The sequence below is a fragment of the Styela clava genome, chromosome 3 (assembly GCF_964204865.1).
Source record: "Styela clava chromosome 3, kaStyClav1.hap1.2, whole genome shotgun sequence".
Lineage (NCBI taxonomy): Eukaryota > Metazoa > Chordata > Ascidiacea > Stolidobranchia > Styelidae > Styela > Styela clava.
In genome coordinates, this window is record NC_135252.1 from 15622421 (window position 1) to 15676726 (window position 54306).

At 35.6% G+C, this 54306-nt stretch overlaps 2 protein-coding genes across 3 annotated transcripts; both read left to right on the plus strand.

The window, feature by feature from the left end:
* The first annotated feature begins 2496 nt into the window (after positions 1-2496).
* Positions 2497-17996, plus strand: LOC120342964 (xanthine dehydrogenase/oxidase-like). Of its 2 annotated transcripts, none has more exons than XM_078111029.1 (29): positions 2497-2560; positions 3068-3125; positions 3662-3758; positions 4103-4380; positions 4506-4589; positions 4983-5053; positions 5121-5361; positions 5736-5887; positions 6902-7108; positions 7268-7452; positions 7953-8127; positions 8246-8332; positions 8392-8506; positions 8798-8965; positions 9494-9618; positions 9702-9805; positions 11181-11301; positions 11555-11682; positions 11981-12068; positions 12338-12465; positions 13136-13286; positions 13357-13511; positions 13623-13791; positions 14168-14296; positions 14547-14674; positions 14906-15098; positions 15289-15477; positions 16197-16364; positions 16807-17996. In XM_078111029.1, the coding sequence occupies exons 1-29, from the start codon at positions 2501-2503 to the stop codon at positions 16858-16860; spliced, it is 4008 nt and encodes a 1335-aa protein (XP_077967155.1). In that variant the 5' UTR covers positions 2497-2500; the 3' UTR covers positions 16861-17996. The 2 variants fall into 2 exon arrangements, with proteins under 2 accessions (XP_077967155.1, XP_077967156.1); XM_078111030.1 differs by having other exon boundaries at positions 4986-5053.
* Positions 17997-29004: 11008 nt separating this feature from the next.
* Positions 29005-32495, plus strand: LOC120342886 (uncharacterized). The gene is made up of 4 exons (XM_078110695.1): positions 29005-29142; positions 29750-29926; positions 30428-30570; positions 31031-32495. The coding sequence occupies exons 1-4, from the start codon at positions 29061-29063 to the stop codon at positions 31109-31111; spliced, it is 483 nt and encodes a 160-aa protein (XP_077966821.1). The 5' UTR covers positions 29005-29060; the 3' UTR covers positions 31112-32495.
* The last annotated feature ends 21811 nt before the right edge of the window (positions 32496-54306 follow it).

Here is a 54306-nt window from a genome sequence, read left to right on the forward strand (position 1 = left end):
CAATGTCCACCTATTCTCATGACTATTGCGTCCTGCCAGATGCATACTCTGTCAATTTCTGCAGCAATCATCAAAATTCTTTTTTTCTTCTATATCCATCTTTTTAGTTGATCGAAAATGCGTAAAGTTACGTTCACTTTACTACCATTACGTTAATACTAGGCCACGTTACTTTAGGGTATTTTGCTAATGAATAGGGATTACTTCAGAAGTATTTGTTTGAAAGCATTGGTTTAGAAACAAGCTTTTGCCAATTTTGTTTAAAATATACCTTTTTATGAAATATGTTATGATATGATAACAAAAAAATGACGCACGAGAATCTTCGGTGTTGATTGATAATTTACATATTACTCAAGGTAGGACATAAAATAGGAACGGAAGAAAAATGGTTTCATTTCATTCTGTTTCTGTCGTGAGTAGATACGTCGTGAGTAGTCCTTGTCAACTACGCGTATAATGGATCTACCTTTCAAATGTAGTATTGAAATTTTATTTCGAATACATCAAACGTTTGTGGTTAGGCGTGGTGCTGAATATTACATAAAATAAATATTTTGAACAAATAAAATGAATAAATACGTTACATTTTACACAATTTACGAGATAAATGCCATCGCATGGTGCGATAAGAAGCTAACTAGAATCTAGATATTAAACATTGTACAATATATATTATCACAAAATATTCACGATATGTCCGAGTTTTATTAGATAATTTCGATTAAACGATAGGGTTAGTCACGCAAGCAGTCATTTAAGGGGTTATAGGAAAACAAATATTGAGCAGAAGAGATAACTGGTATGCTGCAATATTCTTATAGCCTAGGCAATAATATTGCTAGTGTAGCAAAAAAACAGCTGCATTCTAAAAAGACAGCATTCTAACTAATCAATTCAAGAGTCTTGCTGCACACTAACACAAATGAATTTATGTAACGTTTCGTCTGACCTAGTTCGCATAATAAATAGCTTAAAATTCATAATTTTGTTATTTTTAAAACTAAAACAGTTAGTAAAAACTTGTTATCGCCACACGACACATAATGGATCTTTTGTAGAAAGCCCCCGTCGAAATACAAAAATGATAGATTTGAGGAAACCCACACGCCACGTTTTGAATAACATATTAGAAATTGTTCCTGCACGACATATGCCTATACGGGCCCTGTCCCTGTCTTAAAATTCCGATTAAACGTGTGCGATATAAAAATTTACCATTTCCTACAATTAAGAAACGTGAGCTCTTTTTTGAGTACAATGTCACGTTCCATATTTCGCGCAGTAGCGCAACTGTGAACAGCCGCGATCTGTCGTTTTTTTTCCGTATAGCTCAATGGAACCGAAATGACATAAAACAGGTATGCACCCACGCAGACGACTATAACAAGAAGTATGTCTTCTTTCAATTTAACTCAGCTATGGAACTCATGATTGCCACATAAACGAAAACGATGTTTGATGTATTCTTCAAGTATCCAAGTAATAATTGCTTGGAATGGTAGCAAAATGGTTCCAGCGTTTTATTGTATTCTGTTTCTGTAGTGTGATAAAATGTTATGACCGTGTCAGCTATGCGTACAACGCCTATACTCAATATATCTTTTGAATGGAGTAATATAATTTGATCGCAAATGCTCCAAAACGTTTGTGGTTAGGCGTGGTACTGAATATTACATAAAATAAATACCCCAAGTTACATTTTACACCGTTTCCGAGTTGAATGCAACCGACTGGTGTGAGAAGAAGATATCTAGATAATAAAAACTTTACGATTTTATCAGAAAATTATATTATGTTATCTATTAACGGCGACGAAGAACTCGCCAAAAATATTCACGTTATAATCAAGTTTTATTAGATAATTTATATTAAACCATAGGATTTGACAAGCAGCTGTAGTAATTGTTTCAGAAAAATACGAATTACAAAACCAGTAGAGAACAGCTTGATATAATGAGTGTGTAACTTGAGCAAATAATGCGCAGAAGAACAATATTTTTAATAAAGATTTTGCTTTTTAAACCAGTGAAGATACTTGTAGCTTTGAATCCGGTGCACACTTTTATTGCATCAATTTCCGAAAGAGTCGACCGACTATTTATCTAAATATATAGGCTACTCGTTAGACTTTTTCGGTTTTATACTTTGGCGATATTAGCCATAGATATAGTTTTGTAAAGTGAATTTTTATATTTTATAATTTCAAAAAGTTTCGCTTGCCTCAGGTATCTGTTCATCCCGACTCCTACCTAACGGCAAGAGTTTTGGGTTTAGTTAGTTATTGTCTTATCGCTTTTTTTAAGTTTTGGAATCCCATGATATGGAATAAATATTCGAAATAATAATGATAACACTGAACATATCAAATCAGTAAATATGATAATGAACGTTGGACGTTTTTATTTTGAGGAGTTTGAGTATGTTATTTCCGGACAGACAAGTTTTTGTTATTATATTTTGATAGAAATAACTTCTGATTTGTTTTATAGAAATCAAAATGTCTAGTAATCAGTTAGCAATATCTGATAGTCTCATTTTTTATGTAAATGGAAAAAAGGTAAATACAATACTTAATACAATTTTTTTTGTACAAACCAGGATGGTAATAAAATATTTAGAAGAGTTGGAACTTGAAATTGCATCAATAATCTATAATTTTTTTTTATCTCATCGATCTTAAAATGAGAACCTAAAAATTGGTTTATATTGCTTTCATTTTTCCAGCCTATTTAGGCTTCAACACATAGTAAGAAATTAGTAATAATAACACATTCCCTAGATATTTTGGCAAGTAATAGTTTTAAAATCACATAATGTTTTGAAATATTTTGTTGCTGCCGCTTGATTTTTCTACTCCTTTTGAAAGGTAGTGGCATATTTCGGTAAATGTTTTAAATGTGTTTTTCGAGTTTAAATCACCAGTCGGAAACTTATGTAGAAGCTTGACGGGGTGTGATCTTATGCACTCTGCTTGCTGTGCTAATTCACGAAAAAACTCTTGTATGCTTCAGTACGTTTGTTACTTTCATTTACAACTATGAAACAATCAAATCATGCATTTTAGATCGTAGAAAAGAATGCAGATCCAGAAACAACGTTACTCACCTATTTGAGGAATAATCGTGAGTGATTTAAAATTAATCTGATAGAAATTCAATGCCAACTATCAATGTTTGGCATAGAAAAATGATTGTTGTAAATGAATATATATCTACTTGAATGCAACTCCGCTATCGTATTTCCATTCGCTTCCAACGCTTTTATCAATATTTCAAGATCGTCAAGTCGCATGTAGGCTGTGATAATGAGTAGGCTACTCTAATATTATTCATTCGGGCAGGAATTAGAGAGAAAAAACGGCTCAATTATAGGGTCTCTATCGTTGCCCATCGTTTTCTAATTTGATATAGCTTATTTCATTCTAGCCTCCAAGATATACCAATTATATTTATAAATTCCCATCAAAATTGCATCCCCCTACACCCAAACATTTATTGCGCCGATGTAGATATTAGACTGCATAGTATGTTTCTTTGGCAGATTAATACCGGATAAAGCAAGACTTCTTTGCATTTACTTTTTATCTCAGGTATCGAAAGTTTCCATGAAAAATCACTAATTAAAACAATAACAAAATAATTTTTATGTGTTGTTTTAGTTCGTCTCACCGGTTCTAAACTAGGATGTGGGGAAGGAGGGTGTGGTGCATGTACAGTCATGATATCGAAATGGGATGGCAGAAATGGAAAACCGAGGTATATATTTTGTTAATACATGATTGTATTAAGTTACTCCCTGTTTTGACAGGATTTAGCTTAATGACAAATACATTTCACATTTAGTTCAACCCTGGACATTGTCTCAAAACTTGATTTGCTAAATTGATCATGACATTTGCTTCAAATAAACATTAATATGCTGACTTTGATCGATTTTGCAAGAATGTTTATTTTGCTAAAATCAAGCCCTGATATGAATTTAAAAAATCCGGCCCGGCCAACAAGGTTGTGTATGTTACATGTTTACAAATTCGCATTTTCACTATAAGCATTTACCAGAGAATATATGTTATAGGTTTAGATATACATTTACCTTTCAGACACTTCGCAGTGAATGCATGTCTTGCACCGCTGGTTTCTGTGAATAAATGTGCAGTAACAACAGTAGAAGGAATCGGTAGCACAAAAACTAAACTTCATGAGATCCAAGAAAGGTTGGCAAAGTTTCACGGATCACAATGCGGATTTTGTACTCCTGGCATAGTTATGTCGATGTACGCACTATTACGTAACAAACAAATTCCTTCTCTCAAAGATATCGATACCTGTATGCAAGGAAATCTTTGTAGATGTACTGGATATAGACCAATTATAGCAGGTATGATGATATGCTACAGCAGCTACGTATATTTTGGTTGCTGAACTAGCCTACGAATAGGTACCTGAAAGTTATTAGGTGTAAGTGAAGCAATTATATTTTTGCATTTCATATTTGTGTTTCAGGTTTTGAAACCTTCACGTGTGCAATGGGCAAGAACTGCTGCAAAATTGACAAAAAAATCAAACCTACAGAGCAGCAAATTGAAGGTTTGTTTTAAAATTATCTGCAAGTATTTCTAGCTTATTTTTCTTTATTGAATAAGAGACCAATACCCCAAAAAATGGACAAAAATCGACCTCGTCCCGGTAGACTAACGTTAGCATATAGCCGCCATATACGACTGTCGTGGATCACGTGTGCACGATGCGCAAAATCAACCATGCAACGATGAAATTTGTTATGATAAAATATATGCAAACAATAAGTTCCTAGAATACACCGTTTTTACTGTTGAAATTTGATTGAATATTTGAAGAGAACAGTAATTTCTCGACAAAGAAAGAAATTGCAAAATTTCCTAATAGTTTTTGTTCTGATAAAATGTCACTTGATAAAACTACTTCTGATAAAATAATAAATTTACTACTTATGTTTATCAGCAGAACACACCGATACCAAATGGCAGGCATATGACGATTCACAAGAGCCCATATTTCCTCCGGAACTTATGGTAAATCATTTGAAAATTAATTCCTTCCCAAATTGAACCCAACTTTACTGAGAAATTATTTTTGCAGCTCTCTGGCAAATTGAAAAGTTCGTTTCGATCATTGAAATATGTTGGAGAGAATGTTACATGGCATCAACCGACAAATTTACAACAACTGTTGCTTTTAAAAAATGAGCATCCCGAGGCCAAAATAGTAGTTGGAAATACAGAAGTTGGAATTGAAATGCATATTAAAGGAAGAAATTATTCTCAAATAATATCACCAACGAATGTGAAGGAATTGAACTGCATGGAAGAAATCGATGAAGGTTATTGAGTTATATTTTAATATTATTTGGTTTTATATTTTGAAACCCTAAAACGGCGCAAAAACACGCCATGTTGAAACATCACCATGACGCCAAAATTCCAATGAGACAGGTTTTCGGGCATGAACCATATATATGTTCTAAAATTGTTCACAAGATAGATATTACAGAAAGAAATATGTCGCCAGCAATAACAAACGACAATGGATAGCTTGTGCTATTTGAAATTTTAAATCGGTTCAACTTTTCCCATACGAATCAATCCTAGTCTTAAAGTTTTGCTTCTAAAATCCGCTTCAAAAATGTCTACCTATAACACAGAGGCATATTTCTTTCTGGCCGTGAGGGAAAAATTAATCAGCAGACATTTTCAGGTGTTTCTATTGGCGCAGCGTGCAGTCTCAGCGATGTTGAACAATTTTTGAAATCTGTGTCCAAGAAAAGAAGAAAACAAGAAACTCAAGTCATTTGCTCAATACTTGAAATGCTAGAATTGTTTGCTGGGATGCAAATTCGAAACGTAGCGGTTAGAATATTTACTTCCAATAATAAATACATTTGTAGCTAATGTTATTATGTGTTGTCGAGGAAAAGCGAAGTCTTGAATCTATGACTTCCATATATTAACAAAAAACACATACAAAAATGTTCTAATGAAAATCCAAAATACCCCACGAGAGGCTGTAATTGCATGGATAGTGATGTGCTATCAGAACCATGAATTTTTTTCACTATGGTAACTTTTTTATTTAACATTGTTCAAATGAAATGTTTAAACACATTCCGCATTGAGTTTTATAATTTTACAAATGCTTCGGTTGAAATATCCTATTGTTAAATTTATCTCATATATTTAACAGTCTACTATTTTGACTAGCGGCGCTTTGATCATACTACTGATACATACCACTACCCTTTTTTACAATATTAGTCTACTTGTAAAATTTTATGAGTTTTAACTAAACTTGCAGCCTATATATACATTGTAAATTTTATATACCGGTACCTATAATTCAATATAATTTCATTATTGGATCTCGTGGTCATAAAACCCTTACGCAGAATAGATATAAAATGTGGTATTAAGAGTCACTTAAATATAAAACTGGAATGCGTGATTTAATGTTGACACAAGCGAAAAACTATCAAGGTCCTTTTGAAATTATTAAACTATATGTAAATCAAACCACACTGCAAAGCGAACTACACTTCAAAGCGAACAGACTAATATTATAAACAATTTATTTTCATTGATAAAAAGTCATTTTCATTAAACCTAATAATGTTTAAAGTCTCCAAATTGTTCCCATTTCAATTTAAACTACAGCCATTTGAATATAAATGGCAGCTCAACGAAAAAGAAAACTAAACTTAAATTAAAATAAACTTAAACTTAGCTTAAACTAAAGCAAAAGGGTGACAGAATACAAAAACTAATTATCGCATTTCAAACAGTGACGTTTTATTAATACGTTTGCCTTTTTTAGAAACTGTGCAATTCCTTATCTAGTAATGAAATCCAAACTTTTCCATGTTTCAGTGCATCGGTGGAAACATCATGACAGCAAGTCCAATATCAGACCTCAATCCCATTTTACTTGCGGTTGGAGCAAAACTAACTTTTGCTTCATCAAGTTCTGGTTTGAGAGAAATTCAAATGGATGAAAATTTTTTCATTGGATACAGAAAAACGAACACAAGAAAAGATGAGATCTTGATTTCAATAAAAATTCCATTTCTTACTGAAGTACGTTTTTTGAAAATTAACTTTTCTTAAATTTATGGTTCAACGCGATAGAGTATATTATCAAGTAAGGATCGGCAAGGTTCAGATGTCAATTTGTAGATAGCCCATTCATTATATTCTTAGTCAATAATGGTTATTTGCCTCAATTTGTTTTGTAAGGATGACGTCATGAAAGCATTTAAACAATCAAAAAGAAAAGAAGATGACATAGCTATAGTAAACTCAGCAATGCATGTGGCTTTTGAACCTGGAACAAAAACGATTAAAAAGCTATCAATTGCCTTTGGAGGAATGGCAGCAATAACAAATGCTGCAAAACAAACAATGAAAAGAGTTGTTGGAAGGTAATCAGTATTCAAAAATTGCGTTGGTTTCAATTGTCTAACCCCCAAATATCACTTTTCTCCCAACATTAGATCTGCTGTTAGTTGACCATGAGCTCGACGAGAACCATCAGCGGAAAAATGTCGTGGTGAATCAAGTTTGAAAACCAGTAATTTTAGGGGTAAATCCAGGGCTCTCAATAAAAAAATGCAAAACACAATGAAAATAGTTCTCAGCAATATTCCTTTCTCTTTACCTGCTAAATACTTGAGCTTCAACTGCTCAATATAATATTTCAGTTCTCGATAATAAGTTTTTTTTTATTGTAAAGACAACAACAACAACATGATAATAATTTAATAAAATAATAAATAATTAGAGCTCCGGAAGTATGTGCACTATGTTAGGGTTCAGGATGTGCGTCATCTTGGTGTACATACTTCGGGAGCACCAAATAATTTCACCTCATATTTGATAATACAATAAAGATTGATTATATTTACTCTACTATGCAATATAGATCATGGGACGAAAGACTGCTCCATGACGTCTGCTCGTGGTTGAATGAAGAAATGAAACTATCTCTTGATGCTCCGGGAGGAATGGTTCGGTATCGGCGTGCACTAGTGACGAGCTTTTTCTTCAAATTTTACCATTACACATTGGAAGCTCTATTGGAAAACGGGGTTGTGCAGGTTAGTATTGACTAAATTAATTTCAGGTCAGTCGATTGAACTATAGGCCGAGTAGACAAGTATCTATCTATCTCTTACAATTTCAAGTTCTTCTGCTTAAATTTCCCTTTATACACAGGTTGAAAACATCAATATAAGTCGAGAAATAATTGGTGATTTAACAGCTGAAAACGAACAATTCACAAGCACGCAGACGTGGCAAGAGGTATTTCGGTTTGTTTATTTTTTGTTTTAAGCACATCATATTGAAATTTTGTTTTTCAGGTACCTGAAGATCAAGATACATATGACACGATCGGTCGTCCGATTCCACACCTTTCAGGTTTAAAACAAGTAACTGGTGAAGCGCAATACATCGATGATATTCCTCCCTATAGAGGTATTATAAGATACACTTTGCGGCCTTTTCATTTTTATCGTCAAATATTGAGCCAGCATATCTTTAGTGACTACGACACATGCAGAAGAGGTGAATTTGTAAGAAATTTCAGTACGATTTAACAACAGAGGCCTTTTGCTTTTACGCGAAACTAGAAAAAGTTGATATATATTTATATATTAATAAAAAGTATATTTTATATAAATAAATGACTTACAATATTTTAAATATTTATTTATTACAAATAAAATATCAATATGTATAATGCAATTGATTTATTCACATTTGCAGAAGAATTGCATATGGTACTGGTATACAGTACAAGAGCTCATGCAAAAATAATCAATGTTGACCCCACCCCGGCACTGGAATATACCGGTGTGGTATCATTCGTGGACAAAAATGACGTCATTGGAAAAAATGATCTTGGCATGTACGGCGAAGTGTTTGCCGACGGAAAGGAAAGTTCAAATAAATTTTTTCATACTATTTATTTATAGTAACTTTCGATTTAGATATTCCAAATCACTCATAAAAGATTATTGATCAGACCCAGTCATTCAAAAATCCATCCTACGCAGAAAAGCGGTATAAACAAATATTTTTTTTATGATCAGGCCTTACGAGAATGTGGTTTAAAGAGTAAAAATTTGCATTTTTTGTAGTTTTGGTCAGATTGCGTCTTGGTTGTAGGACAGAAAATTTCAGCTTGTTCAAGTGTTTTTCCATACTTGCTCACTTGGCACATTTGGCATAAAAAATAATACCGGATGAAACGGCTACATTACATGACGAATCACGAGTCGACGGTATTTCTGGGTTAGCAGTTGAAGTCGGGTATAAGATTAGCATTGTGAACTTTATATGCACATGGGATGGGATAAGTGTGGATGGAGTAGAGTGTCTTTTGATGCAATTTTTCATTCATAGTATTAGGAGTTTCTATACCACTACTAAAGCTACGTTTAAACACCTCTATAAACATGCAGGTATCATGTGTGGGTCACGTCATAGGAGCTATTGTAGCCGACACACAAGCGCACGCAATCAAAGCCAGTCGAATGGTGAAAATAACTTACGAAGATATATTACCACGAATTATTACCATTGATGTAAGTAATTGTATTCGCCCAGTCATTGTATCATGAATCAAATTATATGGTATAATATCAAAGGTTTTCTTTTGCATGTTCAGGACGCTATATTGCACAACTCATTTTCAAGCACCATTAAATTAAACAAAGGAAACGCTGAAGAAGAATTTAAAAATTGTGACAACGTCATTGAGGATGAGGCAAGGTTTGATCATTACAATAAAATATTTTGTTTTCTGTTACTACTACGCAAATGTTTGTGGGACATGTTTTAAAATTCAGGAAATATTCACTTTCTTATAACGCGGGTTTTGATTCCAATTTTACGCAACTTTACCCTTCAAACGCACGCACGCTCACACGCAATTTCCTATTCAGCGTTTGTATATAGATGACTTCTAAGTAAAAAATTGTCTAGGAAGAATTCAACAATTTTCTATTCAGCTTTTGTATAGATGACTTCTAAGTAAAAAATTGTCTAGGGAACATTCAACAATTTCCTACTAGTTCCCGTTCAACTTTTGTATAGATGACTTCTAAGTAAAAAATTGTCTAGGAAACATTCAACAATTCCCTATTCGTTCCTATTCAGCTTTTGTATTGATGACTTCTAAGTAAAAAATTGTCTCGGACAGTGGTTCTCAAACTTTTTAGAGTTGGGACTCACTATTTATTACCACAGCTTATGGCGACCCATTTAACTTTTTATGGCATAACACAGAACACAGCAATGGCTAATCATCGCAAAACTACCGTGTTTCCTCGAAAATAAGACCTGACTTGACAATTAGACCTAATTTGAATTTTAAAAATGATTTTAATTAAACCCAACCCTTAAAATAAATTTAATATGTGTGGAAGAGGAAAGTTGAAGATCACACCTCTATTCAAAATTATGTGATGTCACAATCACAATTATGATAATTCTCACTTGATTTTTGTATAGGAAATACAAATAAAAACAATGGATGTCAGTTTTTATATAATGTTTATTAAAAAATCTCGTGATTTTCTACAATGTAACTTTATAAATAAACACAAAAGACCTCTTCCCCCCCCCCCCCAAAAAAAAAATTATAGTGTTATTCTTCAAAAGAAAATAAATCTAAATCCTGTCTAAATTTCGGGGAAACACGGTAAGAAGTTCTGTACAGTGTATAAAACTGCTATGCGTAAAAGAGCCACATGGTCATTCTTTGTGTAGCAAATTTTTGTTCCTTTGAGAAGATCGTAAAAAGGAAACTTTTACAGATTGGAATTTAAATTCAATTCAGTTTCTTTTGTTTTTTTGAAGATTTACATATTCGAGTCGCCACCGATCCCAATAACCAGTATAATTAATCAAAGCTTTCTACATCCATTCACGACCCACTAAGATTCCTTTTGCGACCCATAGTTTGGGAACCGCTGGTCTAGGGAGGAAGGGAGCATTCAACAATTAAGTTGGGTGCCAAAGACAGACCCGGAAAAAACTCCAGTTTGCATGGCTAGGTTGGGTGCACTATAATGCATCTTGTTTACAGGTATATTTATGCTTGTAATACAAATTTAGCAAAAAATATTAACGATTCTATGTTTAGAGTTGGTGGACAAGAACATTTCTATATGGAGACTCAATGTTGTATTGCTATCCCGAAAAATGAAGATGGAGAAATGGAAGTATTTAGTTCATGTCAACATCCAACCGGATTGCAATCTATGGTAAGACTTACATGATGATTTTACCATTCGACACTTTTTGTTTTCTTTGAACCACGTAGGAAATTTTACACTTGCAACACGCAGAATTGCTCATGATAAAAATTCATTGTTTAAATTATTTTACAGCAATGCATTTATTCTTCTACTTTCAGTTGTTGGCTTATTATTATTATTAAACGTGAGACTAGAATAACCGATGAAAAAAAATCGTAAATTGTCAGTATTATAAATTAAATCATCTTATCTTTGTCAGGCTGCAACATGCCTGGGTGTTCAGAGGAATAAGGTTACCGTTCGTACGAAGCGACTCGGCGGTGGGTTTGGCGGAAAAGAATCTCGATTTGGCGTCATATCGAATCCTGCAGTTACAGCAGCAAGAAAGTGAGAGAATATGGCTATGTTTGTTGTTAGATTGAAATAGAAAATCTGAAACTTGTATTGAATGCGTTATCGGATTCAGAATTAAGAAAATAACAATTTAACTGACATTCAAATACCCCCGAAGGCCATCCTGTGAATCCGAGAATAGAAAGCCATGGAATTAACCAAGATATAGGCCCCATCTAACGAAGTTTTGTACTCGTACAAAAGTTATAACAATATTCCCATTCAAAGAAATGTCTAACGATTTGCAGATGTCATTTGTAAACAACCGAATTATATGATTTCCCATTTTTAGACTGGGGAAACCAATACGATGCGTGTTGACACGACAAGAAGATATGCAAATCACCGGTGGCCGACATCCATTTTTAGCAAAATATAAAGTGAGAGGAGTCGAAGTTATATATTTATGTTACACTGTTAAAACATAAATTGTAGTCAAATTGAAAGCCTCTGCAAAAAACAAACAGACGTCATGGATTTTTAATTTAAAATTATATAATGACGAATGAATTGGGTTTTAAAGGGCTAGTCTAATTGCTATTCCGACTTGAGGCAAAAATTAGTCTTTCTCATCACGTAATACGTTTATTTATCCACATTTTTACATTTACGTATGCTTTCGTTATTCATATTTTCCTTTTATGTTAAGATTGGATTTGACAACGATGGCCGAATCAAAGCACTGAAAATAGATCTTTACAGCAATGGAGGGAATTCAGATGATTTATCTTATGGAGTAATGACAAGAGCTGTTACACATGCTGACAATTGTTATAAGTAAAAAAAAAACGTTTAAAAATTTTACAAAACAAAGTTAAAGGAGTTTCGAGTGGCTTTTATCTGGCGAAGTTCTCGAGAAGGCTGTTACAGAATAGACTATTTCTGGTTTTGTTTTTAATCAGAGTTGCCTGCAAGTGGTATTAGACAAAAGAGTAACTTGATAAAGTCATGCACACAAACTAAATCGCAATAACACTCCCACACCCTGTCCAAACAGTTATTTATAAGAGAAGTTTTTTTGTGTTCAAAAATCATTAGGCCTCCCCTCATTATTGTCCGTATATTGGGTGTTTTCCCGACCTTAACACCTGATAAATTCTTCGTACGACCATTGCAAAATTTGTGATGCTTATTTGTGAGGATGATTTCGCAAGTCGCGCCATGTTTACAGGTTTATAACCAGTATTTTAAGTCAAACAAACCACCTGTTGTTCAAATGTACTGATAGCGAATTATAGCCCAGTTTATTGCAGCTTTTTGGGGGACTAATTTTAGGTTATTGCAACTCAACTAAAGCTCCGCGAAAGAACATTAATTCACGCCTAAATGTCGGAAACAGAACTAAAAACCAACATGTATTTAGCTAAACCCCAATAACAATCTAATATATATATACCAACATGACTATTTTGTGCGATGACATCATCAAAATTATTTGTTTTATCAGCGTGCCTCATATGGAAGTAACAGGACGTATATGCAGAACCAATATTGCATCAAATACTGCTTTCCGGGGATTCGGTGGACCTCAGTCTATGATTATATCGGAAAGTTGGATAACAAAAGTTGCTGAAACTTTGAATATGGACCCAGAAATGGTACGATTGTTATAGTAATATTGTAGCTGTGAGTGTGCTGGAAAATACAATGCCTAACGTTACGTTTCAGGTTCGTGCATTTAACATGTATACGGACGGCGACAAAGTTTTACACGGATCCATACTCAAGCAATTTAAGGCAAAACGATGCTGGGAAGAATGTCTTGACAAATCAAATTTCCACAATACTCAAAAGGAAATTCGTGAGTTCAATAAAACCTCCAGGTTTGTAAATCTAGATTATAATATTATAAATTAAATTTGCATTTGTTTTGAAATAACAATGTAGCTTGCATGAAAATGAATTAACCATACTAATATAATCACCTTTGCTAGATGGAAAAAACGAGGTATTGCTTGTATACCATCTAAATATTCAGTTGGATTCGGTCTTAAACATTTGAATCAGGGTTGCGCTTTGGTGCTAATATATACCGATGGAACAGTATTATTGTCACATGGTGGAACTGAAATGGGACAGGGATTAGACACTAAAATGGTTCAGGTAAATCAAATCTTACGTTAATATTCTCATAGCAAATATGTATTAATCGAATACGAAATGGATATCCATGGGTACAGTGTGTACTTCTTGGTTGTATTCCTTTATATGCAATTTTTAAAATTAAAAATAAAAATTTGACACGCACCACCTTCTGCAAGATTGTACCTAATGCATTAAGACTAGGATCATCAAAAAATGTTCAGTATTTGTAAATATTTTATTTTACTTGGTAACATATATAAAACGTTGTGAAGGATTATAAGTAAGGGTGATAAAATAGGCAACTATTGCCACACACAGACAAGCTTGCAGTTATTCAAGAATAGTCAAACAGATTGTTGGCCCTCAATAATGATGTTAATTTTGGTAAATACAGGTGGCAAGTAGATCATTGGGAGTGCCTATTGATATAATACATATTTCTGAGTGTTCCACGTCGTCTGTACCGAATGCATCTCCAACAGCAGCAAGCACTTCAAGCGATATAAATGGAATGGCGATCAAGGTCTATTGATTTAATTAAGCACGGATTAATCATTCGGTTTTGAAGTTCAAATTTCATCAACTTCCTTCTGTTTTTATAACATATTTTTTTATATAACTACATTCCATACCTAATAAATAGCGCATGATAAAAGACTTTGATATTACTTAAAAGAAATAATGCTATCAACTAAGAAAAATATTGACTGCCATATGTTATCTTATCATAGCGCTTAAAATTCTAATAAAACGTCATATAATTTATGTTCCAGGAAGCTTGTGATAAAATTATGTCGAGACTTCAGCCGCTGAGGAAATCTCATCCCAATATTACTTGGGTGGAGCTCATTAACAAAGCGTATATGGAACGCATAAGTCTTTCGGCAACCGGTTTTTATAGGTATTACGATAATTTTTCAAATACATAATGTAAAGCACTCAAGGTAACACTACGATCCCCAAGCCTCATCAACGAGTTACTTCCCACCTAAAATTGTTCACGTTCGTCATAAGTTTTTTGACAAAATATTCTAGCGTCCTAATCAGAGTTGTTATTATACTGGCTACTTCGCCACGGAATACGTCCCGCTTCTCTATTTCCAGTGTTTATCAATACCCATTTGTATTGCAGAACTCCTGGGCTAACTGACGAATGGAATCACAAAACTGGAACTGTGTCAGGAGATATGTTTAGCTATCTTGCATATGGAGCTGCAGTTTCTCAAGTAGAAATTGATGTATTGACTGGGCATCATGTTGTGCTGAAAACTGATCTAGTTGTTGACGTTGGAAATAGCTTGAATCCCGCTATTGATGTTGGACAGGTACACAGTAATAGGAAAGCAGGCCCACGCCTACATAGCAGTAGAACGCAATATCTATATATAACAGAAAAACTCCTATTCAGAAAATAATCTACGCAAAGAATATAATGTGGAGAATATAAATAATGGCGGCGGCAAGTTGCAACATGACGTTTATTTCCTTACATTTGTGCATTACTTTTTTGTTCAGATCGAGGGTGCATTTGCGCAGGGATATGGCTTAGTAACTTTAGAAGAAATGCTTCATTCTCCTTCGGGACATTTATGGACTGTGGGCCCAGGAGCCTATAAAATACCAGGATTTGCTAACACGCCAAAGCATTTTAACGTACACTTGTTGCGGAGTTGTCCTAATGAAAAGGCGATTTATTCTTCAAAGGTGATTTTCTGGTTTTACTCGCAATTAGCAATAAAATCAACAACGATCGTTTTTGCTTTAAATTAAGATTTAGAGTGAAAAATCATGGAGTGTGGTCCGTATATATTTATATTTGTTTCAAAAAATTGTTGTATCATTTTCAAATACCATGCAATTGTATTGTGTTTCTGATATACAACAATACTTTACGTTTCTGACGCTCAACGAATACAATTCGAACAGTACAGTTGCAAACATTTCCAGTTATGGCTGGGACTTGGCAATCTAATATTATATCATTTGAATCGAAGGTCGAAAGGAATTCCTCAATTTTTTTTTTGTTAAGGCCATATTTTTGAAATGCAATCCTGACATACGAATCTTGTTGTCCTGGTGAGTTATTGATATAAACATGTATTTCATTGCATGTGAACACTCAGCGAACTGTATGGGTGGTGAATTTTATGTTTTCAGTATAATTCTTGTGTTGGGAGGACCCATTACAAAAAAGTCACCTTCAATTACATATCTCATAAGTATTCGAGATTCGATTCGAAAAAAAAATATTCGATTCGATTCTTCAGGAATTTGAAAATGTTCAGCCCTAGTTATGCCCAACTGCAAATATAATATGTCTGAAACTTGTATAGCACATGTAAATTTTGAACCGAGAAACGATATTGACAGTTTCAACATATTCATTCATGATCAGAGAACTTTATATGATGTTTATTTTTCAGGCTGTTGGTGAGCCGCCATTATTTCTAGCTTCTTCCGTTCTTTACGCAATTAAAGATGCAATAAAATCCGCACGAGTGGATGCTGGCATGACTGGCGCTTTCAGACTTGACAGTCCGGCTACAGCTGAAAGAATTAGATTAGCTTGTGAGGATGATTTCGTTAGAAAGGTGAGTTTGTATGAAGATACACGAAGATTTTTTTCCCTAATAACAAAGTCTGTCGCTTCAGATTTTAAATGGACTGTCTACTAAAAGGATTTTATTTATAAATTGCATATTACAATGGCCCAAATTTTGTGTTTTTAAAAATATTCCGTCACTACCTGTCTTTTTAACTTATCAGTTGATCCCTGATTGTGGTATGTTTATGTGTCGGTCTACTGGTAATTGTAGTCTAACAACAAGTTTCTTTTTTTAATTCAACAAGATAAGTTGGAAAATAAAGATAGAGCTAATATTGAAGTAATTTTGTATTACAACACGCATATATATATATATATAAATATATATACATAAATAAGCAACAAGAATACTCCCTGATCTCTTCTGTGTCGCAAGATTTACCAATTCTTTAATCAAATTTACTTCAATACGTTCGATATTTTGCAAGGCCAAACCAACTGAAGATGAAAATGGATTGCAAGCTTGGGCAGTGAGGGCGTGATTATCAAGAATTACAGCATTTTCAATGAGAAAATGGCTTCTTCATCCAAGAATTGTATATTATTAATTTTGATGCTCAGCAATATTATATATATATATATATATATACAAGAGTGCAATGCTCAAATATATGGACACGCATAACAATTCACCAAAAATCATATGTGGTGACTTACCAGTACCGGTATCGGGGACCGGGGTACCGTGACGGTACAGGGACTGTCATATATATTTTAGGTCCTGTGATAATGATCCATTCTTCTTGATTATATTGAAACATCAATTGAAATATCTCGTGATATGAGTCAACTATGTACCGTATTAACGGATCAGGTACCGAACCACAGTCAAACATTTCATATAAAAACGTTACTAAATAACATTCGTCAACTTAACACCACCTGAATCAGGTTACAAATTTTGATACAGTGACTGTCATAGTTGTTTAGGGCTGATGGACAATTTGACTACATGGACAACTCACCAGGTCTATCTATAGTCGAGTTGTCTCTGGTGAGTTGCAGAGATTAGCGGAGTCAGAATTTTGAGACTCCGACCTGATCCGAAATCAAAATTCGAATTCAGAGTCCCGACTCCGAACAAGGAAAACTATGACTCCCGTTTCGCTCCTATTGACAAATCTAATTTTAACATATTTTAGTGTTCACTACAGCAGAAACATCAAAAACGCGCAGCGCTGATGTATTTTATGTTTATTACACACATCTGAAACATTTGAAAATATTCATTATTATATTTCCTAAACTCACATTTAAACATTGTTAATAATTTATTTTGAACTGCTGAAATTTACATTACTGAAACTACATGGGGATTGACCATGTTTTATAGTGTTCACTACAAGCAGTGATGGGATTCAAATTTTTTGTTAGTCGGTTCCATCGTAAAAGTAATATTTTTCAGTCGGTTCTGTTACAAAAAGTCATATTTTTTGAATAATGCTAACCGGTTCGCTGATCTCATAAAATTCCGTGAGATGGTTCTATAGAACCCGCTGAATCTCACCACTGACTGCAACTGATCTAAACTTCGCAAAGTCTGCGGTATTACGTAAGCTAGCACTCACCCATTACTATGTTCAATAAATATTACATTGTAAAATCAAATAGCACCTATGTATAATCAGGTTGACTGCCAGGCGCCAGCACACCAAAACACTATGAAAACACTTAGCAGAGATGGCAGGCCTGTGGTATTGAGCACAAACAAAAGTCCTGTTGTACATGAAGTGGAAGCCGCAACAATAATTGCAACACGCCGTTAACCCAGCAAATATTTTTTGCATTAGTGAGACCGCGACCACCATATTTCAGAACATGTTGAACGTTGTTAGGAAGGTTGTAATGCTTCTTATTTGACATATTTGTTGTTTCTGTGTTGACAGTAGGGATGGGCCGGGATTCGGATCCGGACTTGGATTCGAGTCGAATCCACGCATTTTTTGGACTCGGATTCGATTCCGAGTCCACGTCATTTTTACCCAGTCTATAATCAATTCTGTTTTTACTAATTTACGCCTATATTTGTACTGTTGCCTCTATAAATCTCATTACATACCTTAACAAGTTAAAATTCAAGATTAAATCTGTAAAAATATCCCTCACGTGTACTATAAACACTTCTAATAAAAGCGACAACAGATATCCAGATAATATAACGCATGTTAAAAACTATTGATCGCTTATAGCAATGATGTTGTGCCAGTCGCCTTCAAACTATCTATCCTTTTTGATACACAATAAAATATGTGTTAGCGCAATATTTTTGAGTTTTTGATTCGCGTAAAAATGAAGCATGCTCTAGATCAACTCAATGGGAAATCTCATCGAAACCTCTTTTAAATCGAGTTTATTACGTGCAATCCTTTCTATAATAAGGGAGCAATGGAAAGCATGGAGCGTTTTAGAACGTTTACATGAACTACTAAATTGCAATCATTGTATTGACGACGAGTGGCATCTCTCTACCATTTGCGCACGCCACATAGTAAATTTAAGGCTAGAAATATCTGGAATTATGGGAAGCATTGTAGTCAAAAACTTTTTATTTTTCATATTGACATGTGAGAATTTTTAAAGCCGCCCAGAATTGACGCAAGGTGGTGGGCTGGAAATCCAGTTCACAGCCAAGGCGCACATTGACCCACGTTTACGTTTGTATTATGATCGCCAAAAAAAAATAAAAATATATTTTTAAATTGATCCAACAGCTATCTGCGGAACCATTAGGCAAAAAATATGAGCTACGACGTATGTTTGTGAGCGCGCGATGCTGTAATATGGTCAAAAACGTGTTTTTCTACTTTTACATTATGACGTCACGGACTCGGAGGGTTCGATTCGAGTCCTTGAGCTATTACTCGGATTCGTCGAATCTCTGTAATGCCGGACTCGTCCCATTCCTAGTTGACAGCAGAACTGTAACAAAAGAGCAACAAGATGAGCATAAACATGGCAGCTTGCAGGCATACAAATAAAATGGAATAAGTTAATTTGACTGCAAAAAAATAACACAGTAACAGTAAACATGTAAATGAAATGAACTTGGTATGCTCTGGTATTAAGACTTACATGCACCAAGTTACGATTCACGTTGGAATTTACATAAAACAAAGGAACTTTATTCACGTAACATTAATCGAGTCAATAATTACTGGTTACTGAGCAGGGCTGGGCATATCTTCCAATATTCACCTAATGGAATAGCAATTTACTATTCGAAAATTTGGTAATAGGTGACGCGACAGGTCACTTGTGCGTCGATTAATCAAACGATTGGATTTCACAACACACTTGCGGATTTCCGGCGAAAACACGAGTCGGCACACGCGTCGATAGATACTCAAGTGGTGTTTCTCGCGAGTTCGAACAAGGAATTAATTTTTAAAGGCGTCAATGGTGGCAACCCAAATTTTCTAAATGAAAAACGACAATACTTATACTAAAAATAAAACAGAGAACACCATACGTTTTTTTTATGATGATCCGCGACCGATTGAAAACGCTTTTTTATACATTGCAAATCGCAAAATTTCGGGTGCTGCCGTAGTATACGCACCAGCAATGACATGTTTAATGTCATTGGTACCAGGGCATTTTTTCATAGGATCCTTTGCTTTATGGCCTCCACATTAGTACGTAAAGTACTGGAGCGCAGTAAATGCTGTAAGGACATCTCAGATTTGTCAAATTCACAAAAAAACGAATCAAAACAAAATATAATCGGGTACTTTACCACGCATTTTTGTGTCCACTGATTGTCATGATATTTTCTGAGTAGTATTGCATATATTTTGTCAACATAACCGAAAATTAAAATGCGAGGCAGATCCCAATTAAATTAATAATAAAGCAAGGCGATGAATGTGTATTTTTGATTTACTAATATACTTTGAATATATTTTTAATAAGTACTAAATCAAGTTGTACTGTCTGGAAATTTATAGCAGTTAGCAGGCGATAACAAATTCGCAAGATCGCAAAAAATATGTATCAAAACTAAATATAATCGCGCAATAAATTTTCAAATTGATATGTTCGTAGATTGCTGTGGCATTTTAAAGAAGTAATGCTTTCATCTTGTCGTAAATCGACGCAACCGCAAGTTACCATGAACACAATCACAATTAAAACACAATTAAAATAGAGAGACATTTTAAATTCTCGTTGTTGTCATGGATTAAATATTGGGCGACAGAAAAAGCCATTCATTATACACTAAAAAAGTCGGTTCTTTTCATGAAAGCGTAATTGCGGCGAATTTCCGAATTTGATTCAATAAAATTCTGTTGTGTTTGGTTTAATTGTTTCTTCACACAGAGTGCGGTTGCAATAAACGCACATTGAGTCCGCAAAGGTTTTCGCCGGTGAGAAAATAGTCCGCGACCAAAAAAGATTGGGAAACGCTGGGTTAGACGTTAATTATACTGCAGGTAATGGCATCGGTAAATGAATTGACTTAATTCACTGTTAAACATTTGACATGCTCAGCACTTACACCAACCCCGTGTAACTCCGGAAATTTCTCCCGATGTTGAACTCACCGACACGCTAGACTTGGTGCTGACAGATTATTATTGCTTCGAAAATCATCGTGCGACATCTTGCGTTTTTCTGTGTTCTGACGGCACTGTCTCGCGTCAAGATTAAGTGAGTGACTTATAAATATTCAAGTTAGTTGTGCACATGGAATATTACACGATAGCCTATACTTGACTATAGAACTGATAGAATGCAGATTACAAAACAAAATAGAGGAACAATCAATTGAGTGGGAAGGCCCTAGGACCGGTTCAGCACTCGAAAGCACATTGACAGTAAGATTTTAAATTCACTTCAAAGCTCCCATGAGTAGATGTAGGCTAGTAGAGAGCCGCTTTGGCTACGATTGTTCAGCATAAAAAAAGTAAGTTGTAAATGTTCTTATAGGTACCCAATACAGTAATGATTTGTCAAGGAAGGTAAATTTTGATAAGAGATATGTGTATTTTCGGATCATAAAAAGGTTGCAATGTGAGGATTTATGCTGTGTGATCAAAGCAGTAAGCAAGAATATAAATTGACTGATGGGTGATTGAAATTGTGACGTCTGTATGAAAAACATAAATTAAACACACATATTTTAACTTCAATTAATTAGTGTTTTATGATGGAGTTCTACTGATCTTGATAATTTTTTCCCAAAATCATTCTGTCATTGTATACAAATTCACCAGCTGCATATTACAACATAAGAGGTGTTTTACGTTTGCCATGATAATCCATTTTGCTTGATTTCAGGCTGGTACTAATAACTTTTTTCACATAAATTGGATACCTATTATTGCTAATATCTAAACATGGCTTCAACATATATATATATATATTTATAATATTAGATGTGCCAAAAAGTTTTGAATTATTTTGTCGAGTGTTTTTGAATTATTGATTTGTGATCAATAGCAATAACTTTTTGCTACTGCAAAATTCACCACTTTTATCGAATGCATTAATATTTCTCCTGGAACCGTTACATTTTGTTATTTCCAATTTGTTTTGTGGGATATTCACATTTTTGTTTCAAATAATACTTTGTCAAATTGACTGTTATACTTATATATAAGATTTGCTGTCACCAGATGGGGTTTTGGCATGAAAACACATCTAGAGGGAATTTATGAAGATATGTCTAAAAAAACATTTGGAACAGCCATGTAAACTAACAGACCAACATGTTTAATTCAATAGCTTGATAAAAATGTCTGTTAAATATTAAGCACAGGTATAGCACGAAGAATTGTTTTGGGTAATAATTCATTTGTATTTTCCTATTAGATCTATCTCCTATTGAGCATTTAAATACTTGGATCATGATTATTATTTCTAAAATTACCAACAATATTCAGGTCATTAATAACAGATGAACCGGAGAAATTTTTCTTTGTAGGTTCTTCCTGCATCTGTGGCTAGGATTTATTTGAAGCAACGCCAAGTTTTGCAAACTGCAAAATACTTTTTTTGACATATGCAACAGCACTACTGACGTGGCTTCCCTCAAAAACGGAAATCTACTACTACTCTCTGAAACATCTGGAGACAAAAGACTGTAGTAGATCAGCTGAAATTTCATAAATTACTTTACACACTAAAAGTCTACAACAGGAGATTAGCTCAAAGTTTTTTTAACGAAATAAATGCTATACAGCTACATGCAACACATTCTGTAGTCATATTTAAAAAACAACAACATTTCATTGCTTCTCCAGCGTATGAAGGGCTTTTTAGAGTTAGACCATCGGGACTATTATAAACTAACATTTGCAATCAGACCTTGCTAGGTGTTTTGGTCTAACTTGTCAATTCAAGATTTCAGACCCCCCCCCCCCCCTTCAAAATCTTCAGCTATGGCCGTAGGGCCTCACCCTAAATATTGAATGAATCGCCAAAAGATTTTCAGTTTATAAAAGATGCATATTTTGCAGGTCGCGGGTCTGGGAATCCATCGGTGCTCCAGTTGATTGAAAAGCAGCAAAGAAAAATGTAGCAATGTCCACGTGATAGAACCTAAATTGCCTTTTTACTCCAGCTAAGAACCACTCCCAAAGCTTTAAAAAACATCAATACCACTATTAATATAACTCGATATTCAGTGTTTATTCACATTAGTAATTAAAATAATAATTTGTATTTCTATGGATTATTGAGAAAAATACTTAAGGGTACTCCTCCTCCTTATAAGGGGACTCCATAAATGCGTGTACCAAGATAACGGACAACGGAACATAGTATGTGTACCAGGTTAGGCCATACTTTTAGGTACAAATACTACAAAACTCACTTGGTTAGTCCCTGAGATGGTAATGGAACTAAAATAAGGAAAAAGGAATAAAATTTTGGCCTGACCTAACGTCGTACACATACTACGTTCCGGTGTCCTCATTTCTTGGTACGCATACTTCAGGAGTACGGAAACTTGACTGTAATCACATACATCTTAATCTTCGTTCTAACTGCTGTGTTTCTTCAATTGTTTTCGTATTCAATGAGTCCTATTGTCCATCTTGTTGTTATTGTTTTGGCTGCAGTACTTTGCGTATACATTTGCTCAAATTTTTTGAATACTGTCTCAAGTAGTGTTGTTACATCTTGACATTCAGTTACATTGTTTAATAGGTATTCGCTCATGAATGATTTGAAAATATTTTTCTTTAATATCAAGTGTCGGATGTTCAATGATGTGATGATGGAAATAAATTTCAGCTGCTTGCATGTGTTGAGATAGCCTTTGTATAATCATTGACTCTTAAAAAAGTTATTTATAGATTGGTTTGATTAATTTATTGAGCAGAGCCTTGTGTTTCTGGGTTGCATTATTAACAAAAACTGCTGCTCTACCTATGCATTCCAGATTGTTGTCACATTCACAAAAGCTGCAGTGCGCAAATCACTGGCCCTTCGTTTCGTTTGACGCCGTTGAATTCTTTCTCATATTCATCACGGCAAATTTTTTACGTTTACTCATTTTATCTCTTATGAAGTTCCAGATCTGAACTAAATTCAAAGTTTACTTTACTGGTATATTCATTTATAAGGTTAAAAAAAGGACACTCGTCAAAATAAAGATGTTTCTTAGAAATAAATACAAAAATATTTCCTAAAACAAAGACCTTCACAATAAGGACAAATTCTAAAAATAAGGACGTTGTGGCAGCCCTGATTATGGGTCAAGTGGAGAAAAAACTTCTGTGAAAGCTACAATACTTGAGATGGAGTGAGACCAAAATGCTGTGCTACTAAGCGTTTTTGGACACGTAGTGGACATAACGATCGTTTCAATATTATGTTGTTGTTGTTCTTGTTCTTGTTATCCTTGTTGTTGTTCTTTGACACGTTTTTAAAAAGTCGCTTTTCTCTTCGAATACTGGACCAATTGCTTTGAAATTTTCAGTGGTTGAAGATAAAATTTTTCTCCAGAAGGCTATTACTTTTTTTTTCGCTATGACGTCATCAAAATTATTGCCATTGGGTGGCGCTACGTGTCCATATATTTGAGCATAGCTCTCTTGTTTTATATAAAGTGCAAAGTATTTATTTTCGTCACCACTTTCCCTACATCTGACTGACAATTTTTGCAATGCATCGCATTTTTGATGCCTTGCTTTCTTTCGACAAGGAAGTTGTCACATCATCCTGGTCGTTTGCAAAACAGACTGTGTCTTCATTTTCACAATTATTTGTTCATTTTTATCAAATTTCGTCGTCCTTCCAGCAAATATTTCGATCAGTCATCAATGAACAGTGCTGGTTTTCGAGCTGTGATGCAGGAGCGTCGTCGTCGTTAAGCATCATGTCTGAACAAAACCAACCGTGACGCCCGCCACTTGGAGGTACAACAGCGCCTTTGTTTGTTTATTATACGGCGAGCGGATTTGGACATCTAGTAGTAGTATATATTTACGCTTATACTTACCTGCTGCACATGTTGAATTTTTGTAAAGTTTGTATTGCTTCTTTCTTTGCATATTTATGCATTTGTGGTGTTTCCAGAAAAAATGTAACAAAACAGCAAAACATGAGAACAAGTATCGCAGCTGTACAGACATGCTCATTACTGCATTGCATTAATAAAGAAAAACAAGAGAGCTACGCCCAAATATATGGACACGTCTGTTCGCAGTACAGTACGGTTTACCGTACCGTCAGATCACAGTCTACAAATATATTCACACCAAGCGAAGCAGTACAGTAGGACACAAAATGGCGTCCGATGTCCGCAGAACGTTTTATGACGTCATAGCAAACAAAAACAAATCTCATAGAGCTAACAGAAATATTTAAAACAAATAAAAGTAATACCTTTCTGGGGAAAATTTTATCTTCAACCACTGAAAATTTCAAAGCAATTGGTCCAGTATTCGAAGAGAAAAGCAATTTTTTAATATTTCCACTAGGTGTGTTATTCTGTGTCAAACAACAAGAACATCAAGAACAACATAATATTGAAACGATCGTTATGCCCACTAAGTGTCCAATAAATAATATTTGAATTTATCTGCAGTGACACAAGACTAAAAGTAAATAAATTCGGTAAGCTATGGTAAAATTGCAAAAGTTCAGACAAAATAGACTATTCTTATTTTCACTGATAACTCTACTATATTACGGTATTAGGTGCGGTACCGGTATGTTTTTAACAGTCTACCTATGTACCGTACCGTCCCCATAGAAAAATTTCAATTCCAACTAACGGTGGTACACCACAGGGGGTCTCTATAAAAAACTTTCAATTCCGACTTCCGCTAAGGCGGTGAGGCACATCCGAGTCACTACTGTAATAAAATAATGGTCTAGTTATGGAAGCTTTTCTTGTCGAAAAAAAAACATCTAATAATTACAAACCGTCATCGTGCTGAACGGTTATTTTTGTCATATTCGGTACCGTACCATAACAAGGGGGTGAAAACTAAATCCTAACAGAAACGGGGTCTCGTGTAGTTTCGTACCTAACGTACTTCTAGAGTGCGTAGCATAAAATTGATATGTCAATCTTAACCCCCATCTGACTACGCCATCCAAAAATTACATCACTACGACATCACAATCACGTCATAGTGCTTGCCAAATATACGTACGATCGCCCGAAATGGCATTGGCGCCGACGATAAAGGACTGACTGACATATCGATCTCTCTCCTATCGGAATCGTTGCGATGAGAAAACGAGAGAAATAACTGTTCGATTTCGGGTGCTCGTTTGCGCGTCTTGGATGGCAGTTTATATAGTTTGAAGGAACCTATTACGTCACTGTGACGTCGTAATGATGTAATTTTTGGATGGTGTAGTCAGGTGGGGGTTTGGATTGATACGTGAAAAAAAATGTTAGCTAATAGGTAGAATAAAGATCCCCAACCTATTCTTCTATAACATTAATTTAATAACGATACAGCACCGGTATTCTAACTAGGTTAAAAACATGCCAGCATGCCTTCCGAGAAAGGTCGCTCGTATACCGGTACCAGTTGGATATCGCAAAGCCAGTAAGAAAAAATAAATCCGACTGAATACCGGTACGTGAATGTGAATGAACTACCATTTTAGATGACTAAGGTCTATTAAACGTCACTCTCTTAATCCTAAATGCACAAGTGCAGTTTCAAGTATAGAGCTACCGCAAAACCATGACGGGATTTCCAAACCATGGCCGCTATGACCAAACCCACGGCGATTAACTTTTTTAGTTGCCACAAACCTTCCCCGAGCATCAACTTCCTTGTTTACTTCGTGACATTGGCCAATCAGCAAGATGCAAAAAGTGACGTAACAATGCCCCCTTTTCGCATCCGCTCAGACACTTTTCTCACTCAGACAGATTTTCGAGCGTTGTTGTAAACATTACCTCGTTTTCGAGCTTTTGAACTCTATTCGCTAGATTTCAGTTTTGTTTCAGAAACTTAAATATAAATCAGATGATTCAATGATCACTCGCCATCAAATTGTCTCAAATCGTGTTATAAAATGTTACATTCTTTATTTTATTAAGTGAATATGCCAAGCTAAACGCTCATTTCCATCATCCCTAAATTTGTTAATCAAATCACAATACTTCTTCATTGAGCTCCCTGTTCAATCTAATTTGCATGAATGGCCTGGACTAATGAATTGTATATGTTATGTGTAATCACACTTCTTCATTTAATGTTTATATTCAAAGTGCACAAAATCATTTTACGTAGGGTTACAAAATATTGCATCCTATAATTGTATTCCTATATCAAGTCAACTTTTTTGCCAACTGTGTGTCTTTCATTAACTTGATTTATAGTTTATTATCGACTGTATTGAATATATTGAATTTAATATCAATTTATTTTTGCTAAGTCAACACTTTACCTAAATATTTGCATGAATGGCCTTGTCCAAATAAATGCATTTTGTATACAACAAAAATCTGTATTGTCTCTATGACCCAACCCGTGCTTCTGATTATAAAACACTAGTATGTGTATGTTATAATGGAACTCCACCCTTGTTCAAAATCCTGCATGTTCTGTATTAACTTATCTTCACCCATAAGTTTACAATTTACCCTAATAAATCGTATCCTATTAGAGTACCTGGGCTCCACTAAGCAGTTTATATTTTGGAAATCAAATTCAATATGTGGCGAATTTCGGTCAGTTGAAAGAACCGTATACCATAGTTTTCGCTTTGATAATAAAACATGTAAATATTGTATATAGTAAACAAACACGAGAGGTATTATTAGATTGACACCGAAGCTGTTATTTATTTTTTATGTTTATTGAATTGGGTGGCAACTGACTCTGATGACCTCCAAAGGTCGTATCGTTGCCTCCCAGTCATGTACCGAAAACATTTTTTAATTTTGTTATGTATGTATGTATATATGGTTTTCTTGGTTTGACAAAATGAAATAAACTCTCTCTCTCTGTGTCTTGATCAACGACTAAGGGTAAAGTATATGAAGAATTTTCCGGGTGTCAAAGGTCGGGGAAAGGTCCATAGCAGGGCTGCCTGCTATGGTGATAGGATAGGATTTACCACTGTGAAGCTAGCAGCGCTTTCAGCCAGAATATTTTTACACATTGAATATAGGTTCCACGCGCCGGGAGAAAGAAACGCCGATAAGACGGCTTAATCATATGGCGAACCACGGCCTCTCGTCCGGTTACCAGTCTAGGTCAGGTATGGGATTAGTTAGCCAGTTATTTGTTTTCGGAAACATGGACTTGATGGTGGAGGAAGTCGCGGCCGACCAGCTGTTACGTGAACCACCCTACAGCGGCGAGGAGTCCAGCAATCCTCTCGCACATGATCATCCCATTATTTATTATTCAATTATTGAAAATTCCACTTTGTTGGAACCATAAAAAAAAAATATTGGGTAATTTGGAAGGGGCATGCTCAAATATAGTATAGAGTTCCGGTATACTGTAACAACCTGAAAGTTCAATCTGTACAGTATCAGGACTGATGACTGAGGGGATTGCTGGGCTCGTGTTTACCGATTCCTTGTGGGAAAAGGGATGCATGCATATCACAGTATCAATTACCGAAATCGTTTATGATGCTATAAATTTTTTCAATCATTCCAGAAGAGTTTGGAAGGGAAATCCACTCTGGTTGAATTGTTATTTTTCATCGTCTTTTAATCACATTAAAGTTACTACCATCATGAGGGGATTGAATTAGCTGTAGGCTACTGTATATAGGTTTGCATCTCCACTGACTGAATGAGATAAATATGAAAATCTAATGAGCTTGGATCAGGGTATAACTTCAATCTTACATGACACGTTTTTTTGTCCCCAAATTTCTGAATAGTGTGTTACATGAATGGTTTCTGATAAATTTTATGAGAGTCAAGAATGATCAGGTGGGATTGATTAGCGTTAGAAAATTCTGATATTATTAGCTTCTAATTTTAAAAAAGAAGTATTAAATTATCCAGATCATATAGGCTACTGGTATAATATTCTCCTACTACTGTACTACTATTCGATTGGGATCAATGATAATGCAGAATACATTGTGTTACTGATCTGCTAATGTTATATTTATTAAGTATATTCTACATACCGTATCTTATAAATTTATAATATCACAACATTGCAATTTTTGCACAGATAAAGTAATATATTGGATATTGCATACATCAGGTATTAGGTTGCAAACTTGAATCATGTCATATCCACCACATCAACCTGGAGGATATCCAACTGCACCTCCTCATCCTAACCCACAAGGATATCCTCCTCAACAAGGTAATATTCATTTTTGCTGTTATGAATACATTTTTACAATTACTCGACACCAAGAAATATCCTGGAACAGCTCAATGTCAATTTAAGAAATGGGCTATTGTAATAGTCCCCTACTGTCCTACAAGGTTTTTAATTTCAAACGATTTAATATTTTTCAAGTTTGTCACTTTTACAGTAGAGGTGTTGATATTGACTGGAAGGAGCATAAAAGATATGGCTAAAAGCAAATAAAGCGTTGGGAGTTGATATAACTAGAACCCATATGTGCAGCTCTTAGAGTGTTAGTTGTAGACATTACCATTAGTACCACGAAATGTTTACCTATAGTTCAGAGCCACCTACCTTGCTTTAAGCAAACTCATGATAATACAAAAATTTCCTCTTGCACAATATTGTTCTGACTAAATATATTTCTTTTTCATTTGGTGCTACCTGTTTTTCCTTAAAATAAGTGTTTGTTCCTAAAAAGTTGTATTTTACCGTGCATTTCTTTATCTGAATTCATACAGACATAAATTCTTTATACACATGCGTCAGCCTTAATATTGAACAACAGTCAACAATGCTTTCAAGTTATATTTTCTAATGGAATCTCAATAATTTGCAGGTTATCCAGCACCACCACCACCAGGCTATCCTGGAGGACCTCCACCACCCCCTGGATACCCGCAAGCACCACCTGGTTATGCACCTGGTGCCTACCCAGCCCCACCAGCTCCTGGATATCCTCATCAGCCACCGCATCCAACAGGATATCGTCCTCCAATGGGACACAATCCTCATGGTTAGTTTCTTGAAGTGCAAGGTTAAGTGCTGGACAATTCCATTTAAAGAAATATGGATTTTAATTTGTAAATACAATTTTTAGCCTATTAGCATGGGAGGCTTGCGTTTGCTCAAATAGTATTTATCTTTCGCTTAGGGTATGTTTCTGAAGTCGCTTATTGTATCTGTAGAAGCCCAATTCAAATTATATTTTATAACAAAATTTTGAACCGTGGTATTCAAATGGTTTTTTAACTTCTTTATGAATGCAATTATATTTAGTAGTGATTATGAACTTAAATTGACTGATTAGGTGACAATAATTGAATAGCTGTTATAATTTGTCATGTTTACCTAAGTGTGTACAAACAAAATGTTTATAATATGGTAACTCTGTATTGCACTTCTGTTAATTGGAATATCATTTGACTGTAAATATATGATTTCAGTATGAGTAATGCCATTACAGAAATAAATCACAGCAATTTCGTTATCAAATGTGAATAAAAATCTATTTTAGGTGCTTATGCTGCTGGTGCAATGGCTGGTGGTGGTGCAATGGCCTATGGTATGCATGGACATAAAAAGCATCATAAACACCATAAGCATGGAAAACATTCATCAAGTTCAAGCTCCAGTAGTAGCAGCAGTGATGATGAATTTGTGAGTTTTTGCTATTGCCGGTTCAATTTTGGTCAGATCTCTGACAAGTTAATGTACTCGTACTCATAATTTGACTTTTATTTCAGTTTGCTGGTGTTAACTAAGTATACCCATATCATATTCATCAAATATTGATCAAGAATGATTATGTACATTTACATAAAGGTGTGGCTAGTTATATATCTCAAAATAATCTTTTCGCAAACATGCTCTGGATTGTTGTATATTCTTCTAGTTGGTTTGTATTTAACCCAAAGTGAAGAGACTCGAAGAAGACATAGTATATATCACTGTATTTTTTGTTCTATATTTATTTGTAGACGGTTAACTTGTGGGAGCTTGGAAATTTCCATTCCCAATTACTTTATTTACCTTGGAAATATTTCTGAATATTTGAAGGGAAGAATAGTACGTTATGTCTTTTTCGACTCTCTTCATCGAATTATTCATTCAATTCTAGCGCCACCTGCCAAAACATGAACGCAAGAGGATGAAAAAGATGAAGAAGCAAATGAAAAAAGGACACAAGATGCATTATTAATCAATTACTCAACACAAATTGTATTTGAATATAGAAACTATTAATCGCTCGCTAGTGAAAAATGATTTTTGAGGGTAGATAGTCAACCACTGCTATCAACAGATTTTGTGTTTTCACTCCTTACTAATCCTCAAGGTAGGCGTAAACTATTATATTTTGTAGGTTGGTTGCCTGGATTTTATTGAAGTGGTATTCCTGATAATCACTATATTGGGTCGTACTATGTACCGGTATGTTTTATTTAGTGCCAGATTTCTATGATTTCAAATGAGCCTTTACAACAATAAATATTTAGTCATTCGTATTGCTTTGAGTGAGATATTTTTATAATCATGATTTCATGCCTATTAATAATCAATATATAATTGCAAATTGCTATATAATGTTATGCACTTTTTTGGGCGCTCCCGAAGTATGTGCACTGAGATGGCGCACGACCTGAACCCCAACCTGGTACACATACTATGTTCAAGATGTGCGCCATCTTGGAGCACGTACTTCTCGAGCTCCCTTTTTTGTTGTCTGTAATGTTTTTCCCGCCTTGAAACAATCTATGTACAAAATTATTTCCCTATTTACAGGGGATAATGAATTGATAAAATACAACATTGTTCAGGTAGTTATAGCATGCTTGAAAATAGGAGTCTTATGGGTGCTTTCGAAGTATGTGCACCAAGATGGCGCACATCCTGAACCCTACCCTGGTACACATACTGTTGTGCGCCATCTTAGTGAACATATTTCTGGAGGTCCGTTTTATGATGGGAATTGAAAATTGGAGGCTAAAATCCATGTACACAAACCTTCTACTGCAGTCATATGCTTGTATACAATATGCTTTGTGGTATTTATTCAATTTTTTTCAGTTATGCTGTGCCTTCATTTTTATTTGAAAATTATGGTATGCAATTGTTGAATTGTAATGTTGCAACACCACTTTAACACTTAGCTTGAAAAAATTTTGCGGTGTTTATTTTAAACATACAATTAGGTAGTTAATATACTGAGTCTAGGGTGTTATATATATTAGAATCAGGGCCCTCATGCCATCCCTATTTCTGAGATTTATCTTTATTCATCGGACTCACATCTTACAAAATGAGCTTGTCCTTGTTTTCATAATTTGCCCCATTCTTTCAAAAGCAAAGTGCATAGTTAATTATGAATTATATGGATAGGGTATTTGTTGGTAGAATCGGTAAGGCTATTACTTTCTTGCTCTGAAAATTTTAGTAAACAACTGCCTATATCATTTTCATGTTTGCTGTAGTATTATTATGTTTCTATGTATGTGAAACGTATATGGCTCGTTAAGGTAGCAAATATTATTTTGTCCTCATAATTGCACCTAATTTGTAGAAATATAATCATATTGAAACATTTGTTTGAAGCTTATTGTTGTCAAAAAATAGAATATGTAGAAGCGTTGTTTCAAACAAACTGTACATGCAAAAGATTTATGGTCTACATGAGGTTTTCTCATCAGTTGCAATTGTAACTTGCAGGTATATACCAGTACCTAACGCAAAATATTTGTCTCAACATAAACCTTCCCAGAGTTGAAACTGTGGAGGCTAAAAAGCCTCCAGTTTCAAGGTCTTGTGTGACAATTATGTTTGCCAGAAGCCCAGAACTAATAAATTGCCAAGACATGAAAGGGTGTGGTTGTGGTACAAACTCTGGTCCTTCATGATGATGATGATGTTTTCATCTTCTGCAATCCTTTTAGTATTTGGTTTTGTTTGGTGTTGTCAGACGACCCATTACTAAACTGTGTCGATTTCTAGAAGACCAGAAATAATGGATCGAATTAATGTCTCATTTACAACGTTTAATTTGTTAGAATATATTCCCTGGGTCATATATTCGGGTGGGGGGATGTTAAGTTGTAAACGTACGTTGTTTACATTTTTGTCGTACATTTTGCCACTGTATGCAGTGCATCGTGCGCTGCCTTGTGACCAATCATTGTAGACCCATTATTACCCTTTTTCCCTTTGCTTGTAGCGTAAATTAGTAATATTATCTGTCTATCGTCTATCACTTCTATTCCCGAAGATAAACTAATATTCAAAGACGGGAAAACAAATGATCTTGGATTTATTCTTAAGAAACATATCGATGCGGAGAGATACAGGCTTCTAACTTCGAATGGTCCGAAAAACGTGACGTTTCTGGATACCGTTAGACAAAGTCGTCGTAAATTTCTCAAAAATGGCTTGACGATGACAGATTTTGCAGTTGGTTAGTTTGCACCCAACTCTCTGATGGGGGTGGATTTTGTATTCACAAAAAGCCAGCTGAGTTGTTGAATCAGTTTGCTTATTGATAAACTGTTGTTGTTTCGCTCTTGAAGAAGGGGTGTCTTAAACCCAATATAATTTCTAAAATTTTCAAATTTGGCCCCCCCCCCCAATTTTTGGGCTGGCTACGCCACTGTATAGGTGGTTATTAATTTCCAGTTTAAAGTTTCATATATTTTGCTGAGATGTTATAGTGCAGGGTAAGATTAATGATTCGCCTCTGGACCAAACCGATTTTTGCAATGATCGAAATTGGGGTCAGTGGCGGGTGAATGAATATTTAGCAAATATGACAGTTATAGTAAAGACATTACCGGTACTTTCATTTTCGTAAAACAACATTAACATTAAATTTTGGGCTGGCTACGCCACTGTATAGAATATAGATGATTATTAATTTGGTGTATAGATGGTTAAATGCGCGACATAAAATATTGAAGTTCAAATAATATCGTTTTGTTTGGGTCAGATTGCAAACAACGATTCAAGCAACTATCTTACAGTAATAGTTGAATAAATAATAAAAAAGCAATTCAAACATAAAGAAAGAAATGAGTCGGCAATGATTTAGTAACCGCGAAATTTAATGGCATTGGGGTCATCTTAATTAATTAAATAATTATAATAGGAACTCTAGGTTTTACACTGATTTATGCTTGATCGACATCTTGGTCACTTTTTATATCTGCTATTATCGTGATGTCTCAAAAACGCCGTGTCCTACTTGTTCAACTCTTGTGTGTTGTGTGGGAAACATGGGACAAATTATACAGGTGTGACACGCAGGATAAGTGTGGCACCTGGAACACAACATTTTTGAGATACCGTGATTCTATGGAAATTTTGGAAGCTTTTGCTGTCATTTCGTGAGTGGTCGAAGTCTACGAGAATTGTTTTTTGCTGAAACCTATCTGCTAAAATGTTGTATATATTTGTTGGGGTTATTAGTTTTTTTTCTCTGCAACTTAGAAACCTATCAATTTCAAATTCTGTACTTGAAAGTTGTTAGAAGGATATTCACATTTTTTCGAATTCCCTAGTGGCCAAGTCCTTTGGGACCCCAAATGGGCCACTTTTTATGACGTACGGAGCAAACACTGTTCCCAGCTAAAGCCTCGCCGGTACAGATGCGAAACCTTTTCGATATAGAATTGGTGTATCGAAGAAAATATAATCGCGCGACGCTTGTCACCCCCCCAATAATTTCGCAAAAAAATTTTACACATGTTGTTTCCGCCTTACAAAATTATTATGTCCGAAAAGTGCGATAGTCGAGCGCGATTAAACGGTTATCAGTTACCGATATTATAACTGTTTTTCTTACAATAATGTAGACCAGAGCGCCTTCGGAGCACCTTACATTTTTGTGAAACATGCGCACCCGCACGGGTAATACTCCGTCTTCAAACGCACCGCCGATCACGCGCCACGGTTTTGCACAACTAATTACAATTTAATATGGTTTTCTCATTGTCAAAATCTTTCAATAGTGTTATTGTTTATTGTTGGCACTTGCGAGAGAAGTGAAAGAGGCAAACTGTATTTCATTACAACAATTAATCATTATCGCTAAAACATAAATAGATTTAAAGTTGTTATAAACAATTTTCACCGCTGGACGTATCTTTTTCACGTTATGGATTTCGCGCAAGGCCCAGAATAATTTGCGGGCAAATATCAAAGCAATTACTATGTCAAAACGCTTATTCGACTTTTCAGACCACAGAAACTATCTGAAAAAGATACACCCCCTTTTTGAATTTTTTCAAAAACTGAAAAAGTCGCCAACAACGCGTTCAATTGCCTTTTGCTAAAACCGCCGATTGTTTTCATCATTGTGATCTGTTACGTTGGCGTTTATTCTCATTAAATCACAAATTTTCCACAAATTTGTGACACGATGACTATGATAATTATTTTATTTTTGTACTAGCACGGAATTATGAACCCGGCAAGAATTCTTAGAAGTTCATCCGAGATTTATATTTTTTAATTGAAAAGCGGCAATATAAAATACTAAAAATGGAACCGTAAACAAAACACGTTTTGTTGAGGCCCGCGACAGTCTAAAAACGCCTTTTTAGGCATCGAAAATCGCAAAATTTCGTGTTCCTACGGCACACATTATAGTTGGTTGGCCTTCAAAAACGATTCATTACGTTACGGTTAGTTAATTGTGGGCGGGATTTGCCTTTTTTTTATCCATTACTTTTAAATTGACGTCGAAAATTTTCGTGTTGACTTTAAACAAGGTTGAGTACGCGACTTTTTTCCGGTTTGTGATGATATATAAGATAATTAAAGTCTATTCGATTAATTTTTATTGTACTGAAATAAATTTTACTCCGTGAGAATGGACAGAAAATAGTGGCAGCATTGCGATTGAGCGGAGTCAGTGTTACAAGTACATCTCAAATTTATCGAATTCGCAAAATAGCAAAAATACGGATCAAAACAATATATAAACGGGCAGTTTACCACACATTTTTATGTCCGTGGATTGCCGTAGTGTTTTAGAGTGGCTCTTGTTTTGTCGACGCAACCGCAATTTAAATTGAAGACAATTAAATTAATAAATCAAGACATTTTAAATATGCCCGTATCGGTCTTTGATTGATTACTTTGCGCAAGTGAAAAATCATTTTTCGTTGAAGAGTCCGCTCTTTTAACAAGTGGCGTAATCGCACTGTTTGGCGTGGATTTCGAGGCAGTGAATTTGTATTTTTGATTTACTTGTATACTTTATAATTATTTTCATTGTATGAAGTAAAATTGTACTACACGGGATTTTATATCAGATATCGAGATTTTTGTAACGGCGATAACGATATCGGAAGATTGCAAAAATACGTATCAATATTAAATAGATCTGGCAGCTTATTCATATTTTTATGTCCACAAATCGACGTTGTATTTTAGTTCACGAATATTTTTATTTTGACGTAAGAAGTCGCAACCGCGAGTTACGTTGCACACAATTAAATTAATAAATGAGGACATTTTAGAATCTCGTGGCTGACATGGATTGAATATTTTACGCGACAGAAAAATCATTATACGCCTAAAAAGGCGGCTCTTTCAACGAGCGCTTAATCGCGGTGACTGTTACAGACGGCAATGGGGATTTCCGACTTTGACCCCCCCCCCTTTTTTTTTTTGAAGAATCCTGGCTGCGCGCCTGAACTCGTGCCTGTTTATTTTCGTATTGGATTATGAATAAAAACCCTGCAAAGTCATTGCGTGAATCCTGAATGTTATTTCGAGTTCAAATGATGATTTGATAAATCGGCAATAATGGAAATTCTACTAGTCAAATCATCAAATGATAATTCCTTGGTAAAATTTAGGAAAAAATTCGCACAATAGCTTGTTACCTTGTTTTGCATTTCTAATTTTACGAAACGGCGTTAGTGCGCTTTATGCAGAACTAGGAATTGAAACAATAACCCAATATGACTCCTCAAATTTGTCGTAGCCCAGGTATTCGATTTATGGATAGCAAAATGACATTCTAATACTTCCGACAGGTTATTGTTACGTGACAATACACGGCGCGGTGTTTTTCGGCAGGCGATCCAAGTTCGCCCCCCCCCCCCCCCCCCCGAAATGATGGAAAGTGTCCGCCCCTGGCTGGGAGCTAGCGCACGATCTCAGGTTTGGGCACATCTTCCACAAAGTTATAGTCACTTTGATCTTTCCCAAAGGTGACGCAAATCATAGTCACATAAACATGGAGAGATTTTATTTCACATGGCAACATTAATGAGTAATCATATACAATGTTAAGTATAAAAGCTAGTACCGTACGGGGCCAGTCCGAAAAAATAATAAAAGTCATCAGGCTCCTTTCCTGTTGTGTCCACCAGTGTTAATGCTACAGTAAGACTAATGAAAAAACAATTAAAATAGGAGGCAATATGAAGGAAAATGAGTCGGCAATATTGAAAAAATTTGATATTGTTGAGGCCATGTGAATGTTAAATAAAAATGTCAGGTAAATCAAGTCAAGTAAAGAAATGAGTCAGCAATACAAATTTGAAATTCATGTGAACTTCCAGACCCAGAAAATCATTAATCTGCTCAAGTATTTTCATGTTATTCCTTGCTGCGAGGTTCACTGTTAAATTTGTATTTTTATTCAAACAAATTTTATATACAGCAGTCGGTCACTAATCTAAGGCCGCTGTCTATTTTACGCTTCAGATGCATTCAACACAACTGCATTCAATTCAGTTTCCACTTTCCATAGTCTTTTTTTGTTGAAATCACCATATTGAGCCAGTTATCCAATGTCTGTACATTCTTGATGGATTCCCATTATCCTATCTCTTCTTTCAATTGAATCCCTTGTTGAGGGTTACTGGATCGCAAAGTATTGGGTTGCTCAGAAGTAACCACAATCGAAGAAGTAAAAAGGCTATGATTATTCAGGCTCTGAATATGGTAGGCAGAAAAACAGTCCCCAGGATGAAGACCCGGTTTCCCTTGGCAAGTATCACAATAATATCTTGTATCTTTGCGCCGTCCGTTCTTTCTCCGTTCACTGCAAAATTTGCATTCTCTGGCCCTTTGGCCAGGTTCACGCTTCTTCTGTACATGGAAATAACCTTTTGATGGATGTAGCCCTGGAGTTGATGATAATGGCCTTTCCCGCTGCTGACGTGGAAAATGCTCTCTTCCAAGATCGACAAGATCAGGCACTAAGTCCTGACGAAAACTCAACAAAGAAGGATTCTTTCCTCGCTGCACAGATCTCGATTGTTTGTATAATAGATAACTATTAGTTACACAAATTTCTAAAAGCCAAAAGAACATTTTTTTCCACCACAGTTCTGATTTCCTACTAAAGTTGTAATACGATGTATTCTGATCTGATAAATCAACCCCACCCATGTATTGATTGTATTTTTCAACTGCTAGTGGTTTTTCAACTATTTTTTCACTTGTTTTCATCTTCTTCCTAATTATTTCGTCCCCCCTGTAGTATGTTGATATCATTATTACTTGTCTTTTGTCTATCCAATTTTGCAGTAAAATTTTCCCACTTCGCATTGATATTATTCCTTTTTTATTTGCTTTGATCTCAGCAGGAATTCCGCTTCTGTTTGCCCTTATTGTTCCTGTGAGATACGTTCTTTTATTATGCAGATGATCAGCTAAATCCAAAGATGTATATAGTCGATCACAGAAAACATGGTAACCTTTGTTGAGGTATGGTCCAAGTAGTTCAATAATTGTAGATGATGGTTTTGTTAAATTTTGAAAGCTTTCTTTTTGTTCTTCTTTGCCGTAATACATCATGATATTCAGTAGATATCCGGTTTTAGCATCTGCTAATGTTCTAGCTAGGAGTCCCCACTTGACTGGCTTCCTTGGGTTATATTGTCGAAATTGAACAAAGCCTTTGTAACCAATCATAGACACATCGGCTGATAATTGCTGATATGGAATGAAATGTTGCTGAAATTTTGTAACAATGTAGTTGATAATAGGTTGGATTTTGTCACCTTTTCCTCTTTTGCTTTCATCAATGTCATAACAATGTAACAATGATTTAAAAATGTTCTGAAATCTGTTTCGAGACATAGCTTTACGAAAGTAGTCTACACGAATTTGAGGCGATTCTGACCAGTAGTCAGTAAGACGAGGCAACTTTATTATTTCCATGTTGAGTAAAAGTCCAATAACCAAGTACATTTCAGGTACAGTAACATTTTCCCATTGATGTAGGCGAGAATGAGGTGATAAGAGTGTCTCCTTTATTTTTTTATCCGCATATTTATTTGTTTCGTCCACTATCATTTTTACCAATTCCTCAGTGAAAAAGAGCTTGAAATATTCAATTGGTTTGCTATCAGCCTGAGGTAAATCTTTCCCTCCAGAACCCTTGTCTCGGAAGTTGTATGGGATATCAGGTCCATCTTCATCATTTGACGTTACATTACGCCAGTTGGTGTATCTGCCCGCAGAAGTTTCAGCTTGAGCACATCTCGTATCCTTTGGCCTACCCCTCCTCCTTTTTGTAGGAGAAAAAAGAGCTTCAGATACTCTTGAATCGCTAACGTAACCAAAATTATTAGCTCTTTTTCGTGTGGCTGTAAAAGTGGAAGGAGTCGCAGATTCTTCAGAATCGCTACCATAACCAATGTGTCTGTTTTTCTTAGGTGTGGCTGAAAGTGTGGAAGGAGTTGAAATAGCCTCAGATACTGCACCTCTTGGCCTATGTTTTTTAGTTTTCTCTGGTGAGGGGGAAGTTGAATCAGCATCAGAAAACTCTGAATCAATATCTGAATCGGTACCATTACCAACCGCGACATAATCACTATAGCTGTCTTCATCCTGGTCTAAAATGAATACAGTATGTCAGAGTTTCTAGCGTATTAACTAGTCTACACCAACTCACTCAGATTAGATTCAACAATTAGCCAATTACAGAATTATAACAGTATGAGGGAAGTCACAAAACGAAGCATATAAAAGAACATTTACTCACTATAGTCGAAGTTCTCCAAATCCTCTAAAATGTCGTCATCCTCTAAAAAACATTGTCCATCCGCCATTCTTTAACAATATAATTTACTTCCTGAACGAACTACAGTGATCCAGTAACTCTAACTGTGCACTTTATCATTTTAGGCTTTATATATCCATATTTAATGAATAGAAAACATAATCATTATATATTTCATTACCAGCAGGATGGTTTCAGTCAGGTTTGAGAATGTTTATGAGAAATAAAATTCATCTGCATTAAATATTATGAATATATTACATAAGTGTAGCTAGTATATCTGATATCTGTATATAGCAGTGATTACTGTAGATTCCAACACTTAATACTGTAATGACATGATGAATGCTGGAAAATAAGGCTATCCTGAATTGTTTCCTCTGGTGATTTATCTTCTTTTTTTTGCCAAATTAAATTCCTGAGCCAATATGGAATTATTTAATTACATTTTTTTAAGCTAATTTGTCAATTTTCTTTTTTTATACAATTTTTTTTTTGGAAAACAATTGCATGTATTAAGTTCCGATTAGTTGAAGAGGAATAAAACAGTTGTATAAACAATTAATTTTACATATGATACCGGTATCCGATGTTGATAATTCAGTATTCGTCATATATCCATTTGTATTGAACATTGTCCACATTCCATCAGAAGCATATCATTATAATGTACGGTATATATATATAATCATTTATTTTATATTAGCATGGAAAAATAGAAGATTTCAAAAAAATTCGAAAACCTATCATGCTACTAGGATTTTCTTTTTCGCTGTCTACGTTATGCAAACATGGTGATTTATCAATGCTGCAATGACAAGCTTTCATACGAGTGCTGCTTTGTACAAGTGCAGTTTCAAGTATTCTGTGGCGTCTGTACTTAAATTTCAATTTAGTTTGGGTCGAAAACTTCCCCTGTAGTGATTAGTTATCACCACACGTAGATTGCTTGTAGACTGGTCTGGTTTGTGTATTATAACCCCAGCATTGACTGACAATAATTTTGTCTTGCGTTCGTTAACTCAAACTGTCTATAGCCTTCGGATGTAGTGAAGAGACATTTGAAGACACCTTATGAGTTTATTGCAATTCCGACAATATATACAGAAATACAATGCACACACAATTAGATCAAATCTAGTCTGGCTAATCCTATTGACACGCTTGTCCCGTTTTTATTTAACTCACGGCTGTCTGGTTTGGAGTCGAATGCTGTCAATTTTCGCTGACCCAAGTGATCCTTCGTCAAAGTGTTATTCAATCCCAAGAATGTGGTGTTCATTGTCTCATAATTGTTATTGCAGAATATGTAATTGGCGTCGCAATTTCAGTCATAAGTTATCTATGTTAAATTATTCTTTAAACGCCATTTCAAAACAATTTATTATTATTTCAGATACGTTCTGGGCGGAGGAAAAAGAAAATATTCATCTCGAATCAAGCAGACGTAAAATGGCAGTTTTATCTTAATAGATAGTGTTTTAGAATTGTACAATCTGTATTTTCATTTTAATTGAATTGACCAAACCGTTACCCATGGCCCACGTTGGTCATCTGCCGCGGGGTGAATATCTGGATCGGCGAAGCAAGCGCTGACCTATAACCCGGTTACAGAGCGAGCGATAGACTGCCATCTAAAAATACGAGTAACACTTTAAATTGAGACCCACAATGGGGCACGCCTGATTTGTGTTATTTTAATATAATCTAGAGACGGTTTGATTACTTTTTTTATTTTGAATAAATGCGTATTTAATAAATATAACCGATGAGAAAATACTTTCATGTTGGCTCAGAGTCTAGAATTGGTTTGTCAGGGGTTTCTAATAGTTGTTGTTCGGGGTGTATGTAGAAAAAGCGTGTGCACCATGCGTAAGAAGTCACTAGGATTATGACGTCACCCTAACGAGCAGAGCGGTATTTTGGGGCGCGCTGGCTCCGGATCCGGGCCCAAAACGACGCGTAAATTATTATCTCTGGTCGACCATTGGCCACAGATAAACGAGTGTAATTAATGAAATTTATCTACGATCATGCTCGAACATAAATGATTCGAATAAAAAAAACTCTTTTCAAGGTCTGACCCTTCAATTTTCTCTATTTTCGTTTATTTTGGGATTTCTATCTTCTTGCAAGTTGGAGCTTCCTTCATATTATAGATATCTGCGTAATCCAATTAATGACGACACGAAATTGATACGGGAGAGTAAGTTTGCGAGATTCAAACTTTGGTCACCATGAACAAACTAAAGGACAATCGACCGCCTTTACTAACTAGGCCAATGAGGAACGTGAGAGCAAAGATCTAAGTTTCAGTATTTATCCTTCATCTTAAATGACTTTATAATTTTTTTCGAGATGATACATAAATATTAGACCTCAGACCTATGTTTCTAAGTTCTGAATTGACCTAGTTGGTAAAGGCGCTGGGTAGACCATCATATATTTGTTCACGTTGACTAAAGGTTTGAATCCCGCGAATGTAGCATCCGCTTATCAAATGTGTGTCGTCCCTAGAAGGGCGGAGCAAAGATTAATATAACAAAGGAGAAACTCGAGCTGTGGACTACAGAAATCCAAAAATAAGAGAATATGAAGGAAATCGAAGGGTCAGCTTAGAAAATAGAGAATTTTGAAATTTATATTCGGATCATACATGGTCAAGCATGATCGCGGATGAATTCCATCAACTAACTTGATTTATCTATATTTATCTATGGCCTATGATCGGCCAGAGATAAAAAAAAAATCGCGTCGTTCCGGCCCGGATCCGGTGCCAGCGCGCCTCATAAAATCGCGGCTGACCAGTGTGACGTCCTAGTGTATAAAATCCGCAGAAACCAGTAAAAATGACGTCGAGACACTTTTTTCACCTATGCTCCAACTTCCACTTCTTATCAGCCTTTAACAAAACCCAGTCTCCGACAACCAATAAGCATGGAGAAACTGACATTGCTTCAATAATTTAATTATTCTTTAAGAGAATAAACAAAAATCTTAATCTAGAAGTCGAGATATTAATGGAAATGCAAAGACGGATTATTTTAAAGCGAGCAACATTGAGATATCAAGCTTTTCTGCCATGATCAGACACGAAATGAAGAATTGTGAATTTCTGGGTCAATACCTGGGATCAAGTGGCATACATATATAGCGAGAGGGCCACTGCCCCTGCCGCGGGCGCCATTTGGATAAGTGCGCACAATGGGCAAAACAAAAATTTTGATACAAACTGCTTAACGTAAAAGTATCTCAAAGCAACAAACCGTAGTTAAATTTCAGTAAGCGACCGATCAAGAAAGCGCATTTCAAACATTTCCATAGGCGCCACTTCACGCAGATACGCAAATATGGGGCAATCGTTAATATTCGCCAAACTCTGGTAGAAAGATGGTTATATAAAAAATTGAGATACACTGTTCAAAAAATTGAGATGGTACGACAATTCATTCCAATGTTCTTCAACGTACCGTGTCCGGTTGCCGACTGTCCTTTGATCTTTCCAACCAGAACGCAGTTGAAATATTAAAACAGATTCAACATAGCACAGGGCGATGTAAGAAAATTACGTACCACACTACCGATGAGAAGCAGACTTGATTATTTAAAGATAGACTTGCACAACTAAACTCTAAAATCCATAAGATTCGTTGATACATCACGATAGCGATGCTCAAATATAATTATGAACACGAAAGCCAAAACGAAGTAGCAAGAGTAGGAAATCTTTCACAGTAGACTATGCCAAGGGTGCGCAATTTTTAATTTGATCGTTTTAGTTAGAGAAAAGCGATTTTTTCATCAAAGGAACAAGAAAAGATATTTCAATACAAACATTTACTAAATTTGACACAATCATATAAAAAAAGACAACAAAAAGAATATCAAATAAACTGCAAATGCCACAATGACTATGGAATATTACCTAAACATTCTTGGCAGAGGGGGTACTTGGCAGAAAAAAGGTTGAGAACCCCTGTTAAATAACTAGTTGAAATTCAAAAATACTAAAATACCTAATTCAACAGACAGAGGATTTGTGAGATCCGTTGTTGCTTCAATCTGCTCGTTCCGTAATCCGAGCAGAACTTGCATGATTCAAAGAATAAAGTTTGATATCGGTTTAATAGGAATAGTAGCTGGTCGTGTAGAGTTTTTTTTTTTGAAGAATATTATATGTTTGGGTAGTGAGTAGTTACTGAGCAATAAATTCTGCAAAACAAATTTACGTAGGGCAGTGGTTCTCAATCAGAGGGGCGCTAAGCAAAATATAAATATTTGTTAGATTTTATCTTACCCGTTTTATTTTTGATATATGTATATTACATTTCTTTATTTTGGATTATTACGTTCCTTCCACGTATTTTCCAAATATACTTTCAAAAATACTTTCGCCTTACTATCTGTTATTTGTAGCTTTTTGTTAGCTAGTTATTTTTGAGGTGGGGCGCAAGTCTTGACAAATTCTAAAGAGTGGGCGTGATTAAAAGTTTGTGAACTACTGATAGAGTTCTGTTTGAAGTATTATATGCTTGAGTAAGGAGTAATTACTGAAACATATAAACGCAATTGAATTTATACAACTTCTCAAATACGTCTTGTAGATTAGTTATGAAATGAAACGGGTGTCTCATCTATAGAGTAAACTCAGCCCCTTGAGTGAATTTGGCCTACTTCGAGGATAAATTATAGAGCAAGAAATTCCACAGTCGAAAATTTACTTCAACCTGTCAAAACAAAGCGAGTAGCGAGAGGAAGCAACGCTGGCAATTTTACTCTTTTGAAAGGGGAAAAATAGAAGTGAATGAGAAAATAAAATTGCACAACCTCTGAAATAAAGCATATACCGTGTTTTTCCGAAAAATAAGACCTAGTCGATAGCAAGAAATCTCTCCGACACGTTTTAAAATTTAAATGATTAATCTAAAACGTATGAGAAAGGAACGTTATTTATAAGTAAATGGATATCGGTTTTCATATTTCGTATAAACGAAAATCTCGTAATTCTCTACATGGTAATTTTGTTTTTGATAAATGAAAATAAAAGACATCGCGCGAGAAATAGGCCCTAGTGTTGCCTTCCAAGAGAAGATTGAAATAAGCCTTATTTTCGGAGAAACACGGTATTTAGATTTAAACAATAGTTTACACAACGTGACCATAACACTGGGCAGTACTATACGCCAGTGGTTCCCAACCTTTCTACCCTGGCGGACCGGTAAAACTAAATTAAATGTACTCGCGGACCGGCAAAAAATTGAAATGACCGGAACATAAAAGAATAACATATATTTGCGTAATACAATGCAATGTCGGGCACTCAATATGCATTTAGACAAAAAAGGCACACTCAAAAACAGCTCACACGAAGAAAAACTATCAAATAATGTGCCGACCAAAAATATTTGCGTAATGGAATGCTGTGCTGGGTACCCATTATGCGTAAGAAAGGCACACATAAAACATCTCACATAAAAAACATGTACATGCCAAATCATGTACAAACGCAATTAACTCTAGTGAAAATTTTGCTGCTGTTTAGTTTCCAATATAGTATTGCAAACGATGCCTCAAGGAAGTTTCTGCAACACGTAGCCCTGCAGCGCGTGCAGCCAATTTCCTTGAAAATATTTTTATATATAAGAAAGAAATATGCATAACGTTTTATTTGGATGGTCATATTAATCAGGAAAAGCATGCAGTACAGAAAAAGCATGCATGCCAATTTTTAGGTTTATGAATCTTGCGTGATTTGATGGAGCGCATTCACGATGAATCGTAGCCGAAAAAGCAAAAAGTGTGATTCCTTGGCGCCAAGATGTCGCGAAAGACGTCGCAATATGACGGCGGAAGAGAAATTGCGTAATAAAGCAACCTCGTCTTCGGTAAAGAGATCGGAGCGCATTCGAGATGAATCGGAGCCGAAAAAGCGAAAAGTATAATTACTCGGCGCCAAGATGTCGCAATATGACGGCGGAAGAGAAATTGCGTAATAAACCAACGCAACCTCGTCCTCGGTAAAGCGATTTAGGCGGCATAAAAACAACAAAACACCGAAATTTTCTCGCGGACCGGCAAAAAAGCTTCGCGGACCGGAACCGGTCCGGGGACCGGCGGTTGGGAACCAATGCTATACGCCACCAAGTAATCGGTTCATCATGATGTAGTATGATTATACAACTTACAGATATTGATATTATTTCAATAATACTTTACTAGTTGGAGCCATATCTTTTTATAAGTATACCTCAGCCTGGAGGTCGGCACATGATGCTGAGCGTTGGGAACCCCCGACTTGTGATGGCACTTTAAAAATACTCTTGTAGGTTTGAACCCCGTAGGCTAATTATGTACAGAGGATTGATGGACTCGTGTTGATGCGACTACTGGTCCGATTAGAAGAGCTACTTCCGCCATCAAGTTCACGCATCGAAAACAAATAATAACTGGTCAACTATGTCCATACTCGACATGGACTGGTAACCGGACGAGAGGCCTTGGTGATCAAGCCGTCTTATAGATTTTCCTCTCCATAGAGATACATATGGAAAGACCATCTTGTCTATACTTACTGCAACCATAAGCCTGAATCTCTTGATATCCACTTTCAACTTGATTCGCTTATTCTCGTAATCAGGACATCATCTGCACGATAAAATACAAGTTAAGAAACTGCCGAAGAAGAAATATTCCAGCCAAATGAAAAGCTACTTTGATTTCACCCCGTCTATGTTGTTTTGCATTCATTATCATTTCACTGAACAAATAGATGCCTATGCCGTGCAGATAGCATGCCTCGGCTCGGAATAATTGACAGGAGTTAATTGGGTACTCCTTGAAGTATGCGCACCAAGACGTCGCATAACCTGAACCCCAACCTAGTACATAACCTGAGATCAGGTTGTGCGCCATCTTGGTGCGCATACTTCATTAATCGTTTTCGTCTCAGACGCAACGAAGTCCTATAACCATTTCACAAACGGCTTTGAATGAATACATTTGAATCACTCCACTTTCACACTTTCTGTAACACAAACAAAAACATCTGGTTCTGGTCATTCCCGTTAAATTTTGAAATTTTTGTTTTAAGACACCCCGGAAACATTCTTACCAATATTCAAAACGCAAAAAAATATAATTCCAATAAGGTACTTACATATTTTTTTATATTTGAGACTGGTCGGAAAGACGCTCAGCTTGCTTCACAAAAGAAGCCGGTGGTTCTCAAAGTGGGCGTCGCGACGCCCAAGTGCGTCGTTTCAATTTTGCTAGGGTGTCGCGAAACTTTTTTTTTTCTTATTCTGAAAAAATGATACCGAACAAGAAAGAAAAGTCTAAAAAGAAAATTTCGAGTATGACTTTGGAGCGTTCAAGTTTCGGGTAAAAAAGTTCCGTGGTTTTTGTTGCAACTGGAGATGTAATATTACTAAATGCCGTTTAGGCTTATCAGGCCCTTGGCCAAATTCTCATCACAAACAACACATTGCGGCTTTTCTTCGCTCTTTTGTTGAACGGAATCGATATAAAAGGGAATTTTAATTCTGAAAATGTAACGAGTTTTTTGATTTCCTCGGAACGATTATCTTTCCTTGGATAAAAAAGCGTTACGCACTGTCATCCTATTTGTGACTTACCGGTAATTGCCATTGCGGTAATAAGAGGCAAAATATCGCTCTCGAGTATGTTGTGAGGGAAATGCGCGCGGCTTCCACAATTTATCTGAAGGTTCCATGACAATCGTAAAAAGAACAAGTACACCCATCGCAATGAATGCGATTTCACTGACTTTCGTCATGTTTTGTTTATTTGTTTAAATTATAATCATTGCAAATAAGGTGTTTAATGAAAGGTATCAAGACGTTTTTCATTGGGAGTCGCAACCCAAACGAATTTTTTGTATGGCGTCACAATACAAAAAAGTTTGAGAACCACTGCCGTAAGCCTACAGAAATTTCTAAAATAAATGAAAGTAATACCCTTCTTGCGAAAAATACAATCTTTAACTACTGCAAATTTTAAAGAAATTGATCTAGTAGTTAATGAGAAAAGCGATGTTTTTGTAACAAGAAAATAACAAGGAAATGAACATGAAACAACAACATAATAGCATGACGATCCATATGCACATTCCGTGTCCAATAATATTGAAACTAATAATAAGTAATTACCAGTCTCTTTCATTCGTCATATGGGCTAAGGTTATATTTAATGACTGTTGATAAAAACTCACTAGCAGCTAACATGGCCAGTTATGCTGAAGAATCGTCTCCTATCCGCTCCTGTCTGCAAGTGAACATTACTGCAACAGAAAATTTAAAGGTAGTCCAGTAGTGGAAATCTTCGCAATTTCAATTGCTATACGAGACAAGAAATAGGACCTTCTTACGAAGGGTGACTTAATTATTGCGTACGACAATTTTGAATCTTACTTATTGCCTTCATTAAGAAGAACACTCGCAATGGTTGACGGAAATCTTACAAGGGTATTGGTTTTACAAAATACGAAAGTTACAAAGAATGAAACGACTTTAACTCGGACTGCAGATGCGCAGTCATCAGTACCAATCTAATTCTTCATACTTAACTGGATAAATGTTTTAACCGCATTTCCTCTAGCTGATCCAGATGCCAACATTTCCAAAATTTGTGGTCCAATTCCACCTCGAATCAATAATTTTAGGCCTAATATTAGTCTAACTGCATTAGTAAACATAACTGTAAAAACATAAAGTTGCCTGCCAGATAACGAGAAGCCTGCAAATGCAACCAGATCATGTGTTAATTGCCGTTGGAATACATATATTGAATGAACCCCTGAAAGAAAGGATACATTGGAAGACTAGTTCATTTAGAACGTAAATTTGAATGCACTTACAACAAATGTACGTTTTTCAGCGCAAGCGCCCAGTAGTATAAAACCTCCATATGTAATCAGATTCATGTTAAGGGTAATATAAGGAGACAATACAATGACACTGGGGGGATCCTAACACTTGGTTTGATTACCCTTCGTGGGATCGCAGGTTCGAATCCCATGCGGGGATGATCATGTGCGAGAAGATCGCTGGACTCCTCCGTGAGAGGCCGTGGTTCGCCATATGATTAAGCCGTCTTATCGGCTTTCCTCTCCCCGGGATAAATATGTAAATCCTATCCTAACAGTTACCATATCAATCCGTTGTCGCCTCTCTTCAACTAAGCTTCAGTGAGTCTTCGATTCAGGAATTTGGCAACAATCATCGCTTTAATAATATGTTATGGCCTAACTGTATTATTATTTAGTTTATCTTTAGCTATTAGTCATGTATCTTTCGTTTTCGTTTCACCTCGACAGTCCCACTTCGTGGACAATTGAATCAACAATTGAGCTTAAACCTAATGCTCAACTGCATTAGTATAGCCATGAAAGACTTGGAAAAAGGCGAGAGTATGGATGGAGAAAACAAACTAAATATATTTGATCAAACAAAATAAAATCTGCTTTACTGACGTATTCAAGCCGGCTACTTGAGCCAAGTAAATTCGTGACATGACAAAAAAGGTTTGGATATAATAACGAAACAAAAGGAAGCGGTCTATCTGCAAAAGAAGTGACCGTTAACATGAAAAAAAAAATGTAAGCAAATAATATCACCTGTACTATTTCCGGAACATCCCCGCACAATCACACCTTTGTTGATATTTTGATTCAGCAACGATGCGAATCTTACAGGAAATGGTCCAGACATCTCTGCAAAGCTGCATCTTTTCTGGGGTCTTGACTCAACAAACACAAATACACTTCTCAATATCAATCTAGTGCTATATTATTGTCTAACTGAAATCACTAATTCAATACATATTCATTTATCTGCATTTTTGTTCCGCCCCAGCAGTTCCCGATGTCAACATTTGCAGCTTGTTTACATCCAGTCAGTTTGCATAAACACGGTCTGAAATATAATATATAGGCTGAATACAATATCTAGGCTGAAAAAAGTAACACAAGCTAAAATAGGATGATTAATTTATTTGGAATCTATCCAAGGAGTGATTTCGAATACGAAGGGCTTACTTGTTCTAACGTGAACATTTTATTGTTGTCGACCGCCTCTATTTTTTTTACGCCGTCGTCTTTGATTTAATAATTACACACCAAGAACCATTTAGTACTATGCTATGGCCTAACTGGAAATATAACTTTATCTCTAATAATCATTGCATCTTCGGATTTCGTTTCATCTCACCAATCTTAGAACTTGTCGTCTCAGTTCCCTTTAGTAAACATTTGAATCAATGTTTGTAGGTCTAAGTTTAGTTTAACTGCATGAGTATAGCTAGAAAAATCTTAGAAATCTAGAAACAAGAGTTGTTTGGATTGTAAGATGATTAGCGATACAAGGATACACATAATCCATTAAACCAAAAAATTCACAAACATAAAATCAGTGCTTACCTGACGGCGTCAAATTTTAAAAGACCGCCTGAGCGCAGGCAAATTTAGACGTGGCAAGAAAAAAATGTAGGTTGAATGAAGAAACAAAGAGGGTGGAGGACACCGCAAGATAAAGATGCCTTTTCATTGGTTATTAGCAATCACATGACCAAGTGACGCAACCTGATGATATTTTTGAAAGATCTTCTCTTAATGTGTCCCGAGTCTACAAGTAACTTACTCGCGATCTATCCGGAAGACACTCAATAAATTGACCGCTGAGTTGATCGAAATATCTATCACTCATTGTGATTTCAAACTTACCCATTTTGATATGATTCGAATAAATTAATTTGTGTAATTACTTTTCCTGAACGTCTTTTGTCCATGAACGCTTAATAACTTTCGCGTTTGTCTGACTGAAATGAAAAAAAAAATGATAGAAAGGTAGTACTTTACCGACGTTGTGTTGTCGACAGACGAAATAATCACACTGATCTCCTGGTCTCAACTCGATTGTAGATTAAAACTATTCCATATTCCTCACAAATGTTTGACAAAAATATATATATAACTTTGCCCATCCCTAGCTAATTGGTTCGTATGTTGAAGTATAATTAAGGCGATATGTCGCGTTACGGCAAAGGGATTCTGAGAGAAAAATACTTTCTGTTCGCTAGATTAGACTTTCTGTCCACGACTAGATATAGGTTGCCACCCCCCGGTTTTCACAAACTGAAAAGCTCTGAATATGTGGTTCCCAAACTTTTCGATATCATTACCGCTAAATTGAATTGCCATAACGCAATTGATGAAAATAAATGTCCAAGTGTTGTGCATTTTATCAAATTTAATAGCGGCAGTAACACAAGAATTCATAAGTACAACATCCTGTGCACATACCATACCAACTTTGACTCTCGCTTCCACAACCTAAACTCAACACTTAGGTGGTGTATCTCGCGTATTTGAACGGCGGTGAATAAACTTTTTGAAGGGAGGTGTCAATAGTTGCTTCGATTGTCGGAGGACATATGGCAATTTAACGGCTTTTTTATGCTACAAATCCACATAAATTCATTTGCATTTCTATATTGTGTAAACTGTATTTTTGACCTGGTGGTTGTCCAAAGGTATTGGTAGTGAATTTCAGAGACATTAGGCAAGCCAAGAAGTCTGTAATTGTTGTGTATTTTTAACACACAGTAATTATTTTTGCATTGCTTGATAGTGAAGTCAACGATTGAAATTTTACGTTTTGTAAACGTATATGCAGAAAATACATTAAAGCGTATACGTTTATTGCGTGTTTAACTTTACGTAAAACTTAAGTTGACTTTACCAGGTATTGCAAACTGAGCGGAAAAAAGAGAATGTATGATGACCAGTATTTGTGTATGGCTTTATACATACGACAGTGAAAGGCGAAATATACCCCGATGCGTTTTATGCCAAAGCAATCGGAGCAATTGAGACCAACACTCTTACAGCGCCATCTTATTATAAAGCAACCTGCCCATTACAAAAGAATTTTTCCAAAGCAAAAAAAAAAGGGGGGGGGGGGTTGCGAAGTTCATAGAGACTTTCAAAGGGGGGCGCGGCTCAAAAAGTTCAAGGACCACTGTGTTAGGGCATTGTAACGTTATAGGCATAGATACTAAATTGGACTCAGGTATAGGATTGGAGTTACTCGCACGTACCAGAATAAACTAAATTAAAAACTAGTATCACGGGCCGCACACCATTCAAAATTGGCACTTTGGCTCTGCGGGCCACACAATTCTTTCTTGTGAGCCACATTAGGCCCACAGGCCGCAGGTTGCACACCCCTAATCTATAGTTATTTACAATGTAACATGAATTAATTTAGAAAACAGAGATAATGAATGAATAATATTCAAGAGAATGCGCAATATATGAACAAATTCTATTCTAGACAATGTTTATTGCATTCATCTATAACAGTGTTACCCAACCCGAGTCCGCGGTCTCAAATGAGTCCGCGAAGCGTTTGAATGAGTCCGCAACGAGCCAGAAATTCACTGCGCATTCACTGCCGCAAACGTTTTTGCGGAAGTTAACTATCAGCCAAGTTACGATTTACGTTAAAATTCACATAAAACATAAAAAGCAAGTTTATTCACATAAAATTACTTAACTCTCTTTTTCCTAATGATATATATATTCGTACTACCATCCTTGGTCATAATATGACAATAATAGTTATTTTCGGACTATTTTACGTTTATGTTCATGTTTTGTGAGGTATTCCCGCACTAACTAAAATCATTTTTGGCTTCCAACTATGATCCGTGCTTGATCCGTCAAAATTTTTTTTTTGTAAATTTTTTATTCTACTACTAGGTGAATTTTATTTGTGTAGGTATTTCAAAGCTTAGAGATACACGAAAGTATTTGTCATTACTTCAAAGATAAGTCATTTGATCGAGCGGGAAACAATTTCGCGCACATAATAAACAAACAAAGATTCCAGACAGCTATCGTGAACATGCTCTTACATATCATTGAATATTTCGCGTTTCGCTTCGCTTGCGAAGCTGAGTCTGGTTTTTCTGCAAAGGTGACGTAATGCTCTTTGAGCAGAGCGCTTAAATCTTGTTTCTTTGTAACACGTGTTCATCGGAGCGATGAGAGTGTGAAACGTTCTCTCAAAATATTTTGAAATTTCTCTCTTCTTACCGGCGTAAGGTCGAACAGTTTGCGGAAACGTCATCTGGGCGCGTTTTAGTAGGAAGACGCGAAAATAGGCTTTTCAAAGAGATATTGGGGGTGTTCCTGGCACGTTTGGTTAACTAGTCATTACATATTATAAAATGGTACAAAAAGTCGATTGTAACCAGCGGAAAAAGAGGGTTAAGTCAGTTATTACTAGTTAGTAGTTACTGAGTGGGGCTGGGCATATATTCGAATATTCAACGATTGGGATAGCAATTTACTATTCGAAAATTTGGTAACAGGTGACGCGACAGGGATTTCACAACTCACTTGCGAAATTCCGACGAAAACACGAGCACACGCGTGGTGTTTCTCGCGAGTTCGAACAACGAGGAATAATTGTTTTTCTAGTAGGTGTCAATGGTGGCAATCCAAATTTCCTAAATTGGAAAGCGGCAATAAAAATTACTAAAAATAAAACGGAGAACACCATAACTTTTGTTTTATGATTGTACGCACCGATTGAAAACGCTTCTTGAGACATTGCAAATTTTCCCTAATTTTCCACATTGCTACGTACAGTACTGAAGCGCCGTAAGTGTTGTAAGAACAGCTCAGATTTGTTGAATTCACAAAAATACGAATCAAAACAAAATATAATCTTGCACTCTACCACGCATTTTTGTTTCCACGGATTGTCTTGATATTTTCTGATTAGTATTACTTTTATTTCGTCAACACAACCGCAGATTAAAATGATCACCATTGAATTAATAATGAAGCAAGGCGATGAATATGTATTTTTGATTTCCTAATATACTTTAAATATATTTTTAATAAGTACTAAATCACGTTGTACTTTCTGGAAATTTATAGCAGATAGTAGGATTTTCCTAACGACGATAACAAATTTGCAAGATCTCTAAAAATAAGTATCAAAACTAAATATAATCGGGCAATATGTTAGCAGATTGCTGTGGCATTTTAAAGAAGTAATGCTATCATCTTGTCGTAAGTCGAGGCAACGAGTTGGCATGAATACAATTAAAATAGAAAGACATTTTAAATTCTCGTCGTTGTCATGGATTGAATATAGTGCGACAGGAAAGGCCATTATACACTAAAAAAATCGGCTCTTTTAACGGACGCGTAATTGCGGCGAATTTCCGATTTTTAAATTCGTTCAAATTCCGTTGTGTTTGGTTTTATTGCTTCTTCACACAGAGTACGGTTGCATTAAACGCACCTTGAGTCCGCAAGGGTTTTCGCCGGTGAGAAATTAGTCCGCGAC

Bases quoted from the DNA above. Each gene is read 5' to 3' on its own strand.
- LOC120342964 (XM_078111029.1), top strand. From the start codon at position 2,501: ATGTCTAGTAATCAGTTAGCAATATCTGATAGTCTCATTTTTTATGTA. The intron at 15,099-15,288 runs GTACACAGTAAT...TTTTTTGTTCAG, and splicing joins CCGCTATTGATGTTGGACAG to ATCGAGGGTGCATTTGCGCA. The intron at 15,478-16,196 runs GTGATTTTCTGG...TTTATTTTTCAG, and splicing joins AGGCGATTTATTCTTCAAAG to GCTGTTGGTGAGCCGCCATT.
- LOC120342886 (XM_078110695.1), top strand. From the start codon at position 29,061: ATGTCATATCCACCACATCAACCTGGAGGATATCCAACTGCACCTCCT. The intron at 29,143-29,749 runs GTAATATTCATT...AATAATTTGCAG, and splicing joins AGGATATCCTCCTCAACAAG to GTTATCCAGCACCACCACCA. The intron at 30,571-31,030 runs GTGAGTTTTTGC...ATTCAATTCTAG, and splicing joins GCAGCAGTGATGATGAATTT to CGCCACCTGCCAAAACATGA.